This window comes from Sorex araneus, chromosome 3, assembly GCF_027595985.1.
Source record: "Sorex araneus isolate mSorAra2 chromosome 3, mSorAra2.pri, whole genome shotgun sequence".
Classification (NCBI taxonomy): domain Eukaryota; kingdom Metazoa; phylum Chordata; class Mammalia; order Eulipotyphla; family Soricidae; genus Sorex; species Sorex araneus.
The window spans coordinates 72,854,423-72,921,211 of NC_073304.1; the positions used below are offsets into that span (position 1 = coordinate 72,854,423).

General features: G+C 49.5%; 9 protein-coding genes across 10 annotated transcripts; all 9 read left to right on the forward strand.

Moving 5' to 3' along the window:
* Window positions 1-3,936: 3,936 nt before the first annotated feature.
* Window positions 3,937-6,563, forward strand: LOC101537026 (granzyme B-like). Its single transcript, XM_004609424.2, has 5 exons — window positions 3,937-3,991; window positions 4,778-4,931; window positions 5,295-5,430; window positions 5,604-5,867; window positions 6,420-6,563. Exons 1-5 carry the CDS (start codon window positions 3,937-3,939, stop codon window positions 6,561-6,563), a joined length of 753 nt encoding a protein of 250 aa, XP_004609481.2.
* Window positions 6,564-16,607: 10,044 nt separating this feature from the next.
* Window positions 16,608-19,711, forward strand: LOC101537294 (granzyme B-like). Its single transcript, XM_004609425.3, has 5 exons — window positions 16,608-16,674; window positions 17,909-18,062; window positions 18,503-18,638; window positions 18,810-19,070; window positions 19,568-19,711. Exons 1-5 carry the CDS (start codon window positions 16,620-16,622, stop codon window positions 19,709-19,711), a joined length of 750 nt encoding a protein of 249 aa, XP_004609482.2. The 5' UTR covers window positions 16,608-16,619.
* Window positions 19,712-22,882: 3,171 nt separating this feature from the next.
* LOC101551388 (granzyme B-like) lies at window positions 22,883-25,831 on the forward strand. Its single transcript, XM_055132699.1, has 5 exons — window positions 22,883-22,937; window positions 24,051-24,204; window positions 24,646-24,781; window positions 24,963-25,217; window positions 25,688-25,831. Exons 1-5 carry the CDS (start codon window positions 22,883-22,885, stop codon window positions 25,829-25,831), a joined length of 744 nt encoding a protein of 247 aa, XP_054988674.1.
* A 2,833-nt stretch (window positions 25,832-28,664) lies between these two features.
* On the forward strand, window positions 28,665-30,917 carry LOC101551660 (granzyme B-like). Its single transcript, XM_055132732.1, has 5 exons — window positions 28,665-28,719; window positions 29,088-29,241; window positions 29,691-29,826; window positions 29,998-30,258; window positions 30,774-30,917. The coding sequence occupies exons 1-5, from the start codon at window positions 28,665-28,667 to the stop codon at window positions 30,915-30,917; spliced, it is 750 nt and encodes a 249-aa protein (XP_054988707.1).
* A 3,060-nt stretch (window positions 30,918-33,977) lies between these two features.
* Window positions 33,978-36,238, forward strand: LOC129403602 (granzyme B-like). The gene is made up of 5 exons (XM_055132904.1): window positions 33,978-34,041; window positions 34,410-34,563; window positions 35,014-35,149; window positions 35,320-35,580; window positions 36,095-36,238. Exons 1-5 carry the CDS (start codon window positions 33,987-33,989, stop codon window positions 36,236-36,238), a joined length of 750 nt encoding a protein of 249 aa, XP_054988879.1. The 5' UTR covers window positions 33,978-33,986.
* A 3,056-nt stretch (window positions 36,239-39,294) lies between these two features.
* Window positions 39,295-41,574, forward strand: LOC101555357 (granzyme B-like). The gene is made up of 5 exons (XM_055132712.1): window positions 39,295-39,358; window positions 39,712-39,865; window positions 40,315-40,450; window positions 40,619-40,879; window positions 41,431-41,574. The coding sequence occupies exons 1-5, from the start codon at window positions 39,304-39,306 to the stop codon at window positions 41,572-41,574; spliced, it is 750 nt and encodes a 249-aa protein (XP_054988687.1). The 5' UTR covers window positions 39,295-39,303.
* Window positions 41,575-43,971: 2,397 nt separating this feature from the next.
* LOC101537553 (granzyme B) lies at window positions 43,972-46,199 on the forward strand. The gene is made up of 5 exons (XM_004609426.3): window positions 43,972-44,035; window positions 44,388-44,541; window positions 45,003-45,138; window positions 45,301-45,558; window positions 46,056-46,199. Exons 1-5 carry the CDS (start codon window positions 43,981-43,983, stop codon window positions 46,197-46,199), a joined length of 747 nt encoding a protein of 248 aa, XP_004609483.2. The 5' UTR covers window positions 43,972-43,980.
* Window positions 46,200-48,067: 1,868 nt separating this feature from the next.
* LOC101537826 (granzyme B-like) lies at window positions 48,068-51,050 on the forward strand. Of its 2 annotated transcripts, XM_004609427.1 has the most exons (5): window positions 48,068-48,122; window positions 49,275-49,428; window positions 49,871-50,006; window positions 50,152-50,409; window positions 50,907-51,050. In XM_004609427.1, the coding sequence occupies exons 1-5, from the start codon at window positions 48,068-48,070 to the stop codon at window positions 51,048-51,050; spliced, it is 747 nt and encodes a 248-aa protein (XP_004609484.1). The 2 variants fall into 2 exon arrangements, with proteins under 2 accessions (XP_004609484.1, XP_054988698.1); XM_055132723.1 differs by lacking the exon at window positions 50,152-50,409.
* Window positions 51,051-57,856: 6,806 nt separating this feature from the next.
* Window positions 57,857-60,862, forward strand: LOC101551926 (granzyme H). The gene is made up of 5 exons (XM_004609660.2): window positions 57,857-57,926; window positions 59,151-59,298; window positions 59,750-59,885; window positions 60,069-60,329; window positions 60,707-60,862. Exons 1-5 carry the CDS (start codon window positions 57,869-57,871, stop codon window positions 60,860-60,862), a joined length of 759 nt encoding a protein of 252 aa, XP_004609717.2. The 5' UTR covers window positions 57,857-57,868.
* The last annotated feature ends 5,927 nt before the right edge of the window (window positions 60,863-66,789 follow it).

Genomic DNA, 66,789 nt, shown 5'->3' on the forward strand with positions numbered 1-66,789 from the left:
TAGCAGTACTCCTGCATTTTTTTTTAAAAAGGGAAAATTTTAATGGGTATTTATAAGACAATAAAAAAAGAGTTTTTGCTCTCCGCAGCTGTACAAGCGTGAATCCAGACCCAGCAAAACCTCTTTCGGTGTGAGCAACTCCTCGCAGAATGTCTCCAGCCTGAGAACTAAGCCTCGGCCCCGTGCCCGCCCGGGAGGGGAAAGGTATTTCTCTCTCTCGCCTCTTTCTCTCCGGGGATGAAGGGCGCGGTAGCCGCCATATTAAGACGACCACAGATGGGATTTACGACAAAAACTGCAGCAAAAGGACACGAGGGTGCTCTTGGGAAGGTGGGAGGCACCGGCCCCTCCCACCGCCGAGATGTGATCCTGGGGGCCGCACGCGTGTGCGGCCTCTCCACAGCTGTACAAGCGTGAATCCAGACCCAGCAAAACCTCTTTCGGTGTGAGCAACTCCTCGCAGATTGGGTTTTCAAGCCTGCAATTATCTAATATCTGGAAGAAATCTCCCTGGACTTCTTGTTAAAGTACAGAAATTCAAAACCGCGCGGCCGCAGTAGCAGACCTTATTTGTCTTCACAGTAGGTCTGAATCTAGTGGGGTACTCCTAACAACAATAGTGAGGTTTGTGTTGAAATATTGAATGTAACCAAAGTAAACAGAATGTAAAATGAAACTTATCAGTTACAAGGTAGGGGGTGGGGGGGCGGGATGGGAGGTGTACTGTGTGGGGTTTTTTTTTTTGGTGGTGGTATATGGGCACTGGTGAAGGGATGGTTGTTTCAGCATTGTATAACTGAGACCTAAGCCCGAAAGCATTGTAATCTTCCACACGGTGATTTAATAAAATAAAATAAAATACAAAAAAAAAGATGAATATCCATGAATACCTTAGCAAAGGTAAATGTTCAGAACCCTTCACTATTTGTGGATATTATCTAAGCTAGACCTTCATAAAGTGATTATTCCCTAAAATTAATAATTGAATAGTAAGATATTATAGGAATAGTTATAACAATACTTTTAGTTTTGAAATATTCTGCAGCCTCAGAACAGAATGTAGAAGTTCTAATTGAGTCTGAAGTGTTGATAGTCATTTGGAATTAATGACATTGGTTATTAATATTAAAATAATTTGGAACAGAATGAACAAAACCCCAAACCTCCAATATTATAAAATTATTTGTGACTGAAAAAAATATTATTATTTATTTTTGTTTTGGGGCCACAACCAAATGTCCCCAGGGCTTATTCCTGGCTCTGAACTCAAGGATCAGTCTTGACAGTGCTTGATTGAAGTTCTGAAAATTACACTGAGGTCAGATGCATGCAAGGCAAGTGCCTTATCTGCTGTATTATTTCTTTTTTTTTTCAAAACACATTTTTTTTTATTAAATCACCATAAGATATAGTTACAGGGGCTGGATAGCATAGCAGGTAGGGCATTTACCTTGCATGCAGTCAACCCAGGTTCGATTCCCAGCATCCCAAATGGTCCCCTGAGCACCGCCGGGGTTGATTCCTGAGTGCAGAGCCAGATGTGACCCCAAAAAGCAAAATATATATATATATATATATATATATATATATATATCCACAAACCTTTTATGATTGAGTTTCCGTCATACAATGATTGAACACCCATCCCTCCACCATTGTACATTTTCTACCACCAATGTCCCCAGTATCCCTCCCACCATCCCCACTCCATCCCACTCCCTGCCTATTTCCTTCTTACTCTTCTTACAGACAATTTCCTTCTTACTCTCTTCCTTGTTTTGGGGCATTATGGTTTGCACTACAGATACTGAGAGGCTATCATGTTTGGTCCTTTATCTACTTTCAGCACATATCTCCCATCTTGCATGCTGTACTATTTCTTCAGTCATTAATTTAAAAAGAAATCTTTCTGTATTTCTCCTTTTTTGGAATATATATCAATGGCATAGCCAGTTTTGAAAAAAAAAAAGAGTTTTTTTTTTCTATTTTTTTTAATTTATTTATTTTTAATTAGAGAATCACCGTGAGGGTACAGTTACAGATTTATACACTTTTGTGCTTATACTTCCCTCATACAAAGTTTGGGAACCCATCCCTTCACCAGTGCCCATTCTCCACCACCCGTAAACCCAGCGTCCCTCCCACCCTCCCCAATCCCATCTTCCCCCCACCCCACCCTGCCACTGTGGCAGGGCATTCCCTTCTGTTCTCTCTCTCTAATTAGCTGTTGTGGTTTGCAATAAAGGTGTTGAGTGGCCGCTGTGCTCAGTCTCTAGCCCTCATTCAGCCCGCAACTCCCTTCCCCCACATGGCCTTAGACTACATTATAGTTGGTGATCCCTTCTCTGAGTTGCCCTTTCCCCGGAACGTGAGGCCAGCCTCGAAGCCATGGAGTCAACCTCCTGGTACTTATTTCTACAGTTCTTGGGTGTTAGTCTCCCAAGGAGTTTATTATTTTTTTTTAATGCCTATTACTGAGTAAGTTCAAACAGGTAGATATTTTGATACATATGTTTTTTCTCATAAGGACACTTGTGCTGGAATTGTGTATCTAGAACATGGTAGTCCTCTTAAAAAAAAAAGCATTGTAAGTGTAAAGATATAAACATGGATCATCAGAAATTAACCAGCCAAGTATACTTAGTTCTTAGAATAACACAGAGTTTGAACTACTTAGAAGTAATTGTTCATTCACATCTGTAATAACACAGTGGGTTTAATAAATGTCAGCCAGGCCAGAGAGATAGTACAGCAGGGAATGCACTTGACCTCCATAGGGCCAACCTAGGTTCCACCCTTGCACCACCTATGTCTATCACTCTGAGTGTGTCACCACCTATGAGTACCACCAGGAAGTGATTCCTGAGCACAGAGCTAAGAGTAAGCCTTAAGCACCACTGAGCCTGGACCAACAAAAACAACAAAATGCAAGATGACCATGAATCAGGTCAGCTGAATAAGAAACATGGTTTACTGTTAAAGACAGAGTGGAGAGTCCTTGGTGTTAGGTGGAAGCCCAGCATATTTCCTCACCTCACCTGCACTATATATTTATGAATCTATAATTATATGAGTCTATGAATATTGGGAATCTCCACAGTCTTATTCCATGTGGATTAGACAGCTGCAATCCTAGTCAGCAATGGAGGAGAGATCTAGCCTAAAATCAATGAAGTCAGTGAATGAAACTTTAGGATCAAATTGATTCAATAATATACCAGTAAATGTCAATTTTAGGGCTTCTGATGGAAACATTAACAGATTATTTCTGTCACTCAGCATTTATACTTAAAAAGAAATAGTTAAAATCCCCAAGAAAGGAAGCCAGGATGGTGAGTGAGTGACTGTCTGGTCTGGGTTGAGTCCATGGGGCCATGCTCATTTATATCTGCTGCTCACCTTATCATGGTCATTCCATTCTACACTAAGGTTCCTGCCCTGCCCACTACACCATCAGCTTTCAAAGGGAAGGCGACATCTTCAGTGAGGTTGGGCATAGCACAAGCAAAGGCCTAAGCTCACATCTTCCAAGCACATTGCCCTGATGGACATAGAGCGCGAGGTTGAAGGTGTGGAGCTTCCACCACTGTAGGCTCATGCTTCAGGAGATGCGATACCGCTGCTGATCAAAGTTGCAAGCCACACTCCCCACTTACACTTGGGTTTCTGTTCTGGCTTGAAACAGGCGGCCTGATCTGAGTCACACACTGTGGCCTCTGATATCATCACTTTGTGATTCTCACTTACCACCTAGAAAACAGCATCAGGAAAAGGGTAGGGGTTGAGAAGCTTTTATAAAAAGATTTCTGGCAAAAAGCACCACTAGCCAGGAAGTCACATGGTCTCTGAGCTCAACTACACATTCATCCTCTCCCGGATGCTAAATAGAACACAGAGGAGCCCCGGCAGCACCTACCTGAGCTCCTTCCTGGGAAGATGCTCCTGCTCCTTTTCCTGCTGAGCACTGCACTGTCCCCCAGGACAGAGGCAGGTGAGTGACCTCCTCCCCCACCACCACCATCTGAGCCTGACTCACTCACTATGATTCTTCCATCTCTTCTGGAACCGCCTATTCACTGTCTACTGGAACATTCTGAACCCACATCCCAGCCCACATCAGACTCCCAAACTTGATGCTGGATAAGAACTGCAAGAAATAGTGGGAGGCTTATCTGAGAAGAGTCGGTGGCCACTAGCCTCACGGCACCACCTCTGCCTCTGGAACAGACTTCTGGGTGCCTAGGAGGTGGGGGGACTGGAAGAGAGAAAACACTGAGTCCTGCAGGAGAGGGCACCTGCTCCCAGGGGTGGGGAAAACTCGAGGGTCCCTTTCGGCAATATTTAGGGAAGTCTAGACTGAGTTGGGGGCATTGCTTCCTCCAGAGTTCTGTTTCTGTCTGGTTCTGTCTAAAGACCCCTCAATCCCTCTCCCCAATTCTGCTCTCCTTCCAGACACTGAGTCACACCCCTTGTCAAGGAAGGATAAGCACATTTGACTGCCCTAACCCTTGCTACTTCCTGAAGTCCACCCTCACTGGTTCCTGAAACCCTCACAGGCCCACTGGGGTCATTCCTATAGAGGCCCCCCCACTCACAGAGCACCCACCATGCTCACCTTGGGAACAGGTTGGACCACACTTGACCCCTGATCTTGATCTCCCTCTAGTCAGAGGTTCCTGGCTAGACATCACAGAATTGGGTGTCTCGAGAACTAAAAGTCAGCAGAAGTCAGCAGGGACACTGAGGGGGTTCACACACAAAACTGAGACTTCCTCAGGGGAGATCATCGGGGGACATGAGGCCAGGCCCCACTCTAGACCCTACATGGCATATCTGAAGATCTACGATAAGAACACCCATAAAACAACTCAATGCGGCGGGTTCCTGATCCGAAAGGACGTGGTGCTGACAGCTGCTCACTGTCATGGCAGGTGAGGAGAGACCCAACCATGGGTCTCCCGGGAGCCATGGGTGGGGAGCCCTGCATCTCCCCAGACATTCCCCAGCTCAGAAACAGTGACCAGGAGAGTCCTGATTGGAAGAGGCTAAGAGGAGAGGCTGCAGGGATTCTTCTGGGCCTACACATTTCACCTGTCCTCCTGGGGCCACTCACCCCAGAAAACCACCAGTGCAGGAACCATTAATTGCAGAGAACTCACTCAGCTGTGAGAAAGGAAGGTCCTGACAGCCCTGGTGGCCCGGAGTCCCTTAGGGCCCCAGCTAGAGCCCACATGCCCCTTGCCATCCAGAGGAGGTGGACTCTGTCTTCTTTGGTCTGTCTTCCCCCTATATAGCTCTATCAATGTGACCCTGGGTGCCCACAACATCCAAAAGTGGGAGAGGAGCTGGCAGGAGATCTGGACACGCAAGGCCATTGTCCACCCCTCCTTCAATTATGATAAACGCTTCAACGACATCATGTTGCTGAAGGTAAGGAAGCCTTGATGCTGGGACATCCTGGCTCTACCTGTCTCCTTCCCACTGACACCTTCTCCCCGCCAGCACCTGAGAGTAAGAGGGGCAGCCCATGGGAGTGTGGGGATAGGGAGTCCTCCGGCCCAGGTTCCAAAAACTGAGTTAGATTCTCTCTCCTCTTCCTGTAGCTACAAAGAAATGCCAGGCTGACTAAAGAAGTGGGACTCCTCAGCCTGCCAGACTCCCAAACCCCGCTGAGACCCGGACAAGTGTGCAGTGTGGCTGGCTGGGGACAGGTTAATCGTAAGGCCCATTTATCAGCCACATTGCAGGAGGTGGAGATAACTGTACAAGAGGACGCCAAGTGCAAAGGTCGTGGTCGTTATAAAAAGTACGATGGAGCCAGTCAGCTGTGCATAGGGGACCCCAAGAAAAAAAAGGGTACCATTCAGGTGAGAACGGGTCACTTCCCAAGATCCTTGGGAACAGGGAGAATTGGGGAGGAGCAGAAGCCTCCCAGGGGAGACACCCTCAGTGGCCCATCTTGGTTGTATCTCTCTGAGGGGAGATGGGAAAAGTTGGTGGGGAGGAGCTGGACCTCAGCCAGCCTCCAAGGCCCTTGGCAACAGCACATGGGCTCTCCCAAGGAGTATCCCCCACTTCAAGCCCTGGGTGGGGTGTCCCTAGTCACCCGGAAGACTCCGTGAACATAAGAACTGGCCTCTCTGCTTTAGTGTCTGGTTCCCCCAACGAGAGTCAAACATTGCTCATTCCCATGGTCAACAGGACACGGGTCATACCTCCTTCACTGTGTTGGCAGAGTCCCAACCTGGGGACAGGGAGCAACCCCCTCATGAAGGAGACGCCAGCAATGTTCAGGGTCAGCCCCTGGGAGCTGAGATAAAGATTGTCCTGCTCTGACCACGTTGGGAGGTCTTGGGGCTCCCTTCTCTGAGAGATACCTGGTATAGGAGGAAATGAGCCCAGTTCTCTCACATCCACAGGGAGACTCCGGGGGTCCCCTCGTCTGCGACAATGTGGCCCAGGGCATCATCTCCTACGGCAAGAGAAATGGATCACCACCGCAGGTCTGCACCAGAATCTCCAGTTTCATGCCCTGGATAAAGGACACCCTGAGAAAGATGTAACCAGAGAATTCAAGGCCTCCTCTGAGGTCCAGCACCACCTGGGGAGGGGCCCTCAATTCAATAATGTCTACAGAATGAATGTGGGGCTCCTGTGTGAGTCTCATTCACAGGTACAGCCCTATACTCAGGAGGCCAGAGGGGTGCCCCAGCTCCTGTCCACCCACCTGTCTCTTCTGTTCCTCTACTGGGGGTAGAATGATCCCTGAGGAAGAAGAACGGACTCTAGCCTGGGCTCAGGGGACCCTCTCCCTCTCCTTTTCTAGCAAAGAGGAAGCTTATCCCATGGTCCTGCACCCCAAACAGACAAGCCTGGAGTGAAATCGGATACATAACCTTCCCCTTATACTCAGAGAAGACCATCCTCCCATTCCAACCCAAGGAAGTAACAGCCTTGGGGGCTCCTGGGATGGGACAAGGTAGAGAGTGGGCCCATGGGAACCCCTATTCCCACCTCTGAGAGCTGGGCTCCTCCCAGGCCCTTCCTGCCCCTCAGAGCTCAGACCCTGCTTGGCCTCCAGTCTCAGGGCTGTTTCCCCATCCTGCCCTCAGTCCCTCTCCTGTCTCTCAGTCCCCATGTGACCCAACAGGGTCTCCCCATTGAGAAATGACTCTACCACGGTCTCACAGGTGCTCATGTGCCCTGGGCCCATCACTCCTATCCCCTGTGCCTATCCTTCTGGTCACTGCTAGCCTCTAGGCTGAGTGCCCTGCTGGCCCATCAGGCTCAGTGCCTGAAGTGGAAGGTCCCTCTCTGCAGTGGGGCTGGACTCAGGAGCACCAGCACAGAAGCTCTGTGACCCCGGCCATTCGGAGGGTGGGGGGGAACAGGGGTTGTGTGCTCCCCCACCAGCTACAAACCCTAAGGTTACAACAAAGGAAGACAAGGAGGCGCCGCTGCTTCTAACTCAGATGTAATACACACCTGCATGTAGGATGTGCCTAGTCCCGTTGCTTGATTGGGAAAAAAAGGGGTGGAGGCAGGAAGATAACACTGAAAGAGAAAAATAAACAGGAAAGCAAAAGTTTTAAGTGAGAAACCAGGGGCCGAGGAAGAAAGTGCTCAGCAATTTAGCCAAAGGTGCTGAGTTGAATCCCCGTCTCACACACGCTCACCGGGTGCTGGACAGCTGTGCTCTGGAGTCCCCAACACAGACTTCTGGACCCAGCACTGTCTCTGTGTGAGCACCGTACCTGAGTTGGTCCACTCCCGGGTGCGTCCTTGCTCCAGACACTGTGAGCATCATGACCAGGAGCTACAAACCTGGGCCAGCGCCTGTGAGCACCACTGCACCCCAGCGGGCGGCACCTCCACAAAGGGCAGCAACTCCCAGAGAGCCTCTCGACTAGATGTGAGCACCCCATGGGAGTCCAACATCAGTGACGGGAAGGGAGGAAGGAGTCCGAAGAGCAGAACATGCTTTAAATGAAAGCACCACGGAGCCTGTGCAGACGGGGTACTGCTTTTCCGGAGCATGCTCTGTGGAAAACTAGTCTGGCGAGGTCCTCAGACTCCTGAGGCATGGGGGCGCTCACACACCTGTGTAAGTCCCCCTCACCCGAGGGCTGTGTGAACCCTTCGCTCCGGGATTACACACAAAAGGATGTTCGCGGGCTCTCCAGGCGGCTCTCTCTCGCCGCCCGCGTTCGGTGCTCTCAAACCACTTCCCCACCCAGGACGGCTGTTGCCTTGGACAGATGAAGGAAGAACAAGGGTCAAGCTGGGTTGCTGATTCGTTGCCGTTTATTCACTCTCTTCGGATCTCCCAACTCTCTCCAACCCTCTCTCTAACTCGCTCTACAATGCTCTCGTGATTCCTCTCTCCAAGCTCCCCAGCAGCTCTTACTCTCTCCTCTCAGCCTCCTCTCTAATTTGCAACCTTCTCCTCTAACTCTGTCTCCTGCAACCTTCTGTCCTCATCTGTCTCTGTGTCTCACTCAATCTACTCCTTCTGTCTCTCTCTAAGTCTCCTTCTTTCTTCTCCTCTTCTCTCCCCGCAGCCGCTCTTTTTTCTCCTCTCACCACGCCTCCCCCACCACACCTCCCCACGGGAAGCATGATCAAAAATGTTTTTCCAGACTTCCCGACCACCTGCAGCCACGAGAGCAAACAGCCCTTAAGGTGTGTTTCTCCTCTCCTTAGACCAGCAACTTAACATCTTTAATTCTACTTCCTAATATTTACCATTCTGTATGGACACAGTAATAGACACTTAGGCTTATAAGGTGACTCTCCTGGGAACATCTCACTACAGACTCAAACTATAGTGCTCAAGCTGGGTCAACTATTCCCAACCCCAGCAGGGTCCAAATCTAGTTATTACTTTTTGGATCATGACAGAATTTGTCCATGACCAAGCTCTTAACTTATAGTTAAGCATTAGGGCACTTTGGCCAGGCCCATTTCAATGCCAGGGTAGCTCATAGCTCACCCCTTGGTCTGGGTCCATCCAGTCCCTCGTTAGGACCCTGCTTTTGGGGATCTAGGAAGTAAAGGCAACTGAGGCTTAAGTCGAGAGAGCGGATGTCCAGGAGGTAATATTATCTGGAGTCAATCAATTCCCAAGCCATAGGTTTGTCTTTTTAACTGTCTTCCTATACCCAAACAAAAAGCAATTGCTCTGAAATAACTAACTATGCAAAGTAGTGAGGAGAGGATAAAGACAATATTTACAAGTCAGAATCTGATCAGGAGACAAAGATAATGGACAGGTTGGGGTGCAATCAACAAACACGAGCTCCCATTGGCCAGGGGGGAAAGGGCAAGCCAATGTTATCCTACACACACCCTTTCCTGCGATCTGCACAGCTAAGCACACTCCAGAGCTGGCTCTGCAAGGCTCAGGGCACACGGCCACATGACCTCACACAGGCCCGCCACCCTCACCCTCTCATGCTCAGGAAGCTGGCGATATCTCAGCTCCTGTGTCACTCCTGCCAGCTGTCCCTTTCCTGCTTGTTTTTACATGGCTGTAAAACTGTCTGCAACTCTGTGCTCCTAGGGGAAATGGTTATTCAGTCATTTACACTGAAATCACATAGAACTTATCTACCTTGGGGACATTGAATACATTGGCAGGGACACAGGGGGTGGGGAGATGTCAATCAATCTCCCAAGAAATAAAGCATTTTTATGCTTTATTTATTTATTTATTATCGAATCACCATGTGGAAAGTTACAAAGCTTTCATGCTTAAGTCTCAGTTACACAATGCTCAAACACCCATCCCTTCACCAGTGCACATATTCCACCACCAAGAACCACAGTAAACCTCCCCTCCACCCTCCCAGCCCCGCACCCCGCCTGTGTAGCTGATAAATTTCACTTTACTTTCTCTTTACTTTGATTACATTCAATATTTCAACAAAAAAAACTCTCTATTATTGTTTGGAGTTTCCCCCCCCCTCCAAGTCAGACCTACTGGAAAAGAAGCATTTCTTTTCTCTCCACGTCTATTTCTATGTTTTTTTTTTTTGGCATCTTAAAGTTTTTCCTTCAATAGCTGGTTCACAATTCCAGCTCAGTTTACCCAAATATTGTCATTTTACTTGCTACCATAACAGATTTTCTTTCCAACTATACTCTCAGTTACAGGCTACTTGTGAATGTGAAACCAATGGGTTGAAATATTAGTATTAAACAGTCTCAACCCTTTGGAAGGGTGGGGTGTACAGTACAAAGATTTCAGTCAAGTTAGCAACATGGCTGCACTCCATCCCCTCTGAAGGCTTCAGTGTAACCCCACCAACAAGGACCCTGGCCCCCATAAACCGAGCTGCACCAGCAGCTCAGGAAATTTGCCCAGATTCCATCAGGACTATGAGTGCCCAGTGCTTACACAACATGAATACTGACTCTTAAAGTATCCCCATTTCATTCACCACACCACCCCAAACCCCACCAGAGGCTCAAACAGCAAATCTGGCCAGTACCACCTTCTGGCCTCTGTGGCCTCCTCCTGCCTGCACTGGCTCTGACACTCCACAGGGCAATTCCTTCATGCTCACTAATTCATGCTAGCACCTGCTCCACACAGGGCACCAGGTTGCCCTATCTGTGGGGATTCCTGATTTCCCCCTTTTTGAGGAATTCCCATATGGTCCTCAGGTAAGGCCCAAGGCCCCACCTCTGATTTTCACCAACCATGTGGCAGTTCAATGTGAGGGCCACAGAGTGCAATATTCAAGCCCTGGGGTTGTGAGCATACTTAGGCCACCCCAGGAGCACTGGGGGCCTCCAGGCCACAATAGGGCTGGAGCCTTCAGGGCTGTACCTGGAGATACTCGGGGGACCATGTGGTACTGAATCTAAATGGCAGGGTACAGGTCAATGGTTACGCTGTCACAAGGTCTCTGCCTCCACACTTGAACCCTGACACCAACTCCCTCACCCTCGCAAGAGTCTACTCCCTGTGCTAGCTGCCCCCTACAATGTATACAGAGGCTAGTAAACACAGAGTATGGATTCAGTAAACCCAAAAAACCATATGTATGAATGGGCAAAATGTGGTAGATATGGCAATGAAACATCAGTCACCCATAAAAAAAAATGAGCCTGACACTTACTTCAATAGACCTCAAAATTATTGGACTGAGTGAAAAAGAGTAAGGATAACAGATCATATGTGACATGATTTCTTATGTATGACAAGCTCAGAAATTGACCACCCACAAGTACAGAAAGATTAGGGAGAAGTAGGGGCAGAGAGAAAATGGAGGCATAGAGAACAGAAACTCAATTTCTCCTCGGTGTTCTATTCTTTCTATCCTATTTTAAACAGGTTTTTTCTTATTTCCTCCCAGAGAGTTCAATACTAGTGTATATAAATAAAATAAATCTTGTCCTTTGCAATGTGTTGGATTCATTTATAATTCTACTAACAATTTAAATTCAAATTTTTAGGTGATATTGGTTTGAATCAGGTTGTATTCCTGAGGAGTCTCTCGGGCCTCTTCAAAGGTAAATTATCACACCAGGCCAGCACCAAGATGCCAAATCACTCAAGAACTATCTACTAGAGGGGCTGGAGCAATAGCACAGCAGGCAGGGCATTTGGCCTTGCACGCGGCTGACCTGGGTTCGATTCCCAGCATCCCATATGGTCCCCCGAGCACTGACAGGAGCAATTCCTGAGTGCAGAGACAAGAGTCACCCCTGTGCAACACCAGGTGTGACCCAAAAAGAAAAAAAAAACTATCTACTAGATCCCTTCCACCCACTGTGCCCATTCATACCCTTCCCCTCTGGCTACCTCAGTTCTAAAGACCAAATATAGGGGATGGTTTGTATAGATTTTGTCTGTTCCCTGCTTGCTTCCTTTATTTCCCAGACATGAATAGCATAACCAGTATTTGTTTTCTTCTTTCAGCCTTTATTCACTTGGCATTAGACTCTCCAGCCCAATCTTTTTGTTCCAAAGAACACAAAATCACTATTTAAAGGCAGATTCATAGACTACTGAATATATAGATGCATATGAATACATACATACATACATACATACATACATATCTGCAAACATATGTATGTGTTGGGCTGGAGCGATAGCACAGCAGGCAGGGCATTTGCCTTGCAGGCGGCCAATTCCTCCATCCTTCTCGGAGAGCCCAGCAAGCTACCAAGAGTATCCCGCCTGCGCGGCAGAGCCTGGCAAGCTACCCATGGCGTATTTCATATGCCAAAAACAGTAACTATAAGTCTCACAGTGGAGACGTTACTGGTGCTCGCTCGAGCAAATCGATGAACAATGGGACAACAGTGCTACAGTGCTACATATATATGTGTATCTCACTGTATCACTGTCATTCCATTGATCATCGATTTGCTCGAGCAGGCCCAGTAATAACCCCATTCGTCCTAGCCCTGAAATTTTAGCAGCCTCCCTTTACTCGTTCTTCCCAATGGTGCCTCATTAGAGGCTCTTCAGGGTCAGGGAAATGAGACCCATCATTGTTACTGTATTTGTCATATGAATATGCCATGGGGAGCTTGCCACGCTCTCCTCCATGTGGGCAGTAAACTCTCGGTAGCTTGCCAGGTTCTCCAAGAGGGAGAACTACACAGATGTCACATGGCTGCATTTCGAGCACGCACTTTCAGGAGCTTGGTTTTATAGTCTGTGTGTGTGTGTGTGTGTGTGTGTGTGTGTGTGTGTGTGTGTGTGTGTGTGGTGTATAACAGCTCCTTTACCCAGGCCCAATATGTTAGCTATTTAACATAGATAGTGCTCTGTGAATAGCGCTAACACTTCCTTTGCAGGAAGTGTTTTCATACTCCTTTAAAATCATAAGCATATGTGTAGTATTGCTGGATCATATTAAATTTCTATCTTTTTATTATTCCCTGTGTTAACTTACCTTCCCATCAAAATTGTTCCATTCTTCCCTTTTCTCCACATCCTCACCCACCTATTTTTTAGACAAAACCTTTTCTCAGGGGTGTTTGGTGATCTCTCAGTGTGGGTTTGATTTGCATCTCCCTGATCATAAAGTGATGGTGAACAATTTCCTGCACACCTGTGGACCATCTCTGAGTCTTCTCCACACAAGTGTCTCCTGCCATTTGCCCTTTCTTTGATTGGCTTATTTGTGGTTTTTTGTTATTCTTGAGCAGTATGGCTTCGTTACATGTTTTGGATGGAAATCCCTTGTCAGAAGTACAAAATGCAAATGTCTCCTCTCAGTTGCTAGGTAGCATCTTAATTTAATGTTGGTGCTATTTCCTTTATTGTATAAAAACTTTTAATGTGACTCTGTTTGTTCATTATTACTTTTTCTCCATGTCATTGAAGTTCAGTTTGAAAATCCATGTCTCCTGCTTAGAACCACATGTGTATCACCTATGTTTTGTGTTTTATGGTTTTGGTACTGACATCTAACTATTTAATCAAATTTGACATAATGTTTGTACTTAAAGTTAAATAGTGATCGAGTTGAATTTTTGGAATGTTCAGCTTTCCCAACGACAGTTGTTGAAGAGATTTCTTCATTCTATGGTTTGGTCTCCATTATTGTAAATTAGATTCCCTTATTTGTGTGAGGTGATTTCTGGTCTCTCTACTATACTATATTCCATTAGTCTGTAAGCCTGTTTTTTCAGTGTCACACTGTTTTAATTACTTTTGTTCTGTAATATCGTTTGAAATTGGACAGGGAATCCTTATGGTTTTTTTCTCTCAGAATTGCTTTGGTTATTCATCTCTATCAATAAGATCTAATGAGAGAAAAACATGTTAGCTCATACTTTAGGGCATAAAGGATTATTATCAATGAGCAATGAAAATCAGGTAATTTTAATTGTTTTATCTTTTTTAGATTATTTTTAACTTTCACAATAGTTTGGGAATAATTTGTATAAAATTTTGATGCCTAGGGGACAAAATAAAGTGGTATTAACTTAGATTTTTTTATTTCAAAGATTATTTTAATCATTTTACTTAATAAAACTTCCAAATATACTAGAGATAAGTCATCACTTTTTTAACTTTGAAACAGTCAGATAAATGGGTTTTATATATCTTACAAATTATTCCCTAAATCAAACATCTGTCTTTAAAAATGCTTATCCTAAAATAAAATCAGAATAAAAATTCACTTTCCAGGTAAGTGATTACTCAATGTTTCATTCAGAGGAAAAAAGTATAAAATATTCGTAAATATAAACTTGCATATAAACAAGGCAAGATATATTTTGTCACTTACATAAAACAACAATATAAAAATCACCCTTAATTTTGTCTCTTCCAATGAAAAGGAAAGCATCTCACTTAGCTCATGAGCAAGTGACGTGTTGACATGCTGGTTCTGAAAAACAATCAAGATTTTCCAGTTCAAAAAGGGAATTCCCTGCCATAGTGGCAGGGTGGGGTGGGGGGAGACGGGACTGGGGAGGGGGGGAGGGATGTTGGGTTTATGGGTGGTGGAGAATGGGCACTGGTGAAGAGATGGGTTATTGAACTTTGTATGGGGGAAGCATGAGCACAAAGATGTATGGATCTGTAACTGTACCCTCACGATGACTCTCTAATTAAAAATAAACTAATTAAAAAATAAAAATAAAAACTAATTAGGAAAAAAAAAAGATTTTCCAGTTCAGGATTTTCAAATATTATAAATCCAGTTTTCAACTAAATTGCTCTTAATTCTTGCAAAATGACCATAAATATATTAAACTCCAATTTCAGTTCACATGAAGCCAAAATTGTTCATGTTTGTTTGATGACTTATTTGGTTAAAAAATAATAATAATAATTAATACCTTCACAATATGTTATGGTGCATACAAGTCAACTAACTTCCACTGAAAGCCAAGATCTATGATTGTGTGTTTGTATAAAACAAAAATCAGCTTGATGCAAATACCAAATAAACTCTTTTAATAAGCAGCAATAATACTTAAAAGATCTTATAAATATATACATAACAAAAGTGAAAAAAGTAACTATGGTGATATGAGGCTCTTGCAAAAAAATTCCATCTTAGAAAACATCCCTGGGGGTCTGATCAAAGAAACACTGCCATTTTTTTCATTTCTCCACCCACCTGCTCACACTCCTTTATATCACAAACTTACCAACCTAACTCCAGCACTCCCTGTAGGGGAGCTCCTAGACTCATGCTTTTAAGATTATAGGGGAAATGCTTAAGGTATGGTTAAGAATTTTTTAAAAATACCAATGCCCAGATAATATGACCCCAGGAATTGGAAACATATCTATTATGGCAAGTATCTATGAGAAAGGGCAAATGAGTCACATTTTTGCTTTCAGCTTTCCTAAAATTTGAGTGAACATTTCTCAACAAGGTAATCAGAAGGGTAATTTTCTTTTTTAAAGGTCATCTTACTGAGTAAGTTCGCAAAGGTAGATGATTGATAAATAAATTTCATCTGATATATATTTTGTATTAGAATTATGTACAGTGTTACTTTATTGTCCTCATAAAAAAGTAATGTAAAGTACACTGTGTGAGGGTGGAAACTTGAATGACCAGAATTAACCGTTCAGACATACTTTAGTTGTTCTTAGAATGACATGGACTTGAACAAGTTAGAAGCAATGTTCCTTCACATCATTATCACCATAGTAGGTTTAACAAATGTGAGCCTACTATCTGCTGATGGTTGAGTCAGAAATGTGGCTTAGCCTAGAGGATGAGATAAGAACAACCCTTGGTGGTGGTGGCACTCATACTTTGCCATCTCAAAAGTTTCAGGAGTTTAAGAATCAGAATTTCCTTCAGGAAATACCTCTTCAATCTTGGTCCACGTGACTTTGATGGTACCAAGTTCAACCAACAAAGGAAAAGAAACAAAAACTGAAGACAAAGAGTGCAATTTTAGGTTCAGAGTGGTGTAACTAATTTTCCAATAAACTCCTATATTGGAATTTTGATAAGAACAACGACATGAACAATCATTTCCGACTCTCAACACATTTAATTTAAAACAATTGCTAGAATTCGCAAGAAAGGAAATCATACTGGTGCATGAGTTGCTGTCTGGGTTGAGTGCACGGGGTCACTGTCTCTCATGTCAGCTGTGTCCCTCCCATGGCCCTTCCATCCTGCACTCTGGTGACTGAGCCTTCTGCCTCTTCTATCAGCTGTCAAGGGAAAGAACGTGTCTTCAGTGTGTTTCATCAGCACCGGCAAGAGCCTAAACACATCTGCCAAAAACTCTGCCTGATGCACTTGGGAGGATGAAGATGAAAGAGTGAGGGTTCCATTTGGGGGCTGCACTAGATAATAACACATGCCACAGTCCCACTTCACACGTATCTGGGTTTCTGTTCTGGGCTGGAACAAATGGTGTGCCCTGAGTCATCGGCTGTGACCACAGGTGTAGTGACAGCATGATTCTCACACAGCAACCAGGAAACGTCATCAGCAGAGGTGCATTGGGTGGGAGAGCTTTCGGAGAAAATCTTCTAGCATGAAGCACCACAAACCAGAAAGTAACTGGGACCCTTGGAGCTCAGCTACGTGCCTTTCCTGTCTTGCAACCAGCAGAGATCACAGAGGAGCCCCAGCAGCTGCTACCTACAGGGCCTTCCTGGGAAGATGCTCCTGCTCCTTGGACTGCTGAGCTTTGCTTTGTCCCCCAGGGCAGAGGCAGGTGAGTGACACCCCCTACCCGAGCGAGACTCTGAGCTTCACCTGCTCACTGTGGTTTAGATATGGACCCTCTAAACTTTCCTAGCCAAGGCAGGCCCACTAGGGATGGGAGATACAGGCGGAAAACAGACTGTAGACTGAACAAGATGCCTACTTAACACCTCTGTAGCAAACCACAACACCCAAAAAGAGAGAGCGAGCAAATGGGGATGCCCTTCCACAGAGGCAGAGTGGGGTGAAGGGGACAGGGTGGGAGTGGTGGGAGGGATGCTGGGACCATTGGTGGTGGAGAATGGGCACTGGTGGAGGGATGGGCACTTGATCATTGTATGACTGAAACATAACTATGAAAACCTGTAAGTCTGTAACTTTGTCTCACGGTGATTCACTCATAAAAAATTTTTTTAATAAATAAAATTAAAAAATAAACTTTCCTAGCCAGTGTCTACTGGAACCTGAACACTTACTCAAGCCCACATTAGACCCGAGGGCTGTTGGTGGATAAAAAGTTATAAAAATGGTGAGAGTCTGATCCGAGTCGATGGGCACATCTTGGCACCACCACAACCTTGGGGTGCCTAGGAGGTGAAGAGAAAGGAGAAGAGGAGATGCTGACTACCCACAGTGGGCAGGGGGCACCTGCTCCCATGTGAGGGTAGAAGGGACCCCATTTCAGCAATGGTCACACAATCGACCCCGCAGTGGGTGGCATTGCTGTCTCTCAGGTCTGCTTTCGTCTGGCTCCCTCCCAAAGGCCCCTCAGTCCCTTTCTCTTTGCAGTCATTCAGCAGATCCTTCCTTCTCGTCACTGTCTGACAGACCCAACCCGCTCAAATTCCCAATTCCCACCCACACTGGCACCTCCAACCCTCCTCCTAGCCCCACTGACAGAGCACAAACTGTGGGCTGCTCTGGTTAATGCACTGACATAACTCAACCCCTGATCTTACTCTCTGACTAGAAAGAGGTTCCTGCTGGACGTCACAGAAACAGGAACTGTGGGAACTACTCAGGGGAACAGTTGTCAGAAGCCCCAGGTCCTAAGACAGACAGGCTCCCTTCTTCTGTGTGGAAATCAACAGACTGACTGAGCTGCTGCTCTTCCCTTTGGGGGGAAAGGAGTGTGAAGCCCCAACCCCAAAACCCCTAACAGCAGGTCACACAGCAGCCCTGAGCCTTCAGTGAAGTCAGTAGGGGCACTGAGGGGCTGCACGCTCACAGCTGACACTCCCCAGGGGAGATCATCGGGGGACACGAGGCCAAGCCCCACTCCCGACCCTACATGGCCTATCTGGAGTTCTTTGATGAGAAATCTTATAAGCCAACCCGCTGTGGCGGGTTCCTGATTCGAAAGAACGTGGTGCTGACGGCCGCTCACTGTCATGGCAGGTGAGGAGAGACATAGCCATAGCCGCACTCCCCAGGGGCCCCTGGGTGGGGACCCCTGCTTCTGCCCAGACACTCCCCAGCTCCAGAGACAGTGAGCTAGGAGAGCCCTAGAGTGGGGGAGGGGACACAGGTTCCCGGGGACAGGAACAGGCTGTAGCAGAAACTGAATCTTTTTGTGCCTATACGGTGACTGCGCAAACCACCTTTAGACAAACAAGGTCACTTCACCTATCTTCCTCAGGGCACTCCCTACTCGGAACCATGGGTCAGGAATTTTCAGCTCCTAACCTCTTCCTCAGGTGTAAGAATCATGGTCCCTGTTCATTTCCCAGCCTGCCAGAGTCCCTAGAATTGCCCTTACCTGCACCTCACCTGCCACCTGTCTTTCAACAGCTCGGTTCTTCCCTGAGCTTCCACCTCCCTCTGGGTTCTCTCTGCAGCATGATGAATGTGACCCTGGGCGCCCACAACATCAAACAGAAGGAGGAGAGTCAGCAGGTGATCCCCGTGAGAAGAGCCATCCCTCACCCCGACTATAATACTAAAAACTACTCTAATGACATCATGTTGCTGAAGGTGAGGAAGCAGGTGCTCTGTTCACCTGGGTCCCCTCAGAGCTGCTTCCTCCCTGCTCCCATTCTTCCTCCCTGTCTCCAGGCCTCTTTGGGAAAGGAAGACAGAGCACCCCTTGGGGGTGTCAGGCCAGGGGACACAGGCTGAGCAGGACCCTCTCTCACCTCCCCACAGCTGAAGAGTAACGCCAAGATGACTAAGGACGTGAAGCCCCTCACCCTACCCGGGCCCAGGAACAAGCTGCGGCCAGGCCAGGTGTGCGTTGTCCCTGGCTGGGGGAAGGTGGCGACCTGGGGAAGGTTTTCTGAGAAGCTGCAGGAGGTGGAGCTGAAGGTGCAGGCAGATGAGGAGTGTGAATCCAAGTTGAAAAATTATTACAACCCTGACACTCAGCTGTGCGTGGGGGATCCCAAGATAAGAAAGTCCACATTTAAGGTAAGACTGGATGATGCAGAGCTTGACCTTGAGGCCAGGCTGATTGGGAGGTGCAGAGGACCAGGCAGTGGGGAGTGCTCACTCTCAGGGGTGTTTCCCAGTGAAGGGGCACCTACGGGGAAGGAGCCATGTCTCTGCCAGCCTCCAAAGCCTTGTGGGAAATATCCAGTCTCCCAGGGAGATCCCCAGACTCTGGGCACAGGCTGGGGTGTCCCTAATCACCCATTAAGGACACTCAGAGCTGGTTCCTCCAGTGTCGGATAGACCCTCTAAGTGTTACCCATAGCCCTTCCTCAGGACAAACAGGCCACAGACTATGTCCTGGGGAAAGGTAACAGCTACCTATGGTGAGGAATCCACAAATGACCAGAGCCAACCACCAGCAGTTGGGCCCCAGGTTGCCCTGCCTCTGCCCTCCCGGGGGCTCACAGGCTCCTTCCACTGAGAGGGGCCTGTAGCAGGAACAAACAGGCTCAGTCCTTCTCTCACATCCACAGGGAGACTCTGGGGGTCCCCTCGTGTGCAAGCATGTGGCCCAAGGCATCGTCTCCTATGGAAAGAATGATGGATCTTCACCCCGGGCCTACACCAAAATCTCCAGTTTCATGCCCTGGATAAAGAGCACCCTGAGAAAGATGTAACTGCAGCTCTGACGCCTCCCCTCTATGCCCATCATCACCGCGTGAGACGCCCCTGCTCAATAAATGTCTTTACTATGGACCGAACATGATGGTTGCTTGTTACCTGTATTGCAAGCCATAACACCCAAAAGGACAGATCGAGTAAGAGGGATCATGCCTGCCACAGAGGCAGGAGGTGGGAAGGGTTGGGGGTCGGGGGAGGGATACTGGGAACATTGGGGTGGAGAATGGGCACTGGTGAAAGGATGGGTACTTGAACATTGTTTGACCGAAATGCAATCATGAAAGTCTGTAAGTCTGTAAATGTATCTCATGATGATTCATTAAAATAAAAAATTTAAAAATAAACAAATAAGGCATTAAAAATGTCTTTAATGACATGAAACTATGGCTCATAAGTGATGCTCATTCACAGGTACAGTTCTGTTCTTAGGAGGCCAGAGAGGTTGCCTAGCTCCTACGACCCGCCACTATCTCCTCTGTCCCTCTTCCAGGACAGACTGACCCACAAGGAGGAAGCATAGACCCTGGCCTGTGACTCACGGGGGGCCTCTCTGCCTCTCCTGTCATTTGACACAAAGGAAACTCACCCGGTCTCATAGCCCTTCAGATCCACTAGACCCTATAACTCCAGCCCCCTCGGCTTGTCCCTCTGGGTAAAGCTAGTCTCTTGGTTGAGCCTCCTGCTGTCCCCTTGGGTTCAGTCTCTGAGGTGGAAGGTCCCTCTCTGTAGAGGGGCTGGACTCAGGAGTCTCCACCCAGCACCAGCACAGATGCTCTGTGGCCCTAGTAGTGCAGGAGGGACAGGGGTTTTGCACCAGCCAGTTGCAAATCCTACTCACAGAACAAGTTCACAAAGGAATATAGTTCATAAGGAAATTGCATCCATAAGAGCATTTGTTCTAGAATTGTGTATCGTGATATTTTCTTTTCCACAGAGAAATAATGTAAAGTTCTGTAAGTCTAAAGATAGAGACTTGACTCACCAGCATTAATCAGTCAGACATACTTATTGGACAAAGTATAGAGAATGCAAGAAGGGCAACCCTCAGTGGTGGTGGCACTCACTTCCTCACCTCACAAGGGCCAGGAATTCAAGAATCAGAATTTCCTCACTTATAAATGGATAAACACAGAGAGTATTATGCTGAGCGAAATGAGTCAGAAAATGAAGAACAGATATAGAATGATTGCACTCATGTATGGGGTGTTAAAAAAAAACATAATATGAGACTAATACCCAAGGACAGTAGAAACAAGGGCCAGAAGTATTGATCCACGGTTGGAAGCCCACCTCAAGTGCTGGGGAAGAAGGCAGTTGGGATAGAGAAGGGACCACTACGACAAAGATAGTTGTAAATGACAGCTCTGGATAAGAACTGAGTGCTGAGAGTAGGTAAAGGAACAAACATGATAACCTCTCAGTACCTGTACACAAACCATAATTCCCAAAATGGGGCGTAGAGAGGCGGGAGAGAGAGAGAGCAAGAGAGAGAGGGAGAGAGAGAGCCTGTTATTGAGAAAGGCTTGGTGAGGTGGGGGGAGTGGCAGGAGGGAAACTGGGTTCATTGATGGTGGGAAATGTTCACTGGTGGAGAGGTGGGTATTGAAACATTGTATGACTGAAGCCTGATCATGAACAGCCTTGTAACTGTGTATCTCATGGTGATTCAAAAAATAAAATAAAACTAAGGGCCTGGAGCAATAACACAGCTGGGAGGGTGTTTGCCTTGCACGTCCTGGGTTCTATTCCCAGCATTCCATATGGTCCCCCAGCACCACCAGGAGAAATTCCTGAGTGCAGAGCCAGGAGTAACCCCTGTGCATCGCCAGTGTGACCCAAAAAGCTAAATGAATAAATAAATGATAAAAAAAATAATCAGAATTTTCTTTAGGAAACACCATCCCCAATCTTGGTCTAGGTAGATTAGATGATTCAAAACTCAACCACCAAAGAAGGAAAAACTCCAGCTGAAGTCAGAGAGTGCGACTTCAGGTTCAGGGTGGTTTTACTAATTTTACAAATTTTTCTCAGCACAGTGGGTATGGTATTTTTGCCTTGCACACGGCCAACCCGGGTTCAATTCCTCCACCCCTCTCAGAGAGCCCAGCAAACTACACACCCGCACAGCAGAGCCTGGCAAGCTACCCGTGGCATATTTGATATGTTAAAACAGTAACAACAAGTCTCACAATGGAGACATTATGGGTGCCCGCTCGAGCAAATCGATGAGCAATGGGACAAGAGTGCTATAGTGCTATTAATTTTCTAATAAAAGTCCAATATGGGGCGTGGGGGCTAGAGAGATAGCACAGCAGGTAGGGCATTTGCCTTGCACACAGCCAACCTGGGTTCAATTCCCAGCATCTCTTATGGTCCCTCAAGCACCACCAGGAGTAATTCCCGAGTGCATGAGCCAGGATTAAGCCCTGTGCATTGCCAGGTGTGACGCAAAAAAAAAAAAAAAAGTCCAACATGGAATTTGGATAAAAACATAAAAACATTGACCTGACAGATCATTTCTGTCTCTATTAGCATATTTAGTTTAATGAAAATTGTTAGAACTTGTAAGAAAGGAAGTTATGGTAGAGGCTGAGTCGCTGTCTAGCTTGAGTCCCTGGGGTCATGTTCTCTCATGTCAGCTGCGTCCCTCCCATGGCCCTTCCATCCTGCACTCTGGTGACTGAGCTTTCTGCCTCTTCTCCCAGCTGTCAAGGGAAAGAACATGTCCTCAGTGTGTTTCATCAGCACCGGCAAGAGCCTAAACACATCTGTAAAGATATGCCTGATGCACTTGGGAGGATGAAGATGAAAGAGTGAAGGTTCTGCTCTGGGGCTGCACTAAACGATAACACATGCCACAGAACCACCTCACACGTACCTGGGTTTTTCTGTTCTGGGCTGGAACAAATGGTCTGCCCTGAGTCATCAGCTGTGACCACAGGTAGAGTGACCGCATGTTTCTCACCCAGCAACCAGAAAATGTCATTAGCAGAGGCACAGGAGGTGTGGGAGGGGATCTTTCGGAGAAAATCTTCTAGCATGAAGCACCACAAACCAGAAAGAAACTGGGACCCTTGGAGCTCGGCTTCGTGCCTTTCTTCTCTCGCAACCAGCAGAGATCACAGAGGAGCCCCAGCAGCTGCTACCTACAGGGCCTTCCTGGGAAGATGCTCCTGCTCTTTGGACTGCTGAGCTTTGCCCTGTCCCCCAGGGCAGAGGCAGGTGAGTGACCCTTTCCCTCTGCCCGATACTTTGAGCTTGACTCATGCACTGGTGGTGGTCTTGCACCTTTGTACCAGCCTGTGGAACTTTCGGCTGGAACTTACTGAACCCCCATCTCAGCCCACAACAAATCCCTGAGCCTAATGTGGGATGAAAACCACACACCAAAAAAACATGATAGAAGGCTGATCTGAGAAGAGACGATGGGCATAACCTTCCTGACCCCACCGCTGCCTCTAGAACAGACCTTGGGGTGCCCGGGGTGAGGGAGACTGAAGAAGAGGGCACCTGTTCCCATGTGAGGGGAAGAAGCCCTTTCAGCAGTGGTCTGACAGAGCAGACCCCTCAGTGCATGGAGTTGCTGTCTCCAGGGATCTGCCTCTGCCCAGCTCCCTCCCAAAGCCCCTCAGTCCCTCTTCTTTTTTTTTTTTTTTTTTTTTTGCTTTTTTGGGTCACACCCAGCGATGCTCAGGGGTTACTCCTGGCTTTGCACTCAGGAATTGCTCCTGGCAGTGCTTGGGGGACCATATGGGATGCCGGGTATCGAACCCAGGTCGGCCGCAAGCAAGGCAAATGCCCTACTCGCTGTGCTATCGCTCCGGCCCCTCAGTCCCTCTTCTTTCCCAGGCATTCAGCAGATCCTTCCTTCTCAGGAGGAGCCTCTGTCTGACAGACCCAACCCTCTCAGCTTCCCGAGTCCCACCCGCACTGGCACCTCCAACCCTCCTCACAGCCCCACCGGGGTCATTCCCACATGCACCCCCACTGAAAGAGCACCCACTGTAGATTGCCGTGGTTAATACACTGATTCCCCCACAACCCATAACTTTACTCTCTAATGAGAAAGTTCCTGCTGGACGTCACAGAAATAGGAACTGTGAGAACTACTCGGGGGAACAGTTGTCAGGAGCCCCCAGTCCCTAAGACAGACACGCTGCCTGTCATTCGGTATGGACCTGGACTCACTGGCTGAGCTGCTGCCCTTGCCTTTGAGGGAGGAGAACATGAAGCCCCTCCAAACCTACCAACAGCAGGTCACACAGCAGCCCTGAGCCTTCAGTGAAGTCAGCAGGGGCACTGAGGGGCTGCACGTTCACAGCTGACATTCCCCAGGGGAGATCATCGGGGGACACGAGGCCAAGCCCCACTCCCGACCCTACATGGCCTACCTGGAGTTCATTTATGATAAATCTTATAAACCACAAAATTGTGGTGGGTTCCTGATCCGAGAGAACGTGGTGCTGACAGCCGCTCACTGTCTTGGCAGGTAAGGAGAGACACGGCCACATCTGCACTCCCCAGGGGGTCCTGGGTGGGGAGCCCTGCTTCTGCCCAGACACTCCCCAACTCCAGGGACAGCGAGCCAGGAGAATCCTATGAGGAGGAGGATGGGCAAGTTCCTGGGGACAGGGATAGGTTGATGCAGAGGCTGTGGGAATCCCCCTCTGCCTACAAGGTGTCCACACGTTTCCACCCACAAGCAATGCCACCTCACCCATCTTCCTGGGGACACACACCTGGGAATCATGCAAAATAAACTTTAGCTCCAGGAAAATCCCTTAGGTGTGAGAGGCACAGGTCCCTATTCATTCCCAGCCCACAGAATCCTTGGAACTACCTTGACTTCTCCCCCACCTGCCACCTGCCCTTCAGGGAAGCTGGGGGTCTCTTCCCAGAGATTCCACCTCCTTCTGGGTTCTCTCCACAGGACAATCAATGTGACCCTGGGTGCCCACAATATCAAACAGAAGGAGAAGAGTCAGCAGAATATCCCCATGAGCAAAGCCATCCCTCACCCCAACTATGATGCTAAAACCTTCTCTAACGACATCATGTTGCTGAAGGTGAGGAAACAGCAGCTCTGCGCCCCTGGGCCCACTCAGACCTGCTTCCTCCCTGTTCCCCTTCCAGCTCTAGCCCTGTCCCCAGGGCTCTGTAGGAAAGGAAACAGGGCAACCCAGGTGGGCATCAGGCCAGTGGGCACAGGCTGAGTAGGAACCTCTCTCGCCCCCCCCCCACCCGCAGCTGAAGCATAACGCCAAGATGAATAAATACGTGAAGCTCCTCAAACTCCCTCGGTCCAGGAACAAGTTTTGGCCAGGCCAGGTGTGCAGTGTGGCCGGCTGGGGTGAGATGCTCTCGAAGAGTTTTCCTGACACCCTCCAGGAGGTGGAGCTGAAGGTGCAGGCAGATGAGAAGTGTGAATCCCAGTATCAATATTACAATCCTAAAACCCAGATATGTGTGGGAGATCCCAAGACAAGAAAGGCTGCATTTAAGGTAAGAATGGATAGTTCCAGCTTGAACCTGGAGGCAAGTTGATTGCGAGAAAGCAGTGTACCAGGTATTGGAGACCCTTAACTGTCCAGTTAGGGGTGTTTCCCACTGAGGGGGGTACCTACTGGGGAGGGGTTGGGTATCCAAATTCAAGGGGCCAGCACATGGGGTCTGCCAGGGTGGATCCCACACTCTGGCACAGTCTGGGGTGTCCCTAATCGCCCACTAAGGACACTGAAAACTGGCTCCACCACTTTCTGATGGTTCCCCTGAGTGTTACCCACAGCCTGCTCCCAAGCCTTAAGATATGTGCCACATCCCTGGGACAAGGGACCCTGAAATGTTCAGGATCAGCCCCAGGTGGCTGGGCCTCAGTGTGCCCTGTCTCTGCCCACCGGGGATCACAAGGTCCCTCCATTGAGAGGGGCCTGGAGCAGCAGCAAACAGGTTCAGTCCTTCCCTCATGTCCACAGGGAGACTCCGGGGGCCCCCTTGTGTGCAAGAACGTGGCCCAGGGCATCGTTCAGTATGGAAAGAGCGACGGATCTTCACCCCGGGTCTTCACCAAAATCTCCAGTTTCATGCCCTGGATAAAGAGCACCCTGAGAAAAATATAACTGCGGCTTCTGATGCCTCCTCTGAGCTCCAGCATCACCTGGGCGGGGCTCCCACTCAATAAACGTCTTTAGCAATGGGAAACTGTGGCTCGTGAGTGACCCTCATTCACAGACATAGCTCTGTTGTTAGGAGGCCAGAGGGGTCCCACAGCCCCTGCCCACCTTTCTGCCTCCCCTGTTTGTTGTTTGCAACAGAAGAAGCTGCTTAGTGCGCGGCCATATGCTATTCATAACAAGCAATGCAAGAGAGAGTCTGGGGGAGATAGTCTGCCATAGAGGCAGGGGAGGGGTGGGATGAAGGGGACAGTGGGGTTCTTGGTAGTGGAAGATGTGCACTGGTGGAAGGTTGGGTGATCGATCATTGAATGACTGAAACTCAAACAAGAAAGAAACAAGAAAGTTTTGTAACTGTATCTCACAGTGACTGATCAGGTCCTGGGGGCCCTGTCACCCCTGCCCCCTCTGCCTGTCCCTCTGGGTAAAGCTGCTCTCTAGGCTTAACCTCCTGCTGGTCCCTCAGGCTCAGTCTCTGAGGTGAAAGGTCCCTCTCCGCAGTGGGGCTGGACTCAGGAGTCTCCACCCAGCACCTGCACAGATGCTCTGTGCCCCCCAGCGATGCAGGATGGACAGGGGTTTTGCACTTCCTGCCCAGCTGCAAACCATACTCACTGACAAAGTTCACAAAGGTACCTAGTTCATAAGAAAATTGATCTGACTAGGACATTTGCATTAGAATTATGTTTCGTGATATATTATTCTCCACAGAGAAATAATGTAAGGTACTGTGAGCTTAGAGCTTGAAACTTGACTCACCAGCATTAATCAGTCAGGCAGAGTGAACAAAGTATAGAGGGTAAAAGAACAACCCTTGGTGGTGGTGCTCATACTTCCTCACCTCACAAGGGTCAGGAGTTTAGAAAACAGAAATTCCTCTAGGAAACACCAACCCAGCGTTGGTCCCTGTGGATTGGATGGTTCCAAGCTCAACCAACAGAAGGGCTGAATTTATTTTTTTTAATTTATTTATTTTTAATTAGTGAATCACCGTGAGGGTACAATTACAGATTTATACATTTTTGTGCTCATGTTTCCCCCATACAAAGTTCGATAACCCATCCCTTCACCAGTGCCCATTCTCCACCACCAGTAAACCCAGCATCCCTCCCACCCTCCCCAATCCCGTCTCCCCCAACCCCACACTGCCTCTATGGCAGGGTATTCCCTTTTGTTCTCTCTCTCTGATTCAGTGTTGTGGTCTGCAATAAAGGTGTTGCGTGGTCATTGTGTTCAGTCTCTAGTCTACATTCGGCATGCATCACCGTTCAGAAGGGCTGAATTTAGAGGTGCAAACTTTAGGTCCAGAGTGGTTTACTACTTTTCCAGTAAATACCAAGTATTGGCATTTTGATAAAAACATTGACCTGAGAGATCATCTCTGTCTCTTTCAACACATTTACATTTTTTAACACTTTTATCATACACTGATTGTTGGGGATAGACTGGTTATGAAATTTTCTAAAATGTCTCCTTGGAGGTTGACTCCATGGCTTCGAGGCTGGACTCACGTTCTGGGGAAAGGGCAACTCAGAGAAGCGATCACCAACTATATTGTAGTCGAAGGCCATGTGGGGGAAGGGAGTTGCGGGCTGAATGAGGGCTAGAGACTGAGCACAGCGGCCACTCAACACCTTTATTGCGGGCCGTAGAAGCTAAATAGAGAGAGAGAACAGAAGGGAATGCCCTGCCACAGTGGCAGGGTGGGGTGGGGGGGAGATGGGATTGGGGAGGGTGGGAGGGACGCTGGGTTTACGGGTGGTGGAGAATGGGCACTGGTGAAGGGATGGGTTCCCAAACTTTGTATGAGGGAAGTATAAGCACAAAAGTGTATAAATCTGTAACTGTACCCTCACGGTGATTCTCTAATTAAAAATAAATAAATTTTAAAAAATAAAATAAAATAAAATGTCTCCTTGGATTAAGTCACATGGTCAGAGACCTACATATTGTAACTGGAGTGTATTTCAGTCATGGTATTGCTTTGCTCAATGGTGCGTTGGCGTGTTAGCAGGTAAAATTCAATTGGTCAAACCTGGGGGATATTACTAGCATCAACTGTACATCTATTTCTTTCTGAGAAGTGATGGGGAATGTTTGGATGGGGGTGTTTCATTCTCATGGTTGCATACAAGGAATCTAACATATTTCCTTTGATACAATTCTTAGAATTTGTGAAACAGGGAGCCACGATAGTGCTTTAGTGCTTGAGGTGCTGTCCAAGGTGAGTCCCTGGGGCCACTCTCTCTCATATCGGCTGCATCCTTCCCAGGGCCCTTCCATTCCACACTCTGGTCACTGAGGCTTCTGCCTCCCCCAACAGCTTTCAAAGGGAGGGAAAATGTGCTCAGTGTGTTGGATCCTAGCTCAGGGAAGAGCCTAAACACATCTGCCAAAGACACTGCCTGATACACTTAGCACGTGAAGATGGAAGAGTGAAGGTTCTGGTCTGGGACCGCACTAGACAATGATGCATGCCAGTCCCCACCTCACACTTGACTTGGTTTCTCTTCTGGGCTGGAATGAATGATCAAACCTAGATTTCACCTGTGACCACAAGTATAGTGATAACATGATTCTCAGAAAGCAACCTGAAAATGACATCAGCAGAGGCACGGTAAAAGGGAGGAGCCTTTTGTAGAAAATCTTCTAGCAGGACACACACCAAACCAGAGAGTAACCGGCACCCCAGAGGTCTGCTAATTGCCCTTCTTCTTCTCACAGCCAACAGGATCAAGAGGAGCCCCCGCAGCTGCCACTACAGAGCCTTCCTGGGAAGATGCTCCTGCTCTGTGTCCTGCTGAGCACCGCCCTGTCCCCCAGAACTGAGGCAGGTGAGTGACCCTCCCACACTCTGAGCCTCATTTCTGGTTAATGCGCCAACCTCACCTCACCCCTTATCTTATTCTCTGACTAGAATTCTTTCTAGTTGAACATCACTGAAACAGGAACTTGTGGAGACTACTCAGGGGAACAGTTGTCAGGAGCCCCAGTCCAGAAGCCAGACATAAATCCCTGTTGTTTGATGTGGAAATGGACTCACAGGCTGAGCTGCTATTCTTCCATTTGGGGGACGGGAACATGAGTTCCCCCCACTGAGCCCCGCAAGGCTCCCAGATACATGTCAAACAGCAGCCCACAGCCCTCAGTGAAGTCAACAGGAGCACAGAGGGGTTGCACGCTCAAAGCTAAAATTTCCCAGGGGAAATCATCGGGGGACACGAGGCCAAACCCCACTCCAGACCCTACATGGCCAATCTGCAGTACTTTAAAGAGAAATCTTATAAGCTAACCCGGTGTGGTGGTTTCCTGATCCGAAAGGACGTGGTGATGACAGCTGCTCACTGTCATGGCAGGTGAGGAGAGACACAGCCACAATGCACTCCCCAGGGAACGCTGCATGGGGACCCCTGCTTCTGCCCTGAAACTCCAAAGCTCAGAAAACGTGAGCCAGGATAGTCCTAATAGGAGGAGATGGGCAGTTTCCTGGGGAGAAGGACAAGTTCAAAGGCTGGTTCAAAGGCTGTGGGAATCCTCCTCTGCCTACAAGATGTCTGCACATGCCAGCCACAGACACACAATGCCACTTCCCCTCTCTTCCTGGGGCATTCCTCACTGGGAACTATGGAGCAGGGACCTTTAGCTCCAGCAAACTCCCTCAGCTGGGAGAAGCACAAGTCTCAGTTAATTTCCAGCCTGCCAGAGTCCTAGAGTTGCCCTGACCTGCAGCCCATTTGCCACCTGCCCTTCAGGGCATCCGGGTTCTTATCCTAAGATTCCTCCTCCCTCTGGGTTCTCTCTGCAGCATGATGAATGTGACTCTGGGTGCCCACAACATCAGACAGAAGGAGGAGAGTCAACAGGTGATCCCCGTGAGAAGAGCCATCCCTCACCCCAACTACAATAAAGAACACCGCTGTAATGACATCATGTTGCTGAAGGTGAGGAAGCAGATGCTCTGCTCACCAGGGTTCATTCCCTGCATCCTCCCTGCTCCCATTCTGGTCCCTGAAACTCTCCCAGGTCTCCGTGGGAAAGGAAGAGAGGGCACCCCACATGGGTGTCCATTCAAGGGCATGGACTGAGCAGGACCCTCTCTAATCTCCCCACAGCTTGAGAGTAACGCCAAGATGACTAAGGAAGTGAAGCCCCTCACCCTACCCGGGCCCAGGAATAAGCTGCGACCAGGCCAGGTGTGCAGTGCGGCTGGATGGGGGAGGATGGATCCAAGGGGAAAGCGTGCTGTGAAGCTGCAGGAGGTGGAGCTGGAGGTGCAGGCAGATGAGAAGTGTGAATCCAAGTTTCGAGATCCTTACAACCCTGACACTCAGCTGTGTGTGGGGGATCCCAAAGAAAAAAAGGCCACATTTAAGGTGAGACTGGATAATGCAGGGCTTGACCTTGCGGCTAGAGTGATTGGGAGGGACAGAGGACTAGTACTGGGCAGTGGGGTCCTCTACTAGACAGTGGGATCAGTCAGGGGTGTTTCCTACTGTGGGGGGACCTACTGTGGAGGAACTGGGTCTCTGCCAGCCTCTACCTCCATGGGAACAGCACGCGGGGTCCTCCATAGAGGAACCCAAACTCTGGGCACAGGCTTGGGTGTCCCTAGTCACCCATTAAAGACACTCAGAGCCTGCTCCACCAGTGTCTTATGAACCCTCTGAGTGCTACCCATAGCCTGTTCATAGGCCCAGCAGGACACAACTATGTCCCTCTGGACAGGGAACAGCTATCTGTGTTTTGGCATCCCAAAATGTCCAGAGCCAGCCCACAACATCTGGGCCCCAGCATGCCCTGTCTCTGCCCACCTGGGACCCACAAGTCTCCCTCCACTGAGAGGGGCCTGGAGAGCAGCAAACAGGCTCAGTCCTTCCTCAACCCACAGGGAGACTCCGGGGGCCCCCTTGTGTGCAAGAACGTTGCCCAGGGCATCGTCTCCTATGGAAAGAAAGACGGATCTTCACCCCGGGTCTTCACCAAAATCTCCAGTTTCATGCCCTGGATAAAGAGCACCCTGAGAAAGATGTAACCACAGCTTCTGATGCCTCCTCTGAGCTCCAGCATACCTGGGGCAGTACACCCACTCAATAAACGTCTTTAGCAATGGGAAACTGTGGCTCGTGAGTGACGCTCATTCACAGACATAGCTCTGTTCTTAGGAGACCAGGGGGGTCCCACAGGCCCTTCCCACCCATCTCTGTCCCTCTGTCCCTCTGTCCCTCTGCCAGGACAGACTGACCCATAAGGAGGAAGCATGGACTCTAGCCTGTTGATCAGGGGGGACCTCTCTACCTCCCCTGTTGTTGCAACAGAAGAAGCTGCTCAGCACGCGGCCATATGCTATTCATAACAAACAGTGCAAGAGAGAGTCTGGGGGAGATAGTCTGCCATAGAGGCAGGGGGAGGGGTGAGATGGGGGATAGTGGGGTTCTTGGTAGTGGAAGATGTGCACTGCTGGAAGGTTGGGTGATTGACCATTGTGTGACTGAAAATCAAACAAGAAAGCTTTGTAATTGTATCTCATGTTGATTAATAATAATGATAACAAAAATAATAATAAAATAATAAGATAAAATTTAACATTCTGGACCGGAGCAATATTACAGCAGGGAGGACGTTTGCCTTGCACACAGTCAACCCGGGTTTAATTCATCCATCCCTCTCAAGAGCCCCCAAACTGCCTAGAGTATCTCGCCCGCATGGCAGAGCCTGGCATGCTACCCGTGGCATATTCGATATGCCAAAAACAGAAACAACAAGTCTAACAATGGAGACCTTACTGGTGCCCCCTAGAGAAAATTGATGAGCATTTGAAGACAGTGCTACAGTGACAGTGACATTCTGAATAAAAAAGGAAAGAAGCTGCTCAGTCCCCTGGGCCCTGTCACCCCTGCCCCCTCTGCCTGTCCCTCTGGGTAAAGCTGCTCTCCAGGCTTAACCCCCTGCTGGCCCCTCAGGCTCAGTCTCTGAGGTGGAAGGTCCCTCTCTGCAGTGGGGCTGGACTCAGGAGTCTTGCTCTGTGCCCCCAGCCCTGCAGGAAGGAAAGGGGTTTTGTGTCCCGTCCCGCGGGACCAAGTTATTCCAGGGTCTGAAGAGGCGCTACCTGAAATAGCAAGGGCGAGAAAGAAGAGGGAGACCAAGCAAGGAACTGTTGTCAAGGTCTCGTTTATTGAAGGAAAGTATACAGAATATATAGGCTGAGGGGCAAGGCTTTTGCAAGGGGGCCAGGGTGGATCACGTGGGGCATTCACGGGGCATTTGCGTAAGGGGGATCAGCAGACTGGAACATGATATGCCTGTCATCTTTGTGGGCCTCACCCTTGGTATGGGATGTCTGTTTCATAATACAATATCTTGGTGGGCACTCCCTGTCTGAGGAAATGGCTAGTTCTCCTTTTCCCAGGGTCCCGATCTCCCACAGTTTTGCGCTTCCTAACCAGCTGCAAAACCTGTCACTGTCACTGTCATCCAGTTTCTCATCAATTTGCTAGAGAGGGCATCAGTCACATCTCCATTGTTGGACTTGTTGTTACTGCTTTTGGCATATTGAATATGCCACGGGTAGCTTGCCAGGCTCTTCCGTGCAGGCGAGATACTCTCGGTAGCTTGCCAGGCTCTCCAGAGAGGGGCCAAGGAATCAAACCCGGGTTGGCTGAGTTCAAGAAAAACACCCTACTGCCTGTGCTATCGCTCCAGCCCCTGCAAACCATACTCACTGAGAAAGTGCACAAAGGTACCTAGTTCATAAGGAAATTGCATCTGATTAGGACATTTGTTCTAGAATTGTGTATTGTGGTATTTTATTTTCTACAGAGAAATAATGTAAAGTACTGTGAGTCTAAAGCTTGAAACTTGATTCACCAGCATTAATCAGTCAGGCAGAGTGGACAAAGTATAGAGGGCAAAAGAACAACTCTCTGTGGTGGCCCTCAAATTTCCTTACTTCACAATGGTCAGGAGTTTAGAAAACAGAAATTCCTTTAGGAAACACCATCCCAGCCTTGGTCCCTGTGGGTTGGATGGTTTCAAGCTCAACCAACAGAAGGGCTGAGGCCAGAGGTGCAACTTTAGGTCCAAAGTGGTTTACTTATTGCCAGTAAATGCCAATTATTGAAATTTTGATGAAAACATTGACCTGACTGATCATTTCTGTCTCTTTCCACAGATTTACATTTTTTAAACTTTTATCAGACATTGATTATTGGGGATAGAGTGCTTATAAAATTTTCTAAAATGTCTCCTTGGATTAAGTCACATGGTCAGAGAGCACATATTGTAACTGGAGTGCATTTCAGTCATGGTATTGCTTTGCTCAATGGTCTTTGACATGTTAGCAGGTAAAATTTAATTGGTCAAACCTGAGGGATATTACTAGCATCAATTGTACATCTGTTTCTTTCTGAGAAGTGATGGGGGACGTTTGGATGGGTTTTATTTTTCATGGTTGCATTCAAGGAATCTAACACATTTCCTTTGATACAATTCTTAGAATTTGTAAGAAAGGGAGCCACAACAGTGCTTTAGTGCTTGAGTTGCTATCCAGGGTGAGTGCCTGGGGCCACTCTCTCTCATATCGGCTGCATCCTTCCCAGGGCCCTTCCACTCCGCACTATGGTCACTGAGGCTTCTGCCTCCTCCACCAGCTTTCAAAGGGAAGAAAAATGTGCTCAGTGTGTTGGATCCTAGCTCAGGGAAGAGCCTAAACACATCTGCCAAAGACACTGCCTGATACACTTAGCACGTGAAGATGGAAGAGTGAAGGTTCTGGTCTGGGACCACACTAGACAATGATGCATGCCAGTCCCCACCTCACACTTGACTTGGTTTCTCTTCTGAGCTGGAATAAATGATCAAACCTAGATTTCACCTGTGACCACAAGTATAGTGATCACATGATTCTCAGAAAGCAACCAAAAAATGACATCAGCAAGGCATGGTAAAAGGGAGGAGCCTTTTATAGAAAATCTTCTATCAGGACACAAACCAAACCAGAGAGAAACTGGATCCCCAGGGGTCCGCTAATTGCCCTTCTTCTTCTCACAGCCAACAGGATCAAGAGGAGCCCCCGCAGCTGCCACTACAGAGCCTTCCTGGGAAGATGCTCCTGCTCTGTGTCCTGCTGAGCACCGCCCTGTCCCCCAGAACTGAGGCAGGTGAGTGACCCTCCCACACTCTGAGCCTCATTTCTGGTTAATGCGCCAACCTCACCTCACCCCTTATCTTATTCTCTGACTAGAATTCTTTCTAGTTGAACATCACTGAAACAGGAACTTGTGGAGACTACTCAGGGGAACAGTTGTCAGGAGCCCCAGTCCAGAAGCCAGACATAAATCCCTGTTGTTTGATGTGGAAATGGACTCACAGGCTGAGCTGCTATTCTTCCATTTGGGGGACGGGAACATGAGTTCCCCCCACTGAGCCCCGCAAGGCTCCCAGATACATGTCAAACAGCAGCCCACAGCCCTCAGTGAAGTCAACAGGAGCACTGAGGGGTTGCACACTCAAAGCTAAAATTTCCCAGGGGAGATCATCGGGGGACAGGAGGCCAAGCCCCACTCCAGACCCTACATGGTCTATCTGCAGTACTTTAAAGAGAAATCTTATAAGCTAGCCCGGTGTGGTGGTTTCCTGATCCAAAAGGACGTGGTGATGACAGCCGCTCACTGCCATGGCAGGTGAGGAGAGACACAGCTACAACACTCTCTCTATGGGACCCTAGGTGGGGAACCTCTGCTTCTGCCCTGAAACTCCCAAGCTCAGAAGACGTGAGCCAGGAGAGTCTTCATGGGGGGAGATGGGCAGTTTCCTGGGGAGAAGGACAGGTTCAAAGGCTGGTTCAAAGGCTGTGGGAATCCTCCTCTGCCTACAAGATGTCTGCACATGCCAGCCACAGACACACAATGCCACTTCCCCTCTCTTACTGGGGCACTCCCCACTGCAAACCATGGAGCAGGAACCTTTAGCTCCAGCAAACTCCCTCAGCTGGGAGAAGCACAAGTCTCAGTTAATTTCCAGCCTGCCAGAATCCTAGAGTTGCCCTGACCTGCAGCCCATTTGCCACCTGCCCTTCAGGGCATCCGGGTTCTTATCCTAAGATTCCACCTCCCTCTGGGTTCTCTCTGCAGCATGATGAATGTGACTCTGGGTGCCCACAACATCAGACAGAAGGAGGAGAGTCAACAGATGATCCCCGTGAGAAGAGCCATCCCTCACCCCAACTACAATAAAGAACACCGCTGTAATGACATCATGTTGCTGAAGGTGAGGAAGCAGATGCTCTGCTCACCAGGGTTCATTCCCTGCATCCTCCCTGCTCCCATTCTGGTCCCTGAACTCTTCAAGGTCTCCGTGGGAAAGGAAGAGAGGGCACCCCACATGGGTGTCCATTCAAGGGCATGGACTGAGCAGGACCCTCTCTCACCTCCCCACAGCTCAATAGTAACACCAAGATGACTAAGGAAGTGAAGCCCCTCACCCTACCCGGGCCCAGGAATAAGCTGCGACCAGGCCAGGTGTGCAGTGCGGCTGGATGGGGGAGGATGGATCCAAGGGGAAAGCGTGCTGTGAAGCTGCAGGAGGTGGAGCTGGAGGTGCAGGCAGATGAGAAGTGTGAATCCAAGTTTCGAGATCCTTACAACCCTGACACTCAGCTGTGTGTGGGGGATCCCAAAGAAAAAAAGGCCACATTTAAGGTGAGACTGGATAATGCAGGGCTTGACCTTGGGGCTAGAGTGATTGGGAGGGACAGAGGACTAGTACTGAGCAGTGGGGTCCTCTACTAGACAGTGGGATCAGTCAGGGGTGTTTCCCACTGGGGGGAACCTACTGTGGAGGAACTGGGTCTCTGCCAGCCTCTACCTCCATGGGAACAGCACGCAGGGTCCTCCATGGAGGATCCCAAACTCTGGGCACAGGCTGGGGTGTCCCTAGTCACCCATTAAAGACACTCAGAGCCGGCTCCACCAGTGTCTGACGTACCCTCTGAGTGCTACCCATAGCCTGTTCACGGCCCCAGCAGGACACAACTATGTCCCTCTGGACAGGGAACAGCTATCTGTGTTTTGGCATCCCAAAATGTCCAGAGCCAGCCCACAACATCTGAGCCCCAGCATGCCCTGTCTCTGCCCACCTGGGACCCACAAGTCTCCCTCCACTGAGAGGGGCCCTGAGAGCAGCAAACAGGCTCAGTCCTTCCTCAACCCACAGGGAGACTCCGGGGGCCCCCTCGTGTGCAAGAATGTGGCCCAGGGCATCGTCTCCTATGGAAAGAAAGACGGATCTTCACCCCGGGTCTTCACCAAAATCTCCAGTTTCATGCCCTGGATAAAGAGCACCCTGAGAAAGATGTAACTTCGGCTTCTGATGCCTCCTCTGAGCTCCAGCATACCTGGGGCAGTACACCCACTCAATAAACATCTTTAGCAATGGGAAACTGGCTAATGAGAGACCCTCATTCACAGACATAGCTCTGTTGTTAGAAGACCAGAGGGGTTCCACAGGCCCTTCCCATGCATCTCTGTCTCCTCTGTCCCTCTGCCAGGACAGACTGACCCATAAGGAGGAAGCATGGACTCTAGCCTGTTGATCAGGGGGGACCTCTCTGCCTCCCCTATTGTTGCAACAGAAGAAGCTGCTCAGCACGCGGCCATATGCTATTCATAACAAACAGTGCAAGAGAGAGTCTGGGGGAGATAGTCTGCCATAGAGGCAGGGGGAGGGGTGAGATGGGGGATAGTGGGGTTCTTGGTAGTGGAAGATGTGCACTGCTGGAAGGTTGGGTGATTGACCATTGTGTGACTGAAAATCAAACAAGAAAGCTTTGTAATTGTATCTCATGTTGATTAATAATAATGATAACAAAAGTAATAATAAAATAATAATATAAAATTTAACATTCTGGACCGGAGCAATATTACAGCAGGGAGGACGTTTGCCTTGCACACAGTCAACCCCGGTTTAATTCATCCATCCCTCTCAAGAGCCCCCAAACTGCCTAGATTATCTCGCCTGCATGGCAGAGCCTGGCATGCTACCCGTGACATATTCGATATGCCAAAAACAAAAACAACAAGTCTAACAATGTAGACATTACTGCTGCCCCCTCGAGCAAATTGATGAGCATTGGGATGACAGTGCTACAGTGACAATGACATTCTGAATAAAAAAGGAAAGAAGCTTCTCAGTCCCCTGGGCCCTGTCACCCCTGCCCCCTCTGCCTGTCCCTCTGGGTAAAGCTGCTCTCCAGGCTTAGCCCCCTGCTGGCCCCTCAGGCTCAGTCTCTGAGGTGGAAGGTCCCTCTCTGCAGTGGGGCTGGACTCAGGAGTCTTGCTCTGTGCCCCCAGCCCTGCAGGAAGGAAAGGGGTTTTGCACTTCCTAACCAGCTGCAAAACCTGTCACTGTCACTGTAATCCAGTTGCTCATCAATTTGCTCGAGCGGGCATCAGTAACGTCTCCATTGTTGGAGTTCTTATTTTTTTTATTTTATTTTTTTATTAGTTTATTTTTAATTAGAGAGTCATCGTGGGGGTACAGTTACAGATCCATACATCTTTGTGCTCATGTTTCCCCCATACAAAGTTCGAGAACCCATCCCTTCACCAGTGCCCATTCTGCACCACCAGTAAACCCAACATCCCTCCCACCCTCCCCAGTCCCGTCTCCCCCACCCCACCCTGCCACTATGGCAGGGTATTCCCTTTTGTTCTCTCTCTCTGATTAGGTGTTGTGGTTTGCAATAAAGGTGTTGAGTGGCCATTGTGTTCAGTCTCTAGTCTGTATTCGGCCGGCATCACCCTTCCCCACATGGCCTCCAACCACATTTTACTTGGTGGTGTTGGACTTGTTGTTACTGCTTTTGGCATATTGAATATGCCACAGGTAGCTTGCCAGGCTCTGCCATGCAGGCAAGATACTCTCGGTAGCTTGCCAGCCTCTCCGGAGAGGGGCCGAGGAATCAAACCCGGGTTGGCCGCGTTCAAGGAAAACACCCTACTGCCTGTGCTATCGCTCCAGCCCCTGCAAACCATACTCACTGAGAAAGTGCACAAAGGTACCTAGTTCATAAGGAAATTGCATCTGATTAGGACATTTGTTCTAGAATTGTGTATCCTGGTATTTTATTTTCTACAGAGAAATAATGTAAAGTACTGTGAGTCTAAAGCTTGAAACATGATTCACCAGCATTAATCAGTCAGGCAGAGTGGACAAAGTATAGAGGGCAAAAGAACAACTCTCTGTGGTGGCCCTCAAATTTCCTTACTTCACAATGGTCAGGAGTTTAGAAAACAGAAATTCCTTTAGGAAACACCATCCCAGCCTTGGTCCCTGTGGGTTGGATGGTTTCAAGCTCAACCAACAGAAGGGCTGAGGCCAGAGGTGCAACTTTAGGTCCAAAGTGGTTTACTTATTGCCAGTAAATGCCAATTATTGAAATTTTGATGAAAACATTGACCTGACTGATCATTTCTGTCTCTTTCCACAGATTTACATTTTTTAAACTTTTATCAGACATTGATTATTGGGGATAGAGTGCTTATAAAATTTTCTAAAATGTCTCCTTGGATTAAGTCACATGGTCAGAGAGCACATATTGTAACTGGAGTGCATTTCAGTCATGGTATTGCTTTGCTCAATGGTCTTTGACATGTTAGCAGGTAAAATTTAATTGGTCAAACCTGAGGGATATTACTAGCATCAATTGTACATCTGTTTCTTTCTGAGAAGTGATGGGGGACGTTTGGATGGGTTTTATTTTTCATGGTTGCATTCAAGGAATCTAACACATTTCCTTTGATACAATTCTTAGAATTTGTAAGAAAGGGAGCCACAACAGTGCTTTAGTGCTTGAGTTGCTGTCCAGGGTGAGTCCCTGGGGCCACTCTCTCTCATATCGGCTGCATCCTTCCCAGGGCCCTTCCATTCCACACTCTGGTCACTGAGGCTTCTGCCTCCTCCACCAGCTTTCAAAGGGAGGAAAAATGTGCTCAGTGTGTTGGATCCTAGCTCAGGGAAGAGCCTAAACACATCTGCCAAAGACACTGCCTGATACACTTAGCACGTGAAGATGGAAGAGTGAAGGTTCTGTTCTGGGACCGCACTAGACAATGATGCATGCCAGTCCCCACCTCACACTTGACTTGGTTTCTCTTCTGGGCTGGAATAAATGATCAAACCTAGATTTCAACTGTGACCACAAGTATAGTGACTGCATGATTCTCAGAAAGCAACCTGAAAATGTCATCAGCAGAGGCACGGTAAAAGGGAGGAGCCTTTTGTAGAAAATCTTCTTGCAGGACACACACCAAACCAGAGAGAAACTGGATCCTCAGAGGTCTGCTAATTGCCCTTCTTCTTCTCACAGCCAACAGGATCAAGAGGAGCCCCCACAGCTGCCACTACAGAGCCTTCCTGGGAAGATGCTCCTGCTCTGTGTCCTGCTGAGCACCGCCCTGTCCCCCAGAACTGAGGCAGGTGAGTGACCCTCCCACACTCTGAGCCTGATTCCTGGTTAATGCACCGACCTCACCTCACCAGTTATCTTATTCTCTGACTAGAAAGAGGTTCCTACTTGACCATCACAGAAATAGGAACTGTGGGGACGACTTAAGGGAACAGTTGTCAGGAGCTCCCGGTCCTTAAGACAGAACAAGTCCCTGTCGTTTGGTGTGGAAATAGACTCATAGGCTGAGCTGTAGCTCTTCCCTTTAGGGTATGGGAACAGGAAACCTACAAACCTTCCAATACAGATCCAGCAGCAGCCCCGAGCCCTCAGTGAAGTCAGCAGGGACACTGAGGGTTGCACGCTGACAGTTGACATTCCCCAGGGGAGATCATCGGGGGACACGAGGCCAAGCCCCACTCCAGACCCTACATGGCCTATCTGCAGTACTTTAAAGAGAAATCTTATAAGCTAGCCCGGTGTGGTGGTTTCCTGATCCGAAAGGATGTGGTGATGACGGCTGCTCACTGTCATGGCAGGTGAGGAGAGACACAGCCACAATGCACTCCCCAAGGGACCCTGGATGGGGACCCTGCTTCTGCCCTGAAACTCCAAAGCTCAGAAAATGTGAGCCAGGATAGTCCTAATAGGAGGAGATGGGCAGTTTCCTGGGGAGAAGGACAGGTTCAAAGGTTGGTTCGAAGGCTGTGGGAATCCTCCTCTGCCTACAAGGTGTCCTCACAATGCCATCCACAGACACACGAGGCCACTTCCTCTCTCTTCCTGGGGCACTCACCAGTGCGAACCATGGAGCAGGGATCTTTAGCTCCAGCAAACTCCCTCAGCTGGGAGAAGCACAAGTCTCAGTTAATTTCCAGCCTGCCAGAGTCCTAGAGTTGCCCTGACCTGCAGCCCATTTGCCACCTGCCCTTCAGGGCATCCGGGTTCTTACCCTAAGATTCCACCTCCCTCTGAGTTCTGTCTGCAGCATGATGAATGTGACCCTGGGCGCCCACAACATCAAACAGAAGGAGGAGACTCAGCAGGTGATTCCCGTAGGCGAAGCCATCCCTCACCCAAAGTATGATAAAAAGTACTTCTCTAACGACATCATGTTGCTGAAGGTGAGGAAGCAGATGCTCTGCTCACGAGGGTTCATTCCCTGCATCCGCCCTGCACCCATTCTGGTCCCTGAACTATCCCAGGTCTCCGTGGGAAAGGAAGAGAGGGTACCAAACATGGGAGTCCAGGTCAGGGCATGGTTGAGCAGGGCCCTCTCTCTATCGCCACAGCTCAAGAGTAAGGCCAAGATGACTAAGAACGTGAAGCTCCTCAAACTTCCTCGGTCCAGGAACAAGCTGCGGCCAGGCCTGGTGTGCAGTGCGGCTGGCTGGGGGAGGATGGAGCCGACGGGAAAGTTTTCCGAGAAGCTGCAGGAGGTGGAGCTGGAGGTGCAGGCAGATGAGAAGTGTGAACTCAGGTTTAAAGACTACTACAAACCTGACACTCAGCTGTGCGTGGGGAATCCCAAGACAGAAAAGGCCATATTTAAGGTGAGACTGGATAATGCAGAGCTGGACCTTGCGGCTAGAGTGATTGGGAGGGGCAGAGGACCACTACCAGGCAGTGGGGTTCCCTAACTCTCCAGTCAGGGGTGTCTCCCATGAGGGGGGACCCACTGGGGAGGAACTGGGTCTCTGCCAGCCTCTACATCCATGGGAACAGCATGCGGGGTCCTCCATGGAGGATCCCAAACTCTGGCACAGGCTGGGGTGTCCCAGGTCACCCATTAAAGACACTCAGAGCCAGCTCCACCAGTGTTGGATGAACCCTCTGAGTACTACTCGTTGCTGTACTCTAAGTACTACTAAGTACTACTCGTTCTGTACTCTAAGTACTACTTAGGCCCAGCAGGACACAGCTATGTCCCTCTGGACCCGGAACAGCTATATGTGTTTGGGGGGTCCCAAAATGTCCAGAGCCAACACACAACATCTGAGCCCCAGCATGCCCTTCCTCTGTCCACCTGGGGCTCAGAAGTCTCCCTCCACTGAGAGGGTCCTGGAGCAGCAGCAAACAGGCTCAGTCCTTCCTCAACCCACAGGGAGACTCCGGGGGCCCCCTCGTGTGCAAGAATGTGGCCCAGGGCATCGTCTCCTATGGTAAGAAATATGGATTACCACCTCAGGTCTACACCAGAATCTCCAGTTTCATGCCCTGGATAAAGAGCACTCTGAGAAAGATGTAACCGCAGCTTCTGATGCCTCCTCTGAGCTCCAGCATCACCTGGGGCAGTACACCCACTCAATAAACGTCTTTAGCAATGGGAAACTGGCTAATGAGTGACCCTTATTCACAGAAATAGCTCTGTTGTTAGGAGGCCAGAGGGGTCCCACAGGCCCTTCCCACGCATCTCTGTCTCCTCTGTCCCTCTGCCCGGACAGACTGATCCATAAGGAGGAAGCATGGACTCTAGCCTGCAGCTCGAGGAGACCTCTCTGCCTCCCCTGTTGTTTGCAACAGAAGAAGCTGCTCAGTGCGTGGCCATATGCTATTCATAAAAAGCAATGCAAGAGAGAGTCTGGGGGAGATAGTCTGCCATAGAGGCAGGGGAGGGGTGGGATGGGACAATATTGGGGTTCTTGGTAGTGGAAGATGTACATGGTGAACGGTTGGGTGATTGATCATTGCATGACTAAAACTCAAACAGGAAAGCTTTGAAATTGTATCTCACATTGATTAACAATAATACTGATAATAACAATAACAATAATAATAAAAAATAATGAAATATAATTTAACATTCTGGACCGGAACGATAGCACAACAGGTAGGGCTTTTGCCTTACACGCGGCAGACCCAGGTTTGATTCCTCCATCCCTCTCAGAGAACCCGGCAAGCTGCCGATAGTATCTCGCCCGCACGGAGATCCAGGCAAGCTCCCCGTGGTGTATTTGATATGCCAAAAAACAGTAACAACAAGTCTAACAATGGAGACGTTACTGGTGCCCCCTCGAGCAAATTGATCAGCAACGGGACGACAGTGCTACAGTGACAGTAACATTCTGAATAAAAAATGACAGAAGCTGCTCAGTCCCCTGGGCCCTGTCACCCCTGCCCCCTCTGCTTGTGCCTCTGGGTAAAGCTGCTCTCCAGGCTTAGCCCCCTGCTGGTTCCTCAGGCTCAGTCTCTGAGGTGAAAGGTCCCTCTCCGCAGTGGGGCTGGACTCAGGAGTCTCCATCCAGCACCTGCACAGATGCTCTGTGCCCCCCAGCGATGCAGGATGGACAGGGGTTTTGCACTTCCTGCCCAGCTGCAAACCCTTCTCACTGAGCAAGTTCACAAAGGTACCTAGTTCATAAGAAAATTGATCTGACTAGGACATTTGCACTAGAATTATGTTTCGTGATATATTATTCTCCACAGAGAAATAATGTAAAGTACTGTGAGCTTAGAGCTTGAAACTTGACTCACCAGCATTAATCAGTCAGGCAGAGTGGACAAAGTATAGAGGGTAAAAGAACAGCCCTTGGTGGTGGTGCTCACACTTCCTCACCTCACAAGGGTCAGGAGTTTAGAAAACAGAAATTCCTCTAGGAAACACCAACCCAGCGTTGGTCCCTGTGGATTGGATGGTTCCAAGCTCAACCAACAGAAGAGCTGAAGTCTGAGGTGCAACTTTAGGTCCAGAGTGGTTTACTAATTTTCTAGTAAATGCCAAGTATTGGAATTTTGGTGAAAATATTGACCTGAGAGATCATTTCTGTCTCTTTCAACACATTTACTTTATTTTTATTATGGTTTTCATTGATTTATTTTTTTAATTTTTATTAGTGAATCATCTTGAGGTACAGTTACAAACTCATGAACTTTCATGTTTGCATTCTGTTTAGATCTCTCCATCAGTGCCCATTCTCCTCCACCAATGTTCCCAGTATCTCTCCCACCCTTCACCCCATGCCCCCAACCCCACCCCACCCCACCTCTGTGGCAGGGCATTTTATTTTGTTCTCATTCTCCTTTGGGTTCAACACATTTCCTTTAATATAATTCTTAGAATTTGTGAGGTAGGGAGCATGATAGTGCTTGAATTACTGTCCAGGTTGAGTCCCTGGGGCCACTCTCTCTCATATCAGCTGCATCCTTCCAGGGCCCTTCCATTCCGCACTATGGTCACTGAGGCTTCTGCCTCCCCCAACAGCTTTCAAAGGGAGGGAAAATGTGCTCAGTGTGTTGGATCCTAGCTCAGGGAAGAGCCTAAACACATCTGCCAAAGACACTGCCTGATACACTTAGCACATGAAGATGGAAGAGTGAAGGTTCTGGTCTGGGACCACACTAGACAATGATGCATGCCAGTCCCCTCACACTTGACTTGGTTTCTCTTCTGGGCTGGAATAAATGATCAAACCTAGATTTCACCTGTGACCACAAGTATAGTGACTGCATGATTCTCAGAAAGCAACCTGAAAATGACATCAGCAGAGGCACGGTAAAAGGGAGGAGCCTTTTGTAGAAAATCTTCTTGCAGGACACACACCAAACCAGAGAGAAACTGGATCCTCAGAGGTCTGCTAATTGCCCTTCTTCTTCTCACAGCCAACAGGATCAAGAGGAGCCCCCGCAGCTGCCACTACAGAGCCTTCCTGGGAAGATGCTCCTGCTCTGTGTCCTGCTGAGCACCGCCCTGTCCCCCAGAACTGAGGCAGGTGAGTGACCCTCCCACACTCTGAGCCTGATTCCTGGTTAATGCACCGACCTCACCTCACCCCTTATCTTACTCTCTGACTAGAAAGAGGTTCTGACTTGACCATCACACAAATAGGAACTGTGGGGACGACTCAAGGGAACAGTTGTCAGGAGCTCCCGGTCCCTAAGACAGAACAAGTCCCTGTTGTTTGGTGTGGAAATGGACTCACAGACTGAGCTGTAGCTCTTCCCTTGGTGGACAGGAACAGGAAACCCCCAAACCTACCAAGACAAGTCCAGCAGCAGCCCTGAGCCCTCAGTGAAGTCAGCAGGGACACTGAGGGTTGCACGCTGACAGTTGACATTCCCCAGGGGAGATCATCGGGGGACACGAGGCCAAGCCCCACTCCAGACCCTACATGGCCTATCTGCAGTACTTTCATGAGAAATCTTATAAGGAAGTACCGTGTGGTGGTTTCCTGATCCGAAAGGACGTAGTGATGACGGCTGCTCACTGTCATGGCAGGTGAGGAGAGACACAGCCACAATGCACTCCCAAGGGGACCCTGGATGGGGACCCCTGCTTCTGCCCTGAAACTCCCAAGCTCAGAAAACGTGAGCCAGGATAATCCTAATGGGAGGAGATGGGCAGTTTCCTGGGGAGAAGGACAGGTTCAAAGGCTGGTTCAAAGACTGGTTCAAGGCTGTGGGAATCCTCCTCTGCCTACAAGGTGTCTGCACATTACCACCCATAGACACACGAGGCCACTTTCCCTCTCTTCCTGGGGCATTCCTCACTGGGAACCATGGAGCAGGGACCTTTAGCTCCAGCAAATTCCCTCAGCTGGGAGAAGCACAAGTCTCAGTTTATTTCCAGCCTGCCAGAGTCCTAGAGTTGCCCTTACCTGCAGCCCATTTGTCACCTGCCCTTCAGGGCATCCGGGTTCTTACCCTAAGATTCCAACTCCCTCTGGGTTCTCTCTGCAGCATGATGAATGTGACCCTGGGCGCCCACAACATCAAAACGAAGGAGAAGACTCAGCAGGTGATTCCCGTAGGCGAAGCCATCCCTCACCCAAACTATGGTAAAGATCACTTCTCTAACGACATCATGTTGCTGAAGGTGAGGAAGCAGATGCTCTGCTTATAAGTTTCACTCCCTGCATCTGCCCTGCTCCCCTTCTGGCCCCTGAACTCTTCCCAGGTCTCCAAGGAAGAGAGGGCACCCCACATGCGTGTCCAGGTCAGGGCATGGTTGAGCAGAGCCCTCTCTCTATCACCACAGCTCAAGAGTAACGCCAAGATGACTAAGGACGTGAAGCTCCTCAAACTTCCTCGGTCCAGGAACAAGCTGCGGCCAGGCCAGGTGTGCAGTGCGGCTGGCTGGGGGCTGATGATTCATGGAAGTTTTGCTGAGAAGCTGCAGGAGGTGGAGCTGGAGGTGCAGGCAGATGAGAAGTGTGAATTCACGTTTAAAGATTACTACAAACCTGGCACTCAGCTGTGCGTGGGGGATCCCAAAGAAAAAAAGGCCACATTTAAGGTGAGACTGGATAATGCAGAGCTGGACCTTGGGGCCAGGCTGATTGAGAGGTGTAGAGAGCCATTTCCAGGCAGTGGGGTCCCCTAACTCTCCAGTGTTTTCCATGAGGGGGGACCCACTGGGGAGGAACTGGGTCTCTGCCAGCCTCTACATCCATGGGAACAGCACGCGTGGTCCTCCATGGAGGATCCCAAACTCTGGGCACATACTGGGGTGTCCGTAGTCGCCCATTAAAAACACTCAGAGCTGGCTCCACCACTGTCTGATGAACCCTCTGAGTGCTACCCATAGCCTGTTCTTAGGCCCAGCAGGACACAGCTATGTCCCTCTGAACCCGGAACAGCTATCTGAGTTTTCAGTTCCAAAATGTCCAGAGCCAACACAAAACAACTGGTCCCCAACATGCCCTGTCTCTGCCCACCAGGGCTAACAAGTCTCCCTCCACTGAGAGGGGCCTGGAGAGCAGCAAACAGGCTCAGTCCTTCCTCAACCCACAGGGAGACTCCGGGGGCCCCCTCGTGTGCAAGAACGTGGCCCAGGGCATCGTCTCCTATGGATGGAACAATGGATCTTCACCCCGGGTCTTCACCAAAATCTCCAGTTTCATGCCCTGGATAAAGAGCACCCTGAGAAAGATGTAACTTCGGCTTCTGATGCCTCCTCTGAGCTCCAGCATACCTGGGGCAGTACACCCACTCAATAAACGTCTTTAGCAATGGGAAACTGTGGCTCATGAGTGACCCTCATTCACAGACATAGCTCTGTTGTTAGAAGACCAGAGGGGTTCCACAGGCCCTTCCCATGCATCTCTGTCTCCTCTGTCCCTCTGCCAGGACAGACTGACCCATAAGGAGGAAGCATGGACTCTAGCCTGTGGCTCAGGGGGGACCTCTCTGCCTCCCCTGTTGTTGCAACAGAAGAAGCTGCTCAGCTCTCGGCCATATGCTATTCACAACAAGCAATGCAAAAGAGTCTGGGGGAGATGGTCTGCCATAGAGGCAGGGGGAGGTTTAGAATGGGGGGGGATAGTGGGGTTCTTGGTAGTGGAAGATGTGCACTGGTGGAAGGTTGGGTGATCGATCATTGTATGACTAAAATTCAAACAAGGAAGCTTTGTAACTGTATCTCACAATGATTAAAAATAATAATAAAATAATAAAATAAAATAGCATTTTGAATTTTTTTTTAAAAAGCTGATCAGGTGCCCTGGGCCCTGTCACTCCTGCCCCCGTCTTCCTATTTCTCTGGGTAAAGCTGCTCTCTAGGCTTCACCCCTGCTGGCCCCTCAGGCTCAGTCTCTGAGGTGGAAGGTCCCTCTCCGCAGTGGGACTGGACTCAGGAGTCTCCATCCAGCACCTGCACAGATGCTCTGTGGCCCCAGTGCTGCAGAAGGAACAGGGGTTTTGCACTTCCTGCCCAGCTGCAAACCCCGCATACTGAGAAAGTTCACAAAGGTACCTAGTTCATAAGAAAATTGTGTCTGATCATGACATTTGTACTAGAATAATACAGAGTGATACTTTATTTTCCTCAGAGAAATAATATAAAGTACTGTAAGTCCAAAGCTTGAAACTTGACTCGCCAGCATTAGTCAGGCATTGTGGACAAAGTATAGAGGGTGAAGGAACAACCCTTGGTGGTGGCGCTCACATTTCCTCACCTCAGGAGGGTCCGGGGTTTAGGAAACAGAATTTCCTTTAGAAAACACCTCCCAGTTTGGTTCACGTAGATCAAATGGTTTCAAGATCAACCAGTAAAGAGCTGAGTCAGAGGGTGTGACTTTAGGTCCAGAGTGGTTTACTAATTTTCCAATGAATGTCCAGTATTGGGATTCTGATGAGAACATTGACCTGACAGATCATTTCTGTTTCTCTCAACACATTTACTTTAATACAGTTCTTAGAATTTGTGAGAAAGGGTGTCACGGTCGTGCTTGAGTTGCTGTCCAGGTTGAGTCCATGGGGCCACTTGCTCTCATATCCGCTGCACCGGCCCCTGCCCCCCACCCGCCCATTCTGCACTCTGGTCACTAAGGTTTTTACCTCTCCCACCAGCTGTCAGAGGAATGTAAGTAGCTTCAGTGTGTTTCAGAGAAGGGCTTAAGCACATCTGCCACAGACACTGCCCAACGCACTTGGCAGCATGAAGATGAAAGGGAGGAGGTTCTGTTCTGGGGCTTACTAGATAATAACACACGTCCCCACCTTACACTTACCTGGGTTTCTGTTCTGGGCTGGAACAAATGGTCTGCCCTGAGTCATCAGCTGTGACCACAGCGATAGTGACCGCATGATTCTCACACAGCAACCAGAAAATGACATCAACAGAGGCACAGGAGGGGGGCACAGGGTCCTTTGGAGAAAATCTTCTAGCATGAAGCACCACAAACCAGAAAGGAAGTGGGACCCCCCACACCCCAGAGTTCAACTATGTGACTGTCCTCTACTCGCAACCAACAGAGATCACAGAGGAGCCCCAGCAGCTGCTCCCTACAGAGCCTTCTAGGAAGATGCTCCTGCTCCTTGTCCTGCTGAGCATCTCAGGATCCCCCAGGGCTGAGGCAGGTGAGTGACCCTCCCACCCTCGGAGCCTTATCCTCTCACTGGGAGTGCTACTGCCCTCAGAACCTTCCTATCCACCGTCTACACTAACCTGAACCCACATTGCAGCCCACGTCAGACCCTTGAACTGATGCTGGGAAAAAAAAAAAAAAAAGAAGTTACAAGAAACAGTGGGAGTCAACACCCAAAAGGAAAGAGAGATATCAAATTGGAATGCCCCGCCACAGAGGTGGGGTAGGGGGATGGGACTGGGGGGTGGGAGGGATACTGGGTTCATTGGTGGTGGAGAATGGACACTGGTGGAGGGATGGGCTCTTAAACATTGCATGAGGGAAAAACAAGAACAAAAATGTGTGAATCTCTAACTGTACCCTCACTGTGACTCACTAATTAAAAAATAAATTTTAAAAAAAAAAAAGAAAGAAACAGTGGGAGGGTGATCTGAGCAGAGTCAGGGGCATGACCCTCCCGGCATCACCTCTGCCTTTGGAACAGACCGCAGGGTGCCTGGGGCGGGGGGTATACTGGAGAAGAAATACTGACTCTTGCAGCGGAGGACAACTGCTCATGTGGTGGTAGGAAAGACCCGTTTTCAGTAATGTCAAACAGGGCCGGCCCCACAGTGGGTGGCATTGCTGTCCCCACAGATCTGCTTCTGCCCGGCTCCCTCTCAAGACCCCTCAGTCCCTCTCTCTTCACAGGCATTCAGCAGATCCTTCCTTCTCGTCACTGTCTGACAGACCCAACCCGCTCAAATTCCCAATTCCCACCCGCACTGGCACCTCCAACCCTCCTCCTAGCCCCACTGACAGAGCACAAACTGTGGGCTGCTCTGGTTAATGCGCTGACATAACTCAACCCCTGATCTTACTCTCTGACTAGAAAAAGGTTCCTGCTGGACGTCACAGAAACAGGAACTGTGGGAACTACTCAGGGGAACAGTTGTCAGAAGCCCCAGGTCCTAAGACAGACAGGCTCCCTTCTTCTGTGTGGAAATCAACAGACTGACTGAGCTGCTGCTCTTCCCTTTGGGGGGAAAGGAGTGTGAAGCCCCAGCCCCAAAACCCCTAACAGTAGGTCACGCAGCAGCCCTGCGCCTTCAGTGAAGTCAGTAGGGGCACTGAGGGCTGCACGCTCACAGCTGACACTCCCCAGGGGAGATCATCGGGGGACACGAGGCCAAGCCCCACTCCCGACCCTACATGGTGTATCTGAAGGTCTATGATAGGGAACCATATTCTCCAAGAAGGTGTGGGGGGTTCCTGATCCGAAAGGACGTGGTGCTGACGGCCGCTCACTGTCATGGCAGGTGAGGAGAGACACGGCCACACTCCCCTGGGGGCCCTGGGTGGGGGGCCCTGCACCTGCCCAGACACTCCCCAGCTCCAGGGACAGCGAGCCAGGAGAGTCCTCGAGTTGGGGAGAGATGGGCAGGTTCCAGGGACAGGGACAGGCAATACAAAGACTGCAGGAATCTTCACTTGCCTACAAGACGGCCACACATTAGCACCCACAGACACACAATGTCACTTCATGTGCCTTCCTGGGGGACACTCACTACTGGGAACTATGGGGCAGGGAAGTTTCACTCCAGAAAACTCCCTCAGCTGTGAAAAGCAGAAGTCCCAGTTCATTCCCAGCCTGCCAGAGTGTCTTTATTTTGCCCTTACCCACACCCCACCTGCTACCTGCCCGTCAGGGCCACTGGGTCCTTCCCCGAGATGCCACCTCCCTCTGGGTTCCCTCTGCAGCACAATCAATGTGACCCTGGGCGCCCACAACATCCAACATAAGGAGGACAGCCAGCAGGTGATCCTCATGAGCAAAGCCATCCCTCACCCCGACTATGATGCTAGAATCTTCTCCAACGACATCATGTTGCTCAAGGTAGGGAAGCAGATGCTCTGCTCACCTGGTCCCCTCAGACCTGCTTCCTCCCTGCCCCCCTTGGTCCCCAACCAGTTCCTCGGGCTCCGTGGGTGTCCAGTCAAAGGTCATGGGCTACGCGGGTCCCTCTCTTGCCCCCTCATAGTTGGCAAGTAAGGCCAAGATGACTAAGAACGTGAAGACGCTCCGCCTGCCGGGACGAAGGAGCCGGCTGCGGCGGGGCCGGGTGTGCAGTGTGGCTGGCTGGGGGCAGGTGGCGCCGAGGAGCAAGTTTCCTGACAGGCTGCAGGAGGTGCTGCTGACGGTGTGGGCTGACGAGGAGTGTGAATCTCTCTTTGGCTACTACAACAGAACCGTCCAGATCTGCGTAGGGGACCCCAAGGGGGAAAAGGCGACCTTTAAGGTGAGACTGGCCATTGCCGAGCTTGAGCCTGGGGACACGCTGATTGGGCAGAAGCGGAGACCCAGTACAAGGGAGTGGGGACCCTTTCCCCTCAAGCCTTGGGTGCTTCCCGCTGGGGGAGAGGGAGCACCTATTGGAGAGGAGCACCTACTGGGGGGAGAGGGAGGCACCTACTGGCCTCCAGAGCCCTGGGGACAGCACACGGGGTCTCCCGGGGAGAGTCCCACACTCTGTGCACAGGCCCGGTGGACATCAGAGCTGGTCCCACCAATGTCTGATGCCTCACCCAAGTGTCACCCTCTGCCTCCCCCCAGACACGAGCAACTTCCTGCAAACAGGGAAGAGTCCTCTGGGGTGAAGGACCCCAAACTATCCCGGGTCAGCCCCTAGCACCTGGGCTCCAGCATGTCCTACCTCTGCCCACTGGACTCTCTCCTCTGAGAGACGCCTGGGACAGGAGGAGATAGGCCCACCCAGTCCTTCCCTCACATCTGCAGGGAGATTCCGGGGGTCCCCTCGTGTGTGACAACGTGGCTCAGGGCATCGTGGCCTATGGAAAGAACAATGGATCACCACCCCAGGTCTTCACCAGAATCTCCAGTTTCCTGCCATGGATAAAGAAAACCCTAAGAAAGATTTAACTGCAATTTCTGATGTCCCCTCTGAGGTCTGGCACTGCCCGGGGAGAGGCCCCCGCTCAATAAATGTCTTTAGCAATGTGAAACTGTGACTCATGTATGACCCTCATACATGAGGATGAGATACAGGTGTGGGTGTGTGCTTAGGGGGGCAGAGCTCAGCGCCTGCACACCCACCTCTGTCTGCTCGGGCAGACTGACGCCCAGGAGGAAGCATGGACGCTGCCTGCTGCTCAAGGGAGCCCCTCTCCTCCTCTGTTGTCCGGCAGAGAAGAAGCTCACCCCTTGGTCCTGGGCCCCAAACAGAGTCAGTCTGGGCTAAAATCAAAACCATAAATGCAGGTAGGGTGTTTGCCTTGCACGCAGCAGATCTGGGCTCGATTCCTCTGTCCCTCTCGAAGAATCTGGCAAGCTACCGAGAGTATCCCGCCCACACGGCAGAGCCTGGCAAGATACCCGTGGTGTATTTATTCAATATGCCAAAAAGAGTAACGATAGGTCTCATTCTCATTCCCTTGACCCTGAAAGAGCCTCCCATCGTTGGGAAAGATGAGTAAGGAGAGGCTGCTAAAATCTCAGGGCTGGGAGGAATAGAGACGTTACTGGCTCGAGTAAATCTATGAACAACGGGATGACAGTGATACTGTGATAACACCGCCCAAACACACACACACACACACACACACACACACACACACACACATACACATAGACACACACACACAAACTTACACTGGAGGAGGGAGGACATTTCCCTTCACACTCAGAGAGGCAGCAGTCTTGGGGTCCGAATGGATGGCTCACAGGAGCCCCTGTTAACCCCTCTGAGAGCTGGGCTATTCCCAGGCCCTTCCCTGTCCCTCAGAGCTCAGGCCCCGCTCAGCCTCCAGTCTCCAGGCTGCTTCCCCATCCTGCCCCCAGACACCTCTCAGTCCCCCTCCTTCCCTCACTCCTCACTGCCCTGAGCTGCCCCTCCTCTGCCCTGCCCACAGGGATCCCCAGAGCTCCGTGAGGCACCAGCAGGGCCTCCCCACTGAGAAGGGCTCATGCCAGGCCCCCGGGGCTCACAGGACTCTGTGCTGGCCCAGTGGGTCTCCACAGGTCCTCACAGGACAGGCCAGCGCGGCCTCACACCAAGCCCTGACCCCACAGATGCTCAGGTCCCCTGAGCCCATTAACTCCTGTCCCCTATGCCTGTCCCTCTGGTCACCTCTGGTCTCTAGGCTGAGTCCCCTGCTAGCCCCTCAGTCACTGAGGTGGAAGGTCTCTCTCTGCAGTGCGACGGGTCTCTGGATTGTCCACCCAGCAGCAGCATGGCTGCTCTGTGGCCCCAGCAGTGCAGAAGGGACACAAGAGCCTAGATAGACCCAGAGTGGAAACCATCCCAGTCCTCAGACTCCCACTCAGCCCTGCACACAAGTCCGGGGTTTCATTTTCTTTTGTCTTAATATGAGTAAAGATGGCCTTCTTTAGTCTATCTTTAAACACTTTGAGGACCATAATATTTTGCACACTATTCACCAAAAGTTTTTCTTTTACTTTTTCCTTGACTTCTACAGCTCCTAATGTCTTAGGCTGATTCACACTTTCACTGTATTTTATGCTACAATTTTTTTATTCCTTTGCTTTCATTTGTATTTGTTTGCAATGACCTTAACACCATTGGGATTGGACTTCTTAGCCTCACATTGCCTCCCCACCCACCCTACCCCGCTTCCATTTCTTCTGCCTTAAAAGCAGTGAGAATGTTGGGATCATGTATACGCAAAGGTTTATGATGACTCCATGCATAAGAATATCAAAGGGTTCTCTGGACACCAGACAGAGATGATTTCATGGAATTTAGGATGATTGACATCCATTTCTCCACCACTGGTGTGTCTCCAAGGGAATGCCTCTCCCACTCCCTGGCACTGTGAATTAGGTGGCACAGCATCCCCCTTGCTGGAGGGGAGCTAAACAGCCTCAGCATAAGCCATCCAGCCCTCATGAATGAGCCTAATGATGCTTTGTTCGGGTTCAAATGATGTAGGCAGGCAGATAGGGAAGGCCCTCCCCGGGCAATGGCAGTAACTTTCCTGGGAAGTCACTCTGAAGTCGCAAAAGGCCAACCTTGCAGAAAACAGGAACTAAGGCCTGACAAGACCCTCACTTGGCACCAGAACCAGACCCTGAGGAGATTGGACCCCTTCCCATGAGGGAAATTCCTCGAATACCCTATCTTTAGCGATTGAGCCCAGAGAAGACTTCAGAACATTCTGGACCAAGACATGCCCAGAAGATACTCTATAAAAGCTACCATGAACAAAGGAAGGGCACGCCTATGCTGCCTGAGCCCATGTGCTGCTTGAGCCCACGTGGCTGAGCACATGTGGTGCACAAGCACGTGTGTCACCTGCATCTCCTCTCTTGAAACGTGTACTTTCATGCTTTCATGTCTAATGCAAGGATGTGTATAGGGGCTCTCTCCACCCTTGGAGAAGGCTGTGTTCTCTCTTGAACGCGTTACTCTCTCCCCCACAACCCCCATTCTCTTCCCCTCCACATCTTCAAAAAGTCCTCCAAGTAAAATCTGCTTTACCTCACTGTTTGTCTACTCCTTTACTGCTTGTTTCTGCAAGGCGAGACAAGAACCTCGGAAACCCTGGGTAAGGCCTAGGACTGGCTTCTCCTTTCCTGCAAAGAGCAATTCCTCGCTCCAGCCTGATTACGTGGCTCCCTGAGAAATCAGGTAGTGGAGATAACTCCCGTGCCTTGTAGAACAAGCAAACTTCAGGTGTGGCTTGACGGCCACCTGGTGGGGCTGGTGGGACTGAGGCCTGTGCCAAACAGGGGCTCATCGCAGACTTTACCAGGCCTAGTCTTCCCAGTGAGGTCCTGGGTGGCAGAGGCAGAGCGGGAGAAGGTGGCTCTCTTTCTCTCCTCCCGACTCACATGAGCCAACCATGGGGTCCACCAACATCACAAAGAACATTAAGCACAAAACCTTTGTTCAAACCTGGAATCAGAGAATCTCTCTCCATAGCAAAATATGTACATTTGAAGAGGAAAATCTAAATTTTTTTAAATGCCAGGCAGAACATTATATGACTGAAATCCAATCATGAACATCTTTGTAAATGTACATATCATTGTTTCAACTAATATGTATATGTATACAGATATATTATAGATATATATCCACTGTTTATACACCTATATGTGTGTATGTATATATAGCACTGTAGCACTGTCGTCCTGTTGTTCATCAATTTGCTCGATCAGGCACCAGTAACGTCTCCATTGTGAGACTTGGTGTGTGTGTGTGTGTGTGTGTGTGAGAGAGAGAGAGAGAGAGAGAGAGAGAGAGAGAGAGAGAGAGTTTACAAAATAAATAAGTGATCAGCGGCAGTGTGCTTGCTCTCATCTGCCACGTGTGTTCGGTGGCCATGAACCACTTCCCCAACCCGGCCCGCAGACTGCAACTGCGACCAACAGACACATGAAGGAGGGAACAGGGCCACCAGGCTGGTTGGTGATCAGTTGCCATTTATTCTATCCTCCCCATGCGCCTGTTCCAGTCTCACTAAGCTCCCCACTCCAGTCTCACACTGCCCTTAATTCCCCTCTCCTCCTGTCCCCCACGCTAGTCTCTCTGCACTCTCTCTCACAGTCTTGGTCTAGCGCTCAATCTCCAAGCATTGGTGGTAGCAACTACACCCAGATGAGGTAGCACAATCTACATATGAAAACCCTTCCTTCCTAGGAAAGCTCTTCTAAGATAAGACAAAGATCTCTTGCAGCCAGGAGATCCGCTCCAGGGCAAAATACCATCTAGGGGTGTGTTTTTCCTTTCCTTAGTCCAACAGCCATCTTAGATTTACTTTATCATCATCATCATCATCATCATCATCATCATCATCATCATCATCATCATCATCATCATCATCCCGTTGATCATCGAATTTCTCGAGCGGTCTCAGTAACGTCTCCATTTGGCCTAGCCCTGAGATTTTAGAAGCCTCTCTTTACTCATCCTTCCTAATGATGCTGCATTGGAGGCTCTTTCAGGGCCAGGAATGAGACCCAGCTTGTTACTGGTTTTGGCATATGAATACACCATGGGGAGTTTGCAAGGCTCTCCCATGTGGGCAGGAAACTCTCAGTAACTTCCCTCTGGGAGAACTAGGCTATAAGATGTCGCTTCCGGGAGCTTGGTTTATAGTCTCTGGATGTTGGCTGTTGGTGGGATTACACAGCACTGGGGGGGGAGGGGAGAGGAGTTTCTGGGTGTGACCACCTAGCTACTGGAAAATGGGAAATCTGGGCAGAAGAGGCCCAATCCCAATCAAGCAGGCTTGGAGGTCTCAGCCCCGGGTCCCACACACCTGGGTTCCTCTGCCGATTTCTTCATGCTTGAGAGGGACCTTGAGCATGGCTAGCCAGCCATGCTCAAGGCCCCTCTCTCTAGGTTTACTTACTTCTAAATAATCTTTCTAGTCATTTTGTATGGGCTGGAGCGATAGCACAGCAGGTAGGGTGTTTGCCTTGCATGCAGCTGACCCGGGTTTGAGTCCTCCATCCCTCTCGGAGACCCCAGCAAGCTACTGTGAGTATCTCACCTGCAAGGCAGAGCCTAACAAATTACCCGTGTCATATTCAATGTGCCAAAAACAGTAACAACAAGTCTCACAATGGAGATGTTACTGGTGCCTGCTTGAGCAAATCGATGAACAATGGGATGACAGTGCTACAGTCATTTTGTATGGACACAATAAGAGATATATTGAGCCTATAGGGTGGCTTTCCTGGAGACATCTCTCTATAGATCTCAGACTACAGTGCTCAGGCCAGATTAGTCTTTCCTAACCCTAACAGGGTTCTAATCCAGTTGTTACTCTTTCAATCATAACAGAATTTGTTCATGACTGTGCTCTTAACTTATAGTTTAGTATTATAATGCTTTACCTAGCCCATTTCGATGCCAGGGTATCTCACAGCTTGCCCTGGGTTCATCCAGTCTTTTGTTTGGACTAGTGATGTAGGCTAGTGATATAGGCTTTTAGGTGCTAGTGATGTAGGCAGGCAGATATAGAAGGCCCCTTCCCAAGGCAAGAGCAGTAAATCTCCTGGGAAGTAATAACCCTGACCTCAAGGAGAACTGGTGCCTGTCTGTAACAGACCCTGAGGAGACTGGACCATCCCCCTTCAACAGAAGCTCCTGGAGAAACAAAAGTCAGGAGAGGAATTTCAAAGATCATCACCCTCCCAACCCTCTTTGGAACCTCCCTAGCAACGGACTTACCTAGGTAGAAGCCCCCCATGGAAGCAGGTTAGAGAAACCCTATATAGGCCACCTTGAACAAAGTAAAGGCACACATATGCTGCCCGAGCCCATGTGCTGCCTGTGGCTGAGCACACGTGGTGCCTGAGCACATGTGTCGCCCGCATCCCCCCTCTCGAGATGTGTACTTTCATGCTTTCATGTCTAATGCTGGGATGTGTGTAGGGGCTCTCTCCGCCCTTGGAGAAGCCCGGGCTCTCTCTTGAGCAGGTTACTCTCCCCTCTCTCCCACTTTCCTCCCTCTTCCCTTCAAAACCTCCAAACAAAAACTGTGTAATTGCACTGTTTTTCTACTCCTGAAATTCCTTCCTGTGAGGCGAGACAAAAACCCAGTAACCCTGGGTCCCAGGTGGCAGAGGTGGATCGAGAGAAAGTGACCGTCTTTCTCCTCCCCACTTCACATGAGCCACTCTGTGGGGCCCACCAACATCACTAGGAACCAAGAGCAACTGAGGCTTAAATTGAGAAAACAGATGCCCAGGAGTGAATATTATTCAGAGTCAAATAACTCCCAAGTTACAAAAGCATAGCATTAACTGACTTCCTGTGTCTATACAAAAAAAAAAAAAAACGACATTGCTCTGAGATAAACTATGCAAAAGTACATAAGGGAAGGGGAAAAGCAATAATTCACTTACAAATGCAAATCCAGAGGTTTCTGAGGAATTTGACTTTACAAGTCACAGGGGCTGCTTAGGGGAAATGCGTGATTCACAGGTAGAGGAAGCAGAGCACAGAGAAGTTAAAGACGAAGACCAAGGAACTGGGAGTGCTTCAGGAGCACTGTGAATGGTGTAACCAAAAACGCCTTAGCTCCCTGCGGCCAGGGAGAAATGGCAAATTAATGTTATCGTACACACTCACACACACACACACACACACACACACACACACACACACACACATATACATATCATCCAAAAGAGAAATGGTGAGGATGAAAGAAACTGGGATTAGCCCAAACTGTTGGGATATCTCCAGCCCTTCTGCTCTTCAGACAAGCCCATCTGCAGCTCACCTCACCTGGCAGCCCCCTCCCAAGGCCCTGCTCATCTGGTGCCCCAACACAAGTCACACAGTTCCTGCCACTGATTATCAGTCTCTCTCCAGGGCAGAAGTCAGCCTGTTGGAGCCCTGGGCCTAGCTTCCGTGCACAGTTTCTTCAGAATGGAAAAAAACAATGGTCTGAGAAACAAAGACACCTCCGGTCCCTCACCAGGGTCTTCTGGGGCTCCAGTCTTCTGCTGCCACCACCACAGCCCTCACTTTCATTTCTTGCTCAAGCTTTCACCTTGTGTCTGCAGTGGGCAAGCACATGTGGTGGCACATTCTGAGAACTTCGAGCAACACCTCCTGAGGTGACACCCAACAAAGCTAGTGGATGCTCTCAGAGGTGGTCGCTGAGGGCTCTGAACCAGCCCCCCACTTCCGCTCCGAGCACTTGGTGTCTGGAAGGAAGAAGCCCCAGAACTCTGGCCCGTGAAGACCTTCTGAGAAGATGCAGAAGACGCTCCTGCTCTGCTGGGTCTTTCTTCTGTCCCCCAGGGCAGGGACAGGTGAGTGGCCATCATCTTCTTTGCATCCCCAACCTGGGCCAATAAGTCTCAGGCCATGTAGACCCTGGGCAAGCAGAGCTACAGAAAAGTGGGGTCCCTGGTGAGCAAGTGAGGGCTTCTCTTGATCTCCAGGAAAGGGCGCTCTTTCTGGAAAGGTGTTGGGGAGAAGACTGTGGAGCTACAGAGACTGAGTATTCAGATCCCTCGCCACTGCCCAAGAGAGGGCAGCTCTGAGGGGTGGCAGCAGCAAGACTGCCTAGGACTCCACATAAGAACCAGTCCCGGGGCTGGGGCGATAGCACAGCAGGTAGGGTGTTTGCCTTGCACACGGCTGACCCAGGTTCAATTCCCAGCATCGCATATGGTCCCCTGAGCACTGCCAAGAGTTAATTCTGGAGTGCAGAGCCAGGAGTAATCCCTGAGCATTGCCAGGTGTGACCCAAAAATACACACACACACACAAAAACAGAACCAGTCCCAAGTGCTGGAGAGGGGTCAGGGTCCCTGCCTTGCCCACAGCACTACGTGGTCCTCCACTGGGTGTAGTCCCAAACTTCACCCCACCCCTCAAAAACAACTAGTGTCACTGGTTAGCAACAATCTTCCTCCCACCCAGTGGCAGCCCCATCATGTGAATGATCTCAGGAGAGGCTGGACAACCACACCTCAGGCTGCCTTGTCACCTGTCCCTGCCCTGTGCAGCCCACTTCCGGTCTCACAGCCCAACCTTCCCTGACCCAGTACTCCCCCCATCTCAGCCCAAAGTTCATTCATTGCTACAGGTCACACACACACACACACACACACACACACACACACATACACACACACACACACAATTAGACGCTAATAATAAAAGTTTACTAACAATCTAGAATGTTCTGGGTCTGAGGACATACAGCCATACCCACCTACAGTGGGTCATAGGAAAAGATCATGGGGCAAGCGCAGGGACTCTGGAGATTAGCAAGTCTCTGAGAGAGGAGGCATGTGGGGACCACCGTCCTGAAGACAGGCCTTCTCCCCTGCACACAGATGAGAGAGTTGGGAGGGCGTGCCTGCATCTCATATCCCCTTCTCAGGGCAGGATTCTGAGGCGCCCTACAGGCCCTCTGCCCCCAGTGGAAGCAGGAAAGATCCCCCCAGGGTCCACAGACAAAGGAGAACCCCTTCCCACCATCACCACGTTCCCTCCCACTCACAGCCACCTCCCGCTTGTTTCAGAGGAGATCATCGGGGGCCACACAGCTCGGCCTCACGCCCGGCCCTACATGGCCTTCATCAGGTTTCTGTCTGGGAGCAGCACAATGAGATGCGGCGGCACGCTCGTGCAGCGGGACTACGTGCTGACGGCTGCTCACTGCAAGGGAAGGTGAGGGGTCCAGCCAACCCCACCTCCTGAGGCCCCCCACCCACCCACAGGGACCCCATCCCCTCCCCCAGGGACTGTGGCCCAGGGGAGGTCAGTCAAGCCCAGAACATCAAAGAAGCTGTCTAAAAATGGGCCAGGGGCCAGGAACGTTGAAGTGAAGGCTCAGAGGTGAGAGAGCTATTGAGAAGAGAGACCCACTGTGTGTTAGGGGTGGGGGGAGTGATTCAGGGGCCTAGTGTGACCCCAGAGTCCTTTCCCTTTATACTGGTGACTGGGGAAGCTCCTTCCCATCCTGAAGAACAGAGAGGGGAGTCCCTCAGTCCAGACCATGTGTGGCCTCTTTCCCCTCAGCAACTGCATGCCCTTGCGCCTTCTGCCACCTGCCTCCAAACCCCCTAGGCTGTCCCTCTCAGGCCCCTGCACACGGACCCCCACTCTGTTCTCTGTGCAGGGCTATGAATGTGATTCTGGGTGCCCAGAACATCAGTAAAAAGGAGCGGTACCAGCAGGTGATCCCTGTGGGAAAAGCCATCCCCCACCCCGACTATGACCCTAACAACTTGGCCAACGACATCATGTTGCTGAAGGTAAGGAAGTGCGTGGTTGCTCTACTCGCCCGGATCTACCCAGACCTTCTTTTACCTTCCCTGCCCCCATCACAATCTCCAAACAGTCTCCGGAGCTCCATGGGGCAGGAAGACAGGGCACCCCCATGTGGGTGTCCGGGCCAGGGGCACAGGCTAATGGGACCCTCTCTTGCTGCTCCACAGCTGAAGAGAAAGGCCAGTCTGACAAAGGCTGTGAAGCCCCTCAGCCTGCCCGGGCTCAGGAGCAGGCTGCGGCCAGGCCAGGTGTGCAGTGTGGCCGGCTGGGGGCAGGTGGAGATCGGGAAACCGTTCCCTGATGAGCTGCAGGAGGTGGCGTTGAAAGTGCAGGCAGATGAGACGTGTGAATCCCTCTTCGGCACCCGCTATAGCAGAGCCACCCAGATCTGCATGGGGGACCCCCACCAGAAGAGGAACGGGTTCAAGGTCAGCATCCCAGCATCTCCTTCGACCAGCCCTAGAGAGGAACTGGGGGAGGCCTGGGAGTGACTGTGTGTTAATGCCTCTGCCTACGAGCTCTAGGAGACTGTGTCCACAAACTCAGTCTTTCCCCTCCACAGGTGGGGGGCTTGGGGAGGATCAGTCACCCCTCAGCAGGAGAGAGGCTTGGCCACTGTCCCTGGGGAGAGGGTGGGGTGGAGGTGGGAGCTGGAAAGGACAGAGGTGGTGGGTGGAGCCCCAGCTGGGAGGGATGAGAAGGGGCCTGATCTCACCTACAGCCCTTATGGGGCTCACTCACCCCCTGCCCCACCCCTGAGCAGGACCACCCAGAGGTCAACTCAGTCCCTCCTTTCTGCCCACAGGGGGACTCTGGGGGCCCCCTCGTGTGTCTCAACGAGTTCCAAGGTATCTTCTCCTCCGCAAAAAAGAATGGGACACCTCCAGGAGTCTTTACCAAGGTCTTGTCCTTCCTGCCTTGGATAAAGAGAACCATGAAGAACCATCTGCTGGGGCACTGACCTCAGTCCTGGGGCAGAAACAGGATTCCCAGGGGCTGGGAGCAGGGCAAGGCGGGAAGCTAATAAACTCATTTTGAAAGGACTGTGGCAGATCTCTAATTTGTCTTTGCAACTGCTTTCAAGGGTATGGCCTCTGCTCTGGCAGCCCTCTGCTGTAAGTTCTGGGGTTTCTTTCCCTGCACCCTCCTGAAATGCCTTTGAGGGGTTCCTCACCCACTTCTCCATTAGATCTCTTTGGGGCTTAACCTTCTGCAAACCATCTTCCCCTAAATTATCCTCTCTCACCAATATTGTCACAATGGCAGTCTTTTCCAAAGCCCTATACAGATTTCATGCAGTTCCTATAGAAAAACCCAGACTTTTTTTTAAAGACATAGAGCCAATGCTAGTGTATTTTATACAGAGTAATAAAACCCACAGAAGAGCCAAAGCATCCTAGGGAAAAGGTACATGGGAGATTTCTTCTTTCCCAATTATTTTTAATTTGGGGGCCACACACCCAGCTGTGCCCAGGGCTTACTTCTGGCTCTTCGCTTAGGAATCACTCCTGATGGTATTCAGGGGACCATATGTGATGCTAGGGATCAAACTCAGGTCGGCCACATGCAAGGCAAGCACCTTACCCACTGTACCATTTCTCCAGCTCCCCCTTCCCCAATTTTAAATGTAGCACTGTAGCACTGTCATCTCATTGTCCATCAATTTGCTCGAGCAGGCACCAGTAACGTCTCCATCGTAAGACTTATTGTTACTGTTTTTGGCATATCGAATATGCCACGGGTAGCTTGCCAGGCTCTGTGGTGCAGGCGAGATACTCTTGGTAGCTTGCCGGGCTCTCTGAGAGGGACAGAGGAATCAAACCCGGGTCAGCTGTGTGTAAGGCAAATGCCCTACCCACTGTGCTATCGCTCCATTTACATTTTTAATGTGAAAAAAAACTCAGGCCCCTTTATAATACCATGCACAAAATTCAAACCAAACTGGACTAAAGGTCATGAAATTTGCATATAAATGGATCAACATGGAAAGTATCATGTTGAGTGAAATGAGTCAGAAAGAAAGAGACACCGCGCCTACTGACTGTGATCCTGAGGTCTCCTAACCCATTTTGGCACCAGAGCAGATTCTTGCAGCCATGCATTTTGACTGTGAACTGAACTACAACCTCGTGCAGCCCGGGGAGGGATTTTTTTTCCCTCTCCACCCCATTTTTCTGAGCGAAAATGGCGGCAGCGGCAGCAGCCACGCGGTGAGAGCCACCCTCTAAGACCCCTCCACCAGGAGGTAGGACTCTCTTTAGTGACGTAGCCTGTAGGTGATCCTGGGAGGGGAGGTGTTCCCGGCGCGCCTTCCGCCCAGAGATGAACCAAGAGCCGCGGCACGAGAAGCAGAGCCTCCCGCCTACTGACTGTGATCCTGAGGTCTCCTAACCCATTTTGGCACCAGAGCAGATTCTTGTAGCCATCCATTTTGACTGTGAACTGAGCTAAAATATTAGAAACCCAAGTCTTCACTTTTACCAAGGAAGAGAAATTATTAGATGATGCTTATTCAGCAGGCCTGATTGTTGGGGAAAATTTCCAATCAACAATAGTGAGTTCTGTATGGAAATATGAAATGTACTCAATATATAGAGAGAATAATGGGAATATCATTAGGTACTTAGATGGGGGGTGGGGTGGGAGGGGGGTGTATTGGGGTTCTTGGTGGTGGAACGGGTGCACTGGTGAAGGGATGGTGGTTTAATCAGTATTTGACTGTGACTTAAACCTGAAAGCTTTGTATTTTTTTTCTTGTTTTCACGGTGGTTCAATAAAATATTTCTTTAAAAAAAAAAAAAGAAAGAAAGAGACAGACATAGAAAGATTGCACTCATATGTGGAATATAATGGAACTGAGAAGTACAAGTTGGCAACGATGCAACTTCTGGCAGATATCTCTCTGGACTTAGTTACTAAAATACTAAATTACAGAAACCCAAAACTGAGAGGCCGATAAGTGTGGTCACTCGACCTCATACCTCTTCATCCTCAGCAATGGAAAACAAATTATCTAATGCTTCCTTTTCAGCAGGTCTGACTTTAGGGGAGAGACTCTCCAAACAATAATAGTGAGTTTTGTTGAAATATTGTATGCAATCAAAGTGAAAGTAAAGTGAAATTTATTAGTTACACAGGCGGGGGGGGGGGGGCGGGGGCTTAGGGTGGGGGGGCCAGGGGCGTGGGGGGGTTAGGGGTGTGAGGGGGTGGGGTGGAGCTATACTGGGATTCTTGGTGGTGGAATATGAGCACTGGTGAAGGGATGGGTATTCGAGCATTGTATAACTGAGATTTAAACCTGAAAACTTTGTAACTTTCCACATGGTGACTCAATAAAAAATTTAAAATATATATATATATATATATATATATATATATATCAGACCTGAATCCATAAACTGCATTGAGGAAAACATAGGCAGAACGCTCGTAACACAGAAGCTAGAGGCATCTTCAATGATTCGTTGCCACTGGCCAAGCAAACAGAAGCAAAGATAAACCAATGGATGACATCAGCCTAAGACGCCCCTGGCTGCCCTAGTTTCCACCTGCGTGCCCCAGCGCGCAGCAACTTTCTCCTCCAGCCCACACTGTTTCCAGCCTGCCTTCTTCTCTCACTCCTAACGGTTTCCAATGCCCCCATGCGTCCTCCTCTATTGCTGGGCTACCAGCCCACCTGATGCCTGTCAGCAGACCGAGTACCCACATCCAGCGTGGGCAGCACCAGTTGTTTCCTCACCCTTGCAGTCCAGCGTGCCCCGTGGGCTCCTCCCCCTCTGCTGTCAGTCACTCCTGGCTCAGCCACACAGCATTGACCCCTGACTCCCCCTGCTGGCAGCCTAGGTTACGGCAACGTGTGAGCCAGAGATCAGGGAGACTGAGAAGGACCCTTCCAAGGTCCAGCCACAGATCAAATGTTAGACCTATTTCTTTGTGCCAGACATATGGCAGTAAAGGCTCTGACCCTGTTACTAGGAAACTTATAATGGTGAGAAATTTTCTCTAAGTTCCCTTCTTCCGGGCCTGGAGCAATAGCACAGAAGGTAGGGTGTTTGCCTTGCATGCGGCCAACCGGGGTTTTATTCCCAGCATCCCATATGGTCCCCCAAGCACTGCCAGGAGTAATTCCTGAGTGTAGAGCCAGGAGTAACCCCTGTGCATCGCCGGATGTGACCCAGAGAGCAAAAAAAAAAAAAGTTCCCTTCTTCCAGGATGGAGAGAAGTAACAGGCTTTAAAGGCATTTACCTTGCATGGTTCCAACCCCAATTCAATCCCCAGCCCCTCATATGGTCCCCCAAGTGCAACCAGGAGTGGACCCTAGCACAAAACCATGAATGACCCCGAGTACTTCCCAAAAGCAAAATAAAAATAATAATAATAATAATAATAATAATAATTAATAAATCACTAGTTCCCTCCCACCAGGCAGGCTGGTTATGCATATTTGGGACCAAGCTTGGAATAAAAAAAAAAAATCTTGTTCTGAATATGATTAAGCATTCTTGGGGCTGGAGCTATGGTACAGCAAAAAGGACATTTGCCTTACACACAGCTGACCCAGATTCGATCCCAGACATCCCATGTAGTCTCCCAAGACCACTCAGAAGGAATCCCTGAGAGCAGAGTCAAGGACAAAAGGATAAGCCTTGAGCACTGCCAGATGTGGCCCAAAAACTTAAAAAAAAATGCAGTTTACTGAAAATGATTAAACATTCTGCACCTTACCCGCATTGCACATTGCATCCACACGCATGATCTTGTTTGATTCCAGAGGGACAGAATGTAAAGATGGGTTTTTAGTTGCCAATTTATTCCCAGGAGAGAGGATGACTGAGGTATGCAGCAGACACCAGGCAGGATGTTTGGGGAAGGCTGGGGCTCAGGCCACCAACCCACGAAATGCTACATTTCAAGTGCAAGACAGTTCTTTGGACCTAGACAGCTTCTCTTTAGGATCCTGTGTCCTTTAGACCACCCCATGCCCCTGCACCTCCCACCCCCCATGTGTTAAATATGACACGACACATTTCTGAGGGTGGAAAAGCACTGAGTTGAGCCATCAACACCAAAAAGACAGACGCTTCACTAGAAAAACAAAGTCCATGAATATGTAAAGAAAGATCACACTTAAAAGTGAGGAATAATTCAGGGATGAGTGAGATAGTACAATGTGTAAGGCACATGCCTTGCACAAGGCCAACCTGGGTTTAATCCTTGGCATCTCATATGGTCCCCAAGCCCCACCAGGAGTGATCTCTGAGCACAGAACCAGGAGTCAGCCCTAACCACAGTTAGCTGTGGCCATAAAGAGAAAGAGAAAGATAGACAGACAGACAGACAGACAGACAGACAGAGAGAGAAGCCCTAAAGAGAGCTCCATGGCTTAAGATAATTAACTGGCAAGCACAGATCATGAGTTCAAATCCCCATGCAGCCTTGGCTCTGAAGCAATCCTGACAGCCCAGAAGATGCTCAACAACTCAGAAAGCACAAGGGTAGATATGAGGTCCTGAGAGTGACCCCACATGCACTTCACTCACCAAGCTGGTTTGGGCTCCTGGTCAGAGGGGGCAAAATAAGGGAGGCATGAAAGATGCCCTTTTATTCCCACATGACTTCACTGTGTCCTGCCCGGCCTTTCACAGGCCTCCCAGGAAGTATGCTGTTTTGGTAAGAGCTTTGAACAAGTAAAAGAGTAGAAAATTCACTGTTGTACCAAAAAGTGTGTGTGCGCTGGGGCAGGTAGGGGGGTGCGGGGGGAGCTTGTAGGTAAGAAGGGACCAGTATGACAATAATAGTTGGAAATAATCACACTGGATAAGAACTGAACATACAAAGTAGGCAAAGGAATGTACATGATAACTTTTCAGTATTTGTATGGCAAACCACAATGCCCAAAAGGAGAGGTGGGTGGCGGGGGAGAGGCGAGAGGAAAAGTGCCAGCCATAAAGGCAGATGTGGGTGAGGGGAAAGTTGAGGGGGTGGGAAAATGGGGATTTTGGTGGTTGGAAACGTACACTGGTGGAGGGATGGGTGTAGGAACGCTGTATGACTGAAATCCAATCATGAACAGCTTTGGAATTCAATTTAAAAATGTAATAAAGGGGCTGGAGAGATAGCACAGCGGGTAGGGCGTTTGCCTTGCACACGGCCGACCCGGGTTCAAATCCCAGCATCCCATATGGTCCCCTGAGCACAGCCAGGGGTAATTCCTGAGTGCAGAGCCAGGAGTAACCCCTGTGCATCGCCAGGTGTGACCCAAAAAGCCAAAAAAAATAAATAAATAAATAAATAATAATAAAAATGTAATAAAATATTACATAAACATATGAGAAAGGAAGGAAGGAGGAAAGAGAGAAAGAAAGAAAGAAGAAAGAAAGAAAGAAAGAAAGAAAGAAAGAAAGAAAGAAAGAAAGAAAGAAAGAAAGAAAGAAAGAAAGAAAGGAAGGAAGGAAGGAAGGAAGGAAGGAAGGGAGAGAGAAAGAAAGAAAGAAAGAAAGAAAGAAAGAAAGAAAGAAAGAAAGAAAGAAAGAAAGAAAGAAAGAAAGAAAGAAAGAAAAGAAAGAAAGAAAGAAAGAAAGAAAGAGAGAGAGAGAGAGAGAGAAAGAAAGAAAGAAAGAAAGAAAGAAAGAAAGAAAGAAAGAAAGAAAGAAAGAAAGAAAGAAAGAAAGAAAGAAAGAAAGAAGAGAGAGAAGGAAGGAAGGAAGGAAGGAAGGAAGGAAGGAAGGAAGGAAGGAAGGAAGGAAGGAAGGAAGGAAGGAAGGAAGGAAGGAAGGAAGGAAAGAAATGAAAGGAAGTAACATAAACTGTTAACTTGGGGCATGGGGGACACAGGGTAGACAAGCCTTGAGACTAAGGGAATTTTATTTTTTTGGCTTTTTGGGTCA

What these genes read in the sequence shown, in the direction of transcription:
- LOC101551388 (XM_055132699.1), top strand. Translation starts at nt 22,883, where the DNA reads ATGCTCCTGCTCTTTGGACTGCTGAGCTTTGCCCTGTCCCCCAGGGCA. An exon ending in GTCCCCCAGGGCAGAGGCAG is followed by an intron (nt 22,938 to 24,050) that starts GTGAGTGACCCT and finishes GACATTCCCCAG; the next exon opens with GGGAGATCATCGGGGGACAC. An exon ending in ACGACATCATGTTGCTGAAG is followed by an intron (nt 24,782 to 24,962) that starts GTGAGGAAACAG and finishes CCCCACCCGCAG; the next exon opens with CTGAAGCATAACGCCAAGAT.
- LOC101551660 (XM_055132732.1), top strand. Translation starts at nt 28,665, where the DNA reads ATGCTCCTGCTCTGTGTCCTGCTGAGCACCGCCCTGTCCCCCAGAACT. An exon ending in GCTGCTCACTGTCATGGCAG is followed by an intron (nt 29,242 to 29,690) that starts GTGAGGAGAGAC and finishes TTCTCTCTGCAG; the next exon opens with CATGATGAATGTGACTCTGG. An exon ending in ATGACATCATGTTGCTGAAG is followed by an intron (nt 29,827 to 29,997) that starts GTGAGGAAGCAG and finishes ATCTCCCCACAG; the next exon opens with CTTGAGAGTAACGCCAAGAT.
- LOC101551926 (XM_004609660.2), top strand. Translation starts at nt 57,869, where the DNA reads ATGCAGAAGACGCTCCTGCTCTGCTGGGTCTTTCTTCTGTCCCCCAGG. An exon ending in GCTGCTCACTGCAAGGGAAG is followed by an intron (nt 59,299 to 59,749) that starts GTGAGGGGTCCA and finishes TTCTCTGTGCAG; the next exon opens with GGCTATGAATGTGATTCTGG. An exon ending in ACGACATCATGTTGCTGAAG is followed by an intron (nt 59,886 to 60,068) that starts GTAAGGAAGTGC and finishes GCTGCTCCACAG; the next exon opens with CTGAAGAGAAAGGCCAGTCT.
- LOC101555357 (XM_055132712.1), top strand. Translation starts at nt 39,304, where the DNA reads ATGCTCCTGCTCTGTGTCCTGCTGAGCACCGCCCTGTCCCCCAGAACT. An exon ending in ACGACATCATGTTGCTGAAG is followed by an intron (nt 40,451 to 40,618) that starts GTGAGGAAGCAG and finishes CTATCGCCACAG; the next exon opens with CTCAAGAGTAAGGCCAAGAT. An exon ending in CAGAAAAGGCCATATTTAAG is followed by an intron (nt 40,880 to 41,430) that starts GTGAGACTGGAT and finishes CTCAACCCACAG; the next exon opens with GGAGACTCCGGGGGCCCCCT.
- LOC101537826 (XM_004609427.1), top strand. Translation starts at nt 48,068, where the DNA reads ATGCTCCTGCTCCTTGTCCTGCTGAGCATCTCAGGATCCCCCAGGGCT. An exon ending in ATCCCCCAGGGCTGAGGCAG is followed by an intron (nt 48,123 to 49,274) that starts GTGAGTGACCCT and finishes GACACTCCCCAG; the next exon opens with GGGAGATCATCGGGGGACAC. An exon ending in ACGACATCATGTTGCTCAAG is followed by an intron (nt 50,007 to 50,151) that starts GTAGGGAAGCAG and finishes GCCCCCTCATAG; the next exon opens with TTGGCAAGTAAGGCCAAGAT.
- LOC101537553 (XM_004609426.3), top strand. Translation starts at nt 43,981, where the DNA reads ATGCTCCTGCTCTGTGTCCTGCTGAGCACCGCCCTGTCCCCCAGAACT. An exon ending in GCTGCTCACTGTCATGGCAG is followed by an intron (nt 44,542 to 45,002) that starts GTGAGGAGAGAC and finishes TTCTCTCTGCAG; the next exon opens with CATGATGAATGTGACCCTGG. An exon ending in AAAAAAAGGCCACATTTAAG is followed by an intron (nt 45,559 to 46,055) that starts GTGAGACTGGAT and finishes CTCAACCCACAG; the next exon opens with GGAGACTCCGGGGGCCCCCT.
- LOC101537294 (XM_004609425.3), top strand. Translation starts at nt 16,620, where the DNA reads ATGCTCCTGCTCCTTGGACTGCTGAGCTTTGCTTTGTCCCCCAGGGCA. An exon ending in GCCGCTCACTGTCATGGCAG is followed by an intron (nt 18,063 to 18,502) that starts GTGAGGAGAGAC and finishes TTCTCTCTGCAG; the next exon opens with CATGATGAATGTGACCCTGG. An exon ending in ATGACATCATGTTGCTGAAG is followed by an intron (nt 18,639 to 18,809) that starts GTGAGGAAGCAG and finishes ACCTCCCCACAG; the next exon opens with CTGAAGAGTAACGCCAAGAT.
- LOC101537026 (XM_004609424.2), top strand. Translation starts at nt 3,937, where the DNA reads ATGCTCCTGCTCCTTTTCCTGCTGAGCACTGCACTGTCCCCCAGGACA. An exon ending in GCTGCTCACTGTCATGGCAG is followed by an intron (nt 4,932 to 5,294) that starts GTGAGGAGAGAC and finishes CCCCCTATATAG; the next exon opens with CTCTATCAATGTGACCCTGG. An exon ending in ACGACATCATGTTGCTGAAG is followed by an intron (nt 5,431 to 5,603) that starts GTAAGGAAGCCT and finishes CTCTTCCTGTAG; the next exon opens with CTACAAAGAAATGCCAGGCT.
- LOC129403602 (XM_055132904.1), top strand. Translation starts at nt 33,987, where the DNA reads ATGCTCCTGCTCTGTGTCCTGCTGAGCACCGCCCTGTCCCCCAGAACT. An exon ending in GCCGCTCACTGCCATGGCAG is followed by an intron (nt 34,564 to 35,013) that starts GTGAGGAGAGAC and finishes TTCTCTCTGCAG; the next exon opens with CATGATGAATGTGACTCTGG. An exon ending in AAAAAAAGGCCACATTTAAG is followed by an intron (nt 35,581 to 36,094) that starts GTGAGACTGGAT and finishes CTCAACCCACAG; the next exon opens with GGAGACTCCGGGGGCCCCCT.